This window comes from Nomia melanderi, chromosome 6, assembly GCF_051020985.1.
Source record: "Nomia melanderi isolate GNS246 chromosome 6, iyNomMela1, whole genome shotgun sequence".
NCBI lineage: Eukaryota > Metazoa > Arthropoda > Insecta > Hymenoptera > Halictidae > Nomia > Nomia melanderi.
In genome coordinates this window covers 5171046-5231993 of record NC_135004.1, presented here as the reverse complement: position 1 = coordinate 5231993, position 60948 = coordinate 5171046, and the positions used below count along the sequence as shown (strand labels likewise).

At 43.7% G+C, this 60948-nt stretch overlaps 1 long non-coding RNA gene across 1 annotated transcript; it reads left to right on the top strand.

The window, feature by feature from the left end:
- The first annotated feature begins 342 nt into the window (after positions 1 to 342).
- Positions 343 to 30077, top strand: LOC143174571 (uncharacterized). Its single transcript, XR_012998727.1, has 3 exons — positions 343 to 2702; positions 7419 to 7598; positions 29554 to 30077. It is a non-coding gene; the product is annotated as an uncharacterized LOC143174571 (long non-coding RNA).
- Positions 30078 to 60948: the final 30871 nt, after the last annotated feature.

Here is a 60948-nt window from a genome sequence, read left to right as displayed (position 1 = left end):
GTATGCACCTACGTTCTTGGCGCTTGCGCGTCGCGGCGGGCGCTTGTCGCACCCGATCCAACCCCTCCACGGTCGGCCGTGTTGGTTCGACCGAGACAAGGGACGCTCGGATGGGCTGAGGGAGAGGGACAGAGCGTGCGCTAGAGCCAGGCGAAAGCGCAGCTACGGTGCGAGCGAAACGGACGGGAGCGTGGCTAAGGGAGTCGAAGCGAGACGAGACGCGGCGCTTAACGACAGACGAAGAGAGAACTCGCGCGGAGAGCACGAGGGAGAAGGAGCGACAGAGTCGGAGCGGTTGCGTGGGGAGCGATCGCGGCTCGTCATTCGAAGCCCGCCAACGGACGAGCGAGCAGCCACGGAACGGGACCGCGATTCAAACGACCCACGCGATCTACGCGAAAATAAGAGTTAAAGGTACACGATACCACGATCTCTCTCTCTCTTTCTTCCATCCGGAGATCCCTGAAGCCGACGAAAGGTTTACGTCCGGTTCGTGACGGAACAGGTCGCCAGCAACCTTGCCGTTTCACGAAACGAGTCCGTGCGTGGTGTTCCCGTTGATCCGCGATACCCGAAAATCTCGGTGTACACACAACGTTCACGTTCACTGTTCCCGTTCACGTTCTTAGGTCTATACCGAACGTGAAGCCGCTCGTTCCGCGTTCGGTCCGGTTCGGTCACGATCGTGCGCGTCGAGGGCCGCAGTGTGCGCTTCAACCTGGCCGGTGGTGTCCGGTGCTCTCGCGTGTTTTCAATTCGAGTCGGAGTGGGAGAGTGATAGTGAAAACGGGCCGGTTGAAAGGAAACAGAGACCGTTGACAGTGATTAAAAGTGAGCCCGTGGCAGGCCGCGCGACCGCCACCGACACCGCTAAAGGATACACCCGCCTACTACCCTATCGCCTGTTCAGTGACATTTCTCTACGTTGCACGAGAAGAGAAGCGATACCTGAAAAGGTTAAAGAGACGAGAATCCAATCTCTCCCGTGGACGAGAGCAACGGAGCCGGGGAACCACCGCGGCAACACGCCGGCAGCAAGTCGCGTCGCGTGTACATTCCCTTTGTGCGCGCCGGAAGGAGTAAAGAATCAGTTGGTACCGTCGTTGGTGAGACCGGGTGTGTGCTTCGATATATCAGTGTTCCGCCTCGATTCCGAGGAGCTTCAAATCGCGATCGTCTGCTTCAACCGCGTTTCGGAGTGAGTTGCACAGTGCCGTTTCCCGTCCCGACCGCGTCTCTTCAGCGCGACTACGTCTTCGTTTTGGCGAACCATCGGAACCCGTAGTGTTGGCAAACTCTCGCGCGAACGATCGTTCGATCCACAGTTCGAAGAGACTCGTGCGATCCATCCCTGGGCAAATCGACGAACACGCTTGCCGGAAGACTTTCGTAGTGGACGTTTCACCGGGCGCACGTGTGTCGCCGATCGAAAGGATAAACCTGTAACGCTCGTCGTGACCGAGGAATCACAGTTTCGCGCGCGAACGAAGCTACGCTTGGAAATAGTCACCAATTCCTGACGACTTCGCTTTCCGGTCCAGTTCGTGAGGAACCAGAGCAGCTGTCAGTGTGCTGGCTCGAGTGTCGCAAGAGGAGTAAGAATATTCTTGGCACACGAATTTCCGGACAGCATTGTTCGGTCGAGCGTATCACTAGTACGTCCGAACCCACGGTAAACAATCGAACGAAAGAGAGGAACAAGAAAGTTTGTCTTCAAACTCTCCACTCGCGTTCACGGAGGATACAAGACGACTGGAACTGTCATCCAGAATCTGCAGCGTACTGTCGTAATCATCTCGACGTTCGCTCTTAATCGAACGCGATCACAGCCGGCGATCCGTTGCCGTAGTCAACGGCCGAAATTCCAAGCTGCGCCCCCGGTGTGTCTTCGTGTGTTACGGCTACTGACCCACGCGTCCCGTGACATTTTGGTAGCCGCGTGTTGGTGTGTTCCGCGAACAACCGGTGCCCGTCACGTGATCAGAAAGTAACCGCGTGTGTCATAAGAGAGAGGAGGGGGGTGGCTCAGTCCAAAGTGTATTGCATCGAGAAATCATCGACCGTCGTGTTTACTCTACTGCCGCGAGTGTAAGAGGATCCGATCAGCCGCGAGACCTGTGAATCCCCGAATCGAGAGCGGGACAACGGAGAGAGCGCGTGGCCAATTACTCGAGCACCGTTACTCCGGGCACCGATTAATCGATTAATTAACGCCGCTAATTAATTCGTTGAGTCGCCGCTGGCAGCCGTATCGTAGAAGTTGCGACGCGTTGATTCGTTGGTTCGCCGTTGCTGGTTCATTCTCAGATTCTTTTTTCCCTCGGGAAGATCGAACGGGACGCAGTCGAGTTGTTCCGGTGACTCAACTTCCGAATTCACTGTTCCATTATCCACTGATCGATCGGTTCGCCGGGTCGTCGCGGACTGAACAGCGTTGAAAGATCCTCGTTTCGATTGTCGCGAGCAACGGTTCCTCGTGGACCGGATCTTTTCGCCACGCGCAACAAGGTCGCGCGCGCTCTTCGGCCGTAGGCCATCTTCCTTCGATTTAGCCGGGGTTACGCGCTAGCCTTCGCGAGAACAGCCGGGCCTGTAATTGTGCCACGCGCGCACGGTAAACGCTTGTCCACACGAAGAACAATAAACGGCCGGTGTTTACGTGACGAAAGTGCAGACACAGCCCACTCGGTCACTTGCGAAAAGTGAGTAGTTTGTATCTTTCTCTCTCTCACTCTCTCTCTTTCCCTCTTTGTGTGTCTCTCTCTGTCTTTCTTGCAGGTTTGGTATTATACCTGTCCTGCGCGCACCCTCTGAATGCACGCGTGCATGCGTGCATGTGCGCGACACGCTCGATTCGCTAAACACGACGCCATCGTGTACATATGTTTCTCTCTCTATTTCTCTCTGTTTCTCTTTCCCTCTCCCTGTCTGTGTATGTACAGGGTGTCCGCATTGTTGTCCAGCGTTTTTTCAAGGGATGGTAAACGTTAACGAAAAATGATAGAGGAAAAAACTGTACGATTTTGTTGTGAACAATGAAATGGAATGTATCAGAAGTTCTTGTACGCGTAGTGTGTTTCGAGAAATGCAGGTCATCTGTAAACTTTTTTTAAATGGAATGCAGCGTATTTTTTAGGTGAGAGAAAAGCGACTGTGAAGGTTTGTTCAATTATGACTATACAATGAGTTTTCAGATTGCATATGGCCGAAAGAAATATTTTGAATATTTCGTAATATTTACTGTGTGTTGCATATTCTGTATGGAAAAGTAAAGAGAAATGTGGAGTGACGTTTTTCACATGAAGAATCATTTTCAAATAAATTGACATTGAAGCTTGGTATCATTACACATGTTTTTGTGGTTGAAGTAGATAAAGCAAGTAAGAAACAGGCAGATTCAGCAAGCCTTATTTGAAGATAGAAATATGCAGTAATATTTTTATAACTCGTAGTTGAAAAGATTGAATTTGAATTTCGGTCGAGCACACGTGCTATTGAGCGGGCTGGCGTGTCTGACTCTAACTTACTGTATCTACTTTAATCCTTAACTACTGCCTTTACTTCTAAAGTACTTAAACGATTGTCGGTATAAATATCTTTTCCAATTATTAACGTATAAATGCATATAGTTATACTTCGAATTCAAGTAAATTAAATAAAAAATAAAAATGTACGTATGCTTGATTCATAATAGCATTTTAGTAATATTAGTAACTTTCACAACATAAAGCGCTAAAATAAATACATTTGGAACGCCAAGCTGTGGTATCAACTTATTTGGAAATATGCTGTGTATAAAAAAATGTCACTCTGTGCTTTTATTTTTTCATATGGAAATAGCTTTTACAGTGTATTCAATATAACTTCCATTGGCTGTAATGAATCCTGAGGTTTTTTGGTAGCAATTGCTAATACTATCAATATTAAACAAGCATAGATGCATAGTGTAATTCTCCAGACAATCGGCTCCGTATTATCAAAACAAAATGTTCATACATGATATTCCATTTCAAAAATTGCAGATAACCTCTGGTTCTTGAAACATTTTGTAACTACGAGAATTCGGTATGTCCTATCGTATTGGTTATAAAAACCATACAACATTTTTCTTTTGCGTGTTTTTTTTCTTTGTGTTCACTATTTTCTAGGAAAAACGATGAACTAAACTGCCAACACCCTATATACATACGCGTGATGCCTCGCCGGCGTTCATTCAAAACAAAACAAGCGTGCTTGTCCATTGCGAACGTATATATATACAGATGTGTACGTATACGCATGTCCGTGTGTGCCCTGTACGCGCGTAACTTGCATGTTGATTCTTCGTGGCGCACGAAGACTTTTCGTTTTGATATATTGTCTGCGAAATTCGTTTCGAAACAATGATGACAGAGTATTCGAAGTGTTCCGGTTGTACAGAACATTTTTGGGAAGATCCTATACACGATTCGTGGACAGTGAAATATAAAAATTGCGTTAACATCACGTTAGCTTCATCCTTTGCATTCGAAAGTTCTTCATTAGAAATATATAGCTCTTTTGAAACTAACTCGAAAAGAAATCGTATATAAATTAAGGAAAAATACCATTCTATTTCAATATCTGATGCTCCAATATATTCTTATATTGATGTGTTATACAGAATTTCATATTACACATAAAATATCAATCTTTACGATTTTATTGTACCAAAGCAAGCGACGACTAAGAGTCGTCTCTCGATTGCAAGGGGTTAATATTAAAATAATATACTTTTAACAATTAATAGGTATTTTGATTGCATTTAAATTACATGATTACCATATACCTATTTCACATAGTACTCGTAAACTCTGTAGGTACCTTGACAGTTTCTTCTAATTTTTTAATGATATGCAAAAACTGTCAATACTTCGATGTACCAACAAGAACATGCTGACAGTAATCTCAGACGCATTAACATACGTCATAAGAGTCGCTGTCAGAAAAAACAACTCAAATTGTATGCTGCATCTTTAGATCTGTGTATCGAATCGAACACAAGACTCGTGGAATCCGTGTTCCCACGTCGCAACGAGAGAAGAAGAACGCGCGCGCTTTCCTCAGCTCGTGCAACATCGCGCCGGTTATCGCGTAAATTTCGCCGGTGAATTTTACGAGAGAGTTCGCGTCGTAGAACTTAATTAGTGTCCGCGGCGTTTAATTGCGAGTAGGGTCACCGAGCGAAAGGTGTACATTGTTCCGGCGATCCGACGATTCGTTAGGGAGGCCAGGTAGAACGGTTTCCAACGCCGCGTTAATTCCTCGTCCCTGGATTCGGGGAACCTGTAGCAAGCATAATTTCCGTGGATCGTCGTTGCCCGCCGCGGTCCATGATCGTAAACATTATTGGAACGTTCCTGGGGGAGAGCAGGGCAAATACGCGAAAATCAGAGTTCAACGCGACGAATCTGCGGGAAGGACGACAGGCAAAAAGGGAGGCGAGCGAGAGAACGGGAGCGGGCGGGGAATAAAGACGGAAACGGGGAACGATGGAAAGAACCTGTAGCCAAGGCAGAGCCTGTCCCGCTGACAGAATAGCGATCTATCCGACAGCTCGGTAGGTCTTTAATGGTCTTCTTCCCTACTGGATGTACACTGTTTTATGCTTTATTCCCGGTTCTTCATCTCGCTGCCCTGATACCCGTGCCCGTTTCACTCTCGTTCTCTTCCGACTCACGTCGTAAACGTGTCCCTCGTGCAAAAACGCAATAAAGTTCCGCCTTTCTATCGAGATCGGCCGATGCGGCTGCGGCCCTGAAAGCAGGTGACTCTGCTCCAAACAAGATTCGCTCGATGGGGGGTCTCTCTCTTTCTTTCGCAGCGAAGGAGGGACGCTGATCTGGTATCTCTGTAGCTCAGGTCAGGATCGAAGGCGGATCGCCGGTTAAACAAATTAAATTCGGGAACTTATGCAAATGATGGAGCGTCGTTATTCGTGCCGGGATACCGATTAAATTGGACGAACCGCGACGCTCGTGAGATTCAAGTTCTTTCGCGATTGCGTCGAATAATCGGTGACTGCAGGCCATTAACGGCTGCGTTTTAGCTCTCTGTGATGTGTCGGTATATAGCATTGAAATATTCTGCATATCCTCGATAAAAGCTGGACTAAATTGTGGTCGTGCATTTTAAAGGAAGATAGATAGTTTCTAGAGATTGAATGGTAGATTTCTCTTTCTCAAACTCTGATCAACTTAATGTTTAGTGGAAAGGAATTTCGTTTTGCAAAAGGTTAAAGTGCGGTGAGTTGCCAGAAAGAAGGTGTCAAAGTGTAATTCGTGCTGTCTATGTGTATTAAGGGATTTTCGTCAATGCGATCATTTAGTAACTGATCAATGCGATAAACAAAATACACAATGAAAGACGTTTCTTGACTCTGTCTCTGATATTTCTTTTCTTCAAAGGATACATTGTATCAGATGACTGCAGGGAAACAAAATAGACGGATAACAGACAGGTGTACAGGAGCTAAATTGTGCGTGGTTAACGCGAAAAAGTAGCATCAGTAATATGGGGACTGTTGGCCGCGTAGCCATGAGCCGGCGTGGTTAGGCTAGACGTGACTGCAATAACCGCATCCCGGCGATGCACACCCTCGGTCTTTGCGCTTCCCTGTTTCCGTCGCGCGAGAGTTTTTCCTTATCTCCTTTGGCTCCGCTTACATAAAACATCGACGGACGAGGCTACGCTATTAAAACTGGTGCCGACTTTGCGAATTCCTTAACGGTCCAGACCGATTACTGATAAACATATCTTAGTCTACCCTTTTTAAAGTCTTGCTTTGCTTTCTGGATTACTCATTCCTCGGCGTAGCAGATACTAGCTTCAGCGGATTGTTAACATGCAGCTTCGAAACTGTTTTTCTGAAACGAGCCAACATCCCATCACCGCGTGGCCAACCGGACGTTTCTCGGTAACGGAAATTAGCAGCCAGGGAAGATTTAATTTTTGTTCACGCGTCGACTGCAAAACGCGTCGTTAAAATTCTGCCGGGCAAACAAGACCGCGCCGCGGTACAAATTAAGTTCAGGTTTCTTCGTTACGATTGTTCGAGTCTCCCTCGGACGGCTTTTACTTTCCTTTTATTGTCCGCCCGGCGAAACCTTCTACGCCCTCCTCGGGGGGATATCTTAAGGTATAAGACCTCTTCCTTGAATCGTTAATTAGCTTGAATTCTTGTATTCTAATTACGCGTGCAGTTTACGGCTTTATTTAAGCAAAATGGTACTCGCGCCGCCCGTAAATACCCGCGCGCAAATACCTCCGCCACCGGTTAAGTGAGTCGTGTCAACCGCTTCGTCGAGTTATCACTCGGCGTAATACGGTGCGGCGCCCAAGGTGCCGCGCACCAGCGACGATCACCGTTGTAATCCTGCGCGTGTGTCCTGTGGTTTCAGGTGACCGTTACGGCGCACAGTTTTCTCCTGGAAGTGGTACACAAACGGCCTCAAGATTCAGCTCGACATCATGCCTTGGTTCATCCTATTTCTTCTTCTGTTAGCCGTGATGGAGGCCTTCCCTCGGGAGGCCACCTGCTCCCGCCTGCCGGACATCTATTGGAACTCCACCAATCCAATGTAAGTCGGAACATTTGCATGCTTTTCATGTAATTCACTTGTAGCCGCGAGTAGAATTGGCCAAAGCAAAATTTGACCACGCGTTATTGACGATGATTCAGACGTAATAGTTGATTCGACAAGAATCATGTTTCCTAATCGCCAATCGTCACTGATCAACAATTGAAATTGAAATGACCACGATGAGTCCTAATTGATAAAAGTCCTATTTTAGTCGTCAGTCTCAACATGCAATCAGATTGCGTTTTGCCCAACTTCGTCTGCCAGCGCATCCCATAACACTACCTAAAAAGAACTGCAGAATATGTAAACCATCTCGTGATTCGCTGTTCCGCGGACGTTTATTCGGCGATGTTTGCCGTCGCATAATATTGTCTCTCGTTGTCTACTCTCGTTCAAACGGAGAAACAACCATTTTTAAGTATGTATGCAAGTGCTTTAAGTTGCGGCGCCGCGTCGCGCAGTGCAACGAAAGCCGCCCCCCGGCGGAAGTGTACTAACGTGTACACACGACTGAGAGGAAGCGTGTAACAGGAATCGAGAATACGGGCTATTGCGTTGCTAATAAAACGGGACCGACTCCCGGGCATCGCGTAAATAATACTTTCTTGAAGGAATTCACCGAATTTCTCGGGATTTCACGTAAGTTCTGCGCCCGGTTGAGAGAGGAGGGGCAGATTTTCTGGAGCCGCCGGGAACGCTATGCGTGGATCTCCTAACCCGTATCCCGTAGTCGCTAAAGCCATCGTATTTACTGAAAACATTACCCCGTTGCCCATGCGAAGAATGCAAGCCCCGTTTAATCTCATCCTAGATATTACCGTGAATGTCCTTGTTCCGAATAGGAGACGACCGCATTTCCACGTTGAGGCATTCCACGAATGGTAACGCGCTACCCGGGCCAGGAAGATCGAGTCCCGCGCGCCGCGGCAGGCCGCGCCGCGGTGCAGCAGGTATCGCGGTGCCATTCTATCCGCTATAACGATCGCTCCTGATCCTTATCCGCTGTTTATCCTGCCGTAACGGCGGCACCCCGGTTGGAAATTATTTGCCGATCCCCCGACTGTCTCTCGTATCTTCATCGAAACCTCGCCGTGTGAGATTATTCCCCCTTTCTATTAGACTCGCTTGCTCCCGTTACTGCTCCCTTTATTTTTCCTTCTGTTTGTCTTTTTCGGTTCCGTCGCTCTCGGCGGTTCTTATCTTCGTTCTCTGTTCCTCTTTCTTGGCTCGAGGACACCATCAGTGGTTGTCCGAATAAATCTAACAACTTCGGGAAAAAACAGATCGGCAGGAAAAATTGTATCACGAGGATACATCAAAAGGCGGTGTTGTACGTGCAGGCTTTTGTAGGCGTTCGATGGGAGTTTCAGAGGCCGATTTCCTGACCTTTCTTTCCGCCTTTTATTTTCCACCACCACCGAACCATTTCGTCAGCAACAGAACCGTCTCCGCCGCCGCAGCCGCGTCTCGATTGGAGTCGTGACGTATCGCCGCGATATTTCTTCCCCTCGAATCGCCGATACCCGCGTGACGAAGCCGGCGTACGTGTGGATTTTTACTTTTTCCATTCGATCGGTTTTCTTCTCTTCCTCTGTCGTTCCTGCTAGTTGGAGTACCACAACGGGGGAGAGAGAGAGGAAAAAAAAGGGCGAAGGGAGGAATTGAAAGCCGAACAGGAAAGGTCCGGCGCGTTCACGCCCCTGCCGGCTTCGGGATGTGTATACGCGCGACGCTGCGGCCGGCTCTCGGAGCGAGGGCATTATAAATGTACCGGGTGTGTTGGGACGAAGCACCGAAATCGATTTACCAAACCACGTTTCCGTTTGCGAGGGTCAAGTGCACTGTTTTAGGCCGCTTTCATAGAACGACGCGTGTATCGCGCGACGCATGTAATGCGTACTGAATATACGCTACCCGAATATAAGTGTTTCGACACTTTCGTATCGCTTGACACGTGTAAAGTATGTTTTCTCCGTTCGTGGATGAGAACTTTTGTAAGTATTTAACACTAGAATAGCCGAGCGTTTAACACGATTAATATGTAATTCTTATGAAGATTGAAGAATACATTGAAGAATACATTGAAGAATACATTGAAGAATACATTTTAGATAGAATACATTTTCCGATTTCTGTATATATTCACTACAGCATTGAAGAGGAACTATTTCGTTTAATCATTTCAGATATTTAACACTTTTAAGGTATCAATAATTGTAGAATCAGAAAGCTGAAACCCGTCATTATGACAGGCAAGGCTGTTCCAGTGTCAAAATCTTAAATTACATTTCAAATTGTTAAAATCTAGACAAAAAGAGAATTATATACTTCTATTTTTCTACTTATTTTTTCACATGGTACAATTCCTCTTCCTTTGTATAACAATTTCAGAAACAGCCTTTATTTCAAAGCCGCTTCAGCGCACTCGACCGAACGGCTACTCGCGAACGCATGGAACGGCGCGTATTCAGTCGCACAATTGAACTAACGGCAAGTAGAAATCGCGAATAGTCGGGAAGCAAAGTCTCATGTGCGCCAAAAGTTGATTCGTGTCGAGAAAGCGAAAAGATCGATCTGCCCCTATGTTTCGCCGGATGATTGACTAATGCGGTGGAAGTGGCGGGTGGGGGTGACGGGCAAGCGAGGAGCTTGCTCGGTTAACGGGCAAAAACCAATTCGTTGTCGACCAACGGGATTGAATGTCGAGCCGCGTTGTCGGCCCGCGTTTTATCCTCTATATCAATGGGACTTTCTCGTATCCGCGTGGCACGCTCGCGCGACGGAAGACATCGGGCGTCGCGTATTTTTTTTCATTTCCGAAGGCTGAATCCACTCGTTGACCAATGTCCGGGGCAGACGAAGTTGAAAAGAATCGACGAGCCGTTGATCTTGTCTCGTAACGGCCCTTCGTTACGTTTGTCGGGAACCGGTGTGCTTGTTATACGTTTCATTAGATCAGAATGAGTTCTATCGCGTTTCACCGTATTCGAAACAATCCGCACGCACTCCTCCCGCAATTTTCCGCGATTGCTTATTTGGACAGCGTATAGCGTAACGCGATTCCGAAGTCTCATTACCATTTATGCCCGTACGTCGGTAAGAACGCCCGTGTACAATTCTCGGAACGACACTGAATCGTAACCATGGTACAGATAGATAGCATCTGTGTTTCCCGCGAACGAATCCGAGTTCTTTGGTAATCGGTACGGAATATTAATGTCGGGGGGGACGTTGGAGATTGGACGTGAACGTGTCCAATGATCCGGTACTTCGCTCGACATTTTCTCACGATGAATCTTCGGATTTTCCAAGAGTAATAGGTAGATTGTAGATTTTACGTATTTATGGTAAGTGTGTGGTTTATAATGATAGTGGTTTAACTCTAACTTGTTAAGTCCGCCGGGAGATAAAGCTTTTATGAAATGTCCGTGGATTAATTAAATGCTGATGTTACAGTGTTATTAACAACAGTAATTGCTGTTAATCCTTAATACTGGCAATTGTAATAGTACTATTTGTTTTAGTTTGTGCCACTTAAATACAAGTGCATGGAATACAAAGTAGATCCCTATTCCGATCAGTACCTATTTCCTTAGCACTGCATTCACTAAACGCGTCAATTTGACGTACATTGATTTTTATAATATATTTATATAATATATTTTTATAACCACGTTCGGCAAATAATTACATCGATTTCGATTGATGCAACTATACAAATATGCTCCTTAATCGTCCATTTTTGAATCTCGAATTTCCAAGATCTAAATGGATGAACATCAATTTTTCTAAAAACTGTAGAGCATACAAACAATGTTAAATTATTTTGGGATTTTTATTTTACATCGTTTTGCGCAGGATAATAATGACGTCGAGCGAAGAAACGTTATAGACACATGGATCGCGTGTTCGGTGATCCGATGATTCTTTAGAAAATTTTTTTCCCACGTATCTTACGATTTTTTAAGAAGACAATGTGTCTCATTCCTCTTGTCGTGATCCGTCGAGTGGAGGGGGGGACGAAAGCTCATCTCGCTAGAAACTTTGACCCGTCTCCGTTACGGATTCTTTCGACGAAATATTCTCCCGACGAGCGACTCCTCCAGTTGGTATGGTGCTCGTATCGAGACTGACAGGGAAACTATAAAGGAACCACCACTCGTGAATGTGCCGGATGCACGTACAGCGTACGCATATCGGTGTATACACGATCGCGAAGTGTGTACAATTTCACGGAAACTCGCGGAGCGCAGTTTTATTCGTCGTAAAACCAGAGAAGTTTGGCTCTTCTTCCTAGACGACTCTTCCGCCTATCTCCCACCGAGACAGATTTTTTACAAACACAGACACACACAGACATACACTAGCTTTCTTTCTTGTTATTCGTATACAATCGTTCGATGCATAATAGAATTATATAATAAAATAATAAGTTACTGAAAGTCGGTTGCGAGAGCACCCGATTTCGCTCAATAACTTATCGCGCGGAGAAATTGATTAACCCGAACAATAATTTACAAGCCGGATAATTATGTTCGACGATAAACGTCATTTATGGCTTTTGTAATTCAGTTTCGCGCACACGACATGATTTCGCCGCCACCACGACTCAATTTTATATATCCTTTGAACGTGCTGGATTCTTGTTCGGCGCTATTGGAGTTGATTATCGCGATTCAACGGGGGAACCACTGGATAGATAAAAATGATCCACCCTTTCTTTTGTAATTATTTAAACATATCGATTCATTATCCCCTTGCCCTATAATTTCTTTCTCAATTACGATACAACTACTTCATTAATAATTTATTGGAAAAAAGCAGAACAATTCTAGGCATACTCTACGTCTATGTTCCAAAATATTTGAATCGATAACGCAAGAATAACATTTAATGCGAATTCAAAAGGATCACGTAATATTTGTTAAACTCTGAAATCTTCATCATGACACGATATTACAAGGCAAGTGGTTAATATGTTTTTCAATGTATTTGCAAGTCAATCGAAATCTTAACAAACGCACCCTTGTATATATATAATTTCTGTAATAAAATACAAACCATTCCGATCCAACCACTTGGCTGTGTTAACGAACGTCAAACGGTCGACGCGTACCGCAAATAAAAGCCAAAGTTCCGCCCGGCTTGAAACGAGTCGCTTTCGGTTGCCGAGAAAGAAAAGGGAAGGAGAAAAAGAGAGACGGAAAATTGGATATTTGCTTTATCGCCCTCGACGCTTCGTCTCACTTTCAGCTTCTGTTGGTCCCCCTCCGATGCTGGTTTCCCTGTTGCGTGCGCCTCGCCCACTCCCCGACCTTCTCCCGGGGGCCAGACCAATGGCTTTCAATGCGATTGATAATTTATTTAAGTACCGGCACGTTAAAGCATAACTACCGTCCGAATCGGCGAAATCAAAACGACCACGCGCTCCGTTCCGCGGTGGCCGCTGCGGCTGCCAGGCATTAGTCCATTGTTCGATTTTTAATTTAGCAAGCAAGCGAACGGGCGCGGGACCGATCGATCTCCTTTCCATCGTGTTTGCCACCGCCGACGTTACACGGCCATTGTCATTCGACGACTGTAATTCTCGAACGGTTTTCCATCGAGCGACCTCGAAAACGCTCGATTCGTCGTCCCTCGTCTTCATCAAATACTGAATTATTGTCTGATTTCCGTAAACGACGCGCGACAGTTGAATCGACAAGTTGAATATCGATTCGAGGAGAATCGGAGGAGAAGTGATTTAATCCTTTATAGATTACTGATAAGTGTATTTGTTGACACTTTGCAGTCGACTACAGTTTTCACTGTGAATACTCATCGTTTTCAGATGAAATGTCAGCCATGCTTTTCACAATCGACGTAAAGGACTATTTTGCGCAAGTGAAGGAACAGAACTTTCTGATATCTTGATACATTACACAAAGTCGAATATTGAATTTTATATTTCATTGATTGTTTCTGTGTTGAATATGAAAACGTATATACTTCTTGTATCTGTAATATTTCGCAAATTTGATTGTTTAAAGACAATAAACCTGAAATATGTGTCGAAAGAGAAACTTTGTGATCATTCTTATAACTGTTACTTTACACGTAGTCATTGAAATTAAGTAAACGAGTTCTAGTAAATACACACAAAAAAATGTGGAAGATTACCGTATTAGGACTGGAAGCAAACGAGTTTTCCATGTTTCAATTTTCTTTAGATTGCTCCACCATACTACCCCATAAAGGATTAACGAAGGAAAACATTTTTCAGTGCAGTGGAGAATCATGAATTCGTGACGGACAGGAGTTTTACACGCGCGGATTCGTTTCATTTGCGGCATAGCGCGCGGCCAGCAGTTGTAATCGAGACCTTTAGCGACGACTAAATTACGCGCTCCGCAAATTTGTATCGGAAATACAAATACTTTTTATAGACTTCGATCTTCCGTTTCCTCTATTGATTCGACGTTACCTAGCAACCGACCCCGTATCGAATCGCATTATCTCGATTCGAGAATGGCACAGTGGCACCTGATCGCCGCAGGAATAAACCTTCGGTGAAAACGAGCCGGCTTTGTTTTCCCGAGCGTTATTTTAAGTTCCCTCTTGTAAGTTGACGGCTGTTCCGGCGCGTTACACGTGTACACCGTTTTTCCGTTCCTCTTATGACTTGTCCTTGGCGTAAATCCTTCTGCAGAGCTCTTTGTTTTCCATCTGTACACGACTAATATGAGTTCCCTTGTACTCCAAAGTAATCTCGGCGAATTTTCTGTTTGTCGAATATGAAAAAGATTCTTTTTTAGCGTTTCTGAATCGAGGTGAAACAGGATAGCGGTAAAATCCTTTCTTATTGAAACAACCGCTCGATTTCGTCTTATGAATTTTATTCTATCATTAACTCTCTGCTTTACGATGATTTTTTCATTGATTCTTCATTTTAACTGTATGATAAAAAAAGCAATATGTAATTCGATTTAAAGGAATAATATTTAGATTTGTTAAATTTAGTTTGAAGTATTCATCAACAAATGAGACTTGATGTTAAGGCGAGGGTTTAAGAATGTTGCTTCTTTTTATTTGATGAAGTTGATGATTTTTTTAATATAATCGAAAAGGAAAATTTTCCAGTCAGTTTAATTTTACGAAACTGTACATATGCGAAAAGATACGCGAAGATGATCGTTTCATTTATATCTCATTCCGGAGTCACCGCGCGTGGCGAACAATTACCACGAAACGTTACTCGCGACTTATATCATTCGATCGGCGTCGTTTCACGTGATTACATTATTTGAGTACATTATCGTACGCGGGCTATGGCTTGAATTTCTACCGGCCGCCACGAAATTAGTACCCGGTTCCTGCACCGTCCTGGGTCTAATGCCCTAGTTCGAATGGCTGTCACGCTTCACCTTGTCGTCCAGTCGAATATTCGCTCCGACGAAAATTTCATGTTAATCGGTGGAATTGCTTTTTGCCCGCGTCGCGTCACATGGAATCGAATCGGTATTCAACCGGAATGTTATTATATCACCTATGATTTCTCCGCGGACATCGTACGAAATTTTGTTCGAGTGACCGATAAGGGATCGGTGTGTCCCGTATAGTCGCAAAATTCAATTTGAACTGTATTTGCGTTTCAATGCCGATAACCTAATATTTCCTTTCATCAAAGACTCGAAAATAACGCTTAACATTCGGTTTACGAGTACTTATTTGAACAATTTACTTTATTGTTTTTAGAATAATTGACGTTCGTTCATTAGATCTTGGAAATTAGAGGTTTAGAAACAGACAATTGGGACACACTTCCTAATAATTGTATCAATTGAAATCCACGCACACATTTACTAAATAATATTTATAAAATGTAATATGCGTCAAATTAACATGTTTTGTAAATCCAGTGTTAAAGCCAATCTTTGATGAAGAATGTTTCTTAGCTTTTCTAAATGAAATCTTCCTTTAACATTAATATTATAATATTGTAAACATTATTATTATTGCTAAGTTTAAGAACATTATACTTTATTCAAATCGGTCACCCTAGTTAATCATAATTGCCTTTAGTGACATTTTTCTCTTTATATTCCTTCCCTCTCTTTTGTACATTTTCACAGAAAACTGTGGAAAGAAACATATATTCAACAACCTTCGGACACGTATATGTCGAAATTAGAAATGATTAAACGGCATTGCGATTCGACCAGGGACTTGCATACATGCGGTGATCCCCGTATTGTGTCCGGCCAATCAAAGACCTATGAAAATGATGTATCTGGGTACGGTTATCGGTTTTGATCGACGCAATCCTGCGTGCACCTTTTGTCGGTACGTCGCGTGTTACAGTATTACACATTGTGCGCGTTCACAGGCTAGGCCGGATATAATTCGACAAATCCTCGATGCGTTTATATTATGTGTGTTACATAATAATTCCCAGGGATTGGTTCGTACCCTGGAATAATGTGTCCCGGACCGCGGCGAGGGGGATGGTGCATTCCGTTGATAGACGTACCTACCTATATCCGCGTTGCATGCATTAGTTGTCTTTATACCACTACGGCGTTTACACGTACACTATTTAGCACAGGTATTAGAGCATTTTACGCGATTTTATTTAAACGTCCATGTCTTCATTATAATAGAATATTATTGCGTGTAGGCATAGTAATTATTACGATGTCTTTATCATTAGATTGCGGAGATAAAATATATTTTACAACACAAAGAGAAATCACACATACATCGAGCAACAGAACTGTTTTATTTCAATGCTTCATTAATACATACCTCACACAAAGTTTAATATTTAACATCAAACTTTATATTTCCGTTGCAACAAACAAATGGTTAACATCATCATCAAAACCACATTAGAGTTTTCTGCAGGAGTTACTTTACTTCACGCGTGTCTATCTTGTGCCCAACGAAAAATACACAGAGCGTAAACAAAAATATACGATATCTAACTTGGTACGTCCGAGATAAACGATCTGCCAACCGATTGTCGTGTTAGCTCATGATTGTTTCATATTTGTGCCTAGTTCAGTGGGACAAACTACAGCAACGCAAAACTGTCCGAATACTTGTGCACCGTTGTGTACCAATCCTATGATACGTTTCGCGTTGCGCGGCCGTCCTTTGCCAGGCGGGTTCGGTCGGGATACGACGAGATTAAGGTACAAGCTTCCTGCCGGCAATGAATTATGTCCCAGCACGGGGCGCGGAGATGTTTCTTCGCCGGTATCGCGCCGGGTCGGTCGCTCTCGGTCGGGCCGTACACGCCGGACCCCCTTACGTATGTTGCTCTGGCCTGGTAATGGTAGCCGGACCCGGTACCATCCTCTTTCTGGACACTAATTCACGCTTTCTCTCTCTTTCTTTCTTTCTCTCTCACTTTCTTTCTGTTTCCTTCTCTCCTTTCCCTTTCTCTCTGTTTTTCTTATTTTTGTTCACTCTTCCTATCACTTTCTCACTCTTGCTCACTCTTTCTTTCTCTTCCTCACTTTTTCTCACTTGTTTCTTTCTCTTTCTCATTTTTTCTCACTCTTTCTTTCCCCCTTTCTCTTTTCCTCATTACTTCCCTCTCACTTTTCGACTTTTGCTCACTGTCTTCTTCTCTTTCATTCTTTTCCTCACTTTCGTTCACACTTGCGCTTTCCTTCTCTTTCCTTCTCACTCTTAACTCTCCCTTTTTCTTCCTTTCTCAATCTCGTTCATTCTTTCTCTCTCGGCGCTCCCGCGGAATAAAATTAACGCGGCGCGCCCGTGAAGAATCGCGCGACGATTTCCAGGCGCAACCCCCGTCGGCCCCGGGGACGACTAAATTATCGGTGGGCTGGAACTCGGAGGACTCGGTTAGATTGTTTCTCTTCTTCTTTCGTTTTTCTCCTCTTTTTCCTCTCTCACCTCTATTTTAATTTTCGGCGCTGCGCGATGATTAATGGGTTTTTTATTAACACGGAACACGCGGGGAACACGGTGATTTATTGCGCTGTTTGATTGCGTCGTTAAGGGTCCTGTAAAAAGGGTTGCAACGCGTTATGTAATTTGAATGAAATCCTCGAGTTCGTAATGTTAATTCTGATGATCGCTCGTGTTCGGAGGTGCGAGGGGATTGATAAGAGAAATTAATGTTAACCCTTATCGCATCTGAGGCTTATTTGTATTTTGTTTTCGATATTTCTGTACTGTTGTTTACGGGGAACGGTATAAACCATTTCTTTACTAATTTTGTTGGAAATGGGTAAAATACAATATAAAAATATCGAGTGTGACTCGATAATGTACCTGTGAATGAAATTGATGTTAGTCATTACAATTAAACGTTCTTGTTGGCATTAAGGTTGTATATTACAAAGAAAATTATTGATAAAATTGATCCTTAAATGAGTCCGACGAAATTGGCCATATAATGGAAAGCATTTTATTAGTGATATATTGATGCACTCATTTCCATGTGCATCGTATCAGCTGCCATTGACATCGGAAAGCGATACTGAAGTTTGTATAGTTTCTATAATCAAGTCGCTCTTCTATTTCAGTATTAATAATATATTCAGTATTAATAATACATCGTGTGTATTTGACAATGGTACCGGTCACGTGAGCGTCGATGCTTGTTACTCTGAAATCTGTTTAAAATCTATTTATGTATAGTTCCTCTGCCGCTAAGCTTTGATTTCACTATCACTTTCTCCATTTTTCCTTGTAAGGTCATGCTTCACGATATTTCTAACCGCTTGTCGAAAATGCGTGATTTTAAAATTTGTTTCACTTATATATAATTGATAAAGAGCAAATATTTGACAAGGAATACTGAACGGTATTTCAGATCTGTATTCAAATTCTCAACTAGATACCAATCATTTGTATTTCGAAATTACCTTGTACACTAGCTTAATCCTGTCTATTCGAGAGAAAACTATTAATCGCCTCTTAATTCTATGCAATAAAAATATAAAATTTTAACATTAAGTTTCGTATAATGCATAAATATGTGAAATATTAAAATCAAATTTTCTTTGGTTCTTAAATTACGTGTCATTTCTCTCTAAGTTAATTCTAAAAAAATTATCATCTCATTAGAAAACAATGAATATTTCCAGGTAAAAGTCTTCTGAATGTAAAGTCTTAAAGCACAGAACAGCTGCTAATCGTTCTCAAATGCGAATTGGCAATTTCATTTCTTCCCCCTCTGCTGACAGATGAATGGATGCGTCGCGTTTATTCAGGAATGAAAGAGGTTAACAGAGGGTCACGAACGAAGAAAGAGACAAATGTAATATGATTTACAACGGCTACCGTGTTTATATACGCGATCCTCTTGTCCCTTGCCGCTTCATCGTGAAATCAGTCTGCCTCATTACAGCTGTAACACGTTCTACCGACGACGTGGCTGGTTCCCCGCATAATTCTACGAACGCATTGTTACACGATATAGACTGACGTAATTTAATTCGTAGCTGTGCGCGCCGCGCCGCGCCGCGCCGGGTACACGTATGTATATAATCGTACACACGTGCCCTAATACGCGGCACGCTGCTGAGACTGCCGGTTGCTTTACAAGCGCATACCTCTCCGATCTATGAAACGGTCCCGCATCATACAATGCGACGCGACCTGGCGCACGCCGCCTCCGTGTGGAAATAAGATGCGGTCTAATGTCATGGTAATGAGTCTAATTCGATACGCAATTAGCCTGTAACATCGCGACGCTCGCGTTCAACGATACGTAATTGTACACGAGCCTTCGATTCGAGACGTTTTAATACCGTTAATTTGACAGTAGGATCTTCAGCGTAAGTTTGCAAATAAGAAAAAAGTTTTGACGCTTTGTTATGAACTTTTACGAAGTTTTCTCACGTTTTACGATTTTCAGAATCATAGACAGAGGTATTCGCGCGTTTATAATGGGCGTGTCTGTTTCGAAATTACGAGAACGATATCTAATGTATCGAATTCAGATGGAATTTGCACGGAAGACGGTTTTATAAAAAGAATATCACTCTGATTTTGTAGTATTAAAATAATATTAAAGAATTTTTATCAAGCATCGCCGTGTTGAATGAACGGAAGGTATCATTAGAGTTAGGGGTTGAAAAATTATTTTGCAAACTGGAATTTTTTTGATATCTACAAAGTATAAATACATTTTTTCTTAATGAGACCATTACACTTGTTTTATATAAGTCAGTTTCATATTTGTATCAATTTTGCAGTGCAATTGTATTTAGTTCTTTGAATAACTGGGTAATTATTAAGGTTCTCTTCGCGTCTGATTTTGATAACATCGATCCGCGAACATCCTCGCGTGAAGACACTTTGGTAATAAAGAATTCTCGGTATACCTGAAAAACATTCGCCGCACGCATGGGACACCATCGCCCCGTTCAGAAAATTTCTGAGGAACTTGCCAGCCCGTCAACTTGTCAGTCCGCCGTGCTACCCCCAGACAAAGTATATATTTCACGGCGTCGGCAGTCATGAGCCAAGAGATTTTGCCTGTGTACGGCCGGTGTCTGGCGAGTTCTCAACTTTCCTCGATGCGACGAGATCCAAACTTCCATTAAGGAGTTACTTAAATGTTCATAACGGCTTAGCTTTCATTCGATGCAACGGCTTCTGTTTGACGTTTCACGGTCGGAACCCGTTCCTCGGGAACGCGTCGGCGTGCGCACACGTACCGGAGCCTCTTCGTTTGAAGTTAACTCGTGCCACGAGTTCTGTCGACTCTCCGTAAGTAGAACACCGCACCTCGACGTTCGAATATATAAATGCCTCCGATACCTGACACTAAATATCTTATCTCTCGATCTTTCCCTTTCATCGACAAGTTCCACGATCGAATTTTTATCTCTGATGAAAATAAAAACAGATGTCATAAGAATCATCTGTTCTGTCTCCTCACTCGGGTACCCACTGACAACTTCAAATCTGAATCTAGTCGCTAAACAGTAGTACACCTCGATCATTCGACTTAATTAGACAACTAACTAAAGCATATTTGTAAAACCCTTACATATTCCGAGGTACAATTCCAAAATTCAATTAGGCACAGTAGAACCGAAATTATCTCATTTAATTGGATCACTAACAGCCCAGATAGCCAGATCCAAAGCAAGTTTATAAAATTCAATTGTATGTATCCCGAGGTATAAATTGTTTTGCGAATAACCAAAACTTTAAATGCTCTATATCACGAAAAGTGACTTGATGATTCGAGATTCTACTATAATCGAGTCCCAGTACCGAATAACCGAGACATTCTACATTCGAGATCTCGGAAAATAGCAGTTCGACGACTGTGTAATGATCGACGCCTCGCAAAAAGCTTCTCCCGCGGTTGGCGGGGGCGGGGACGATCGTTGAAGAGAAGGAACAGCTCGCGCATCCAGGAGAAGCGAAGGAAAGAAAGGAACGGAGCTGATCGTACGATGGAACAGGGGTTGGCAGATGCACTCTGTGTGTATCGCGGGTATAAACCCACACCGTGACGCCGGCCTGATGCTTGGGTTATAAAGCACAGCTGACGCTGGGTATAATATATTCTTCTCTTCTTCTGCGCGCCCCACACACTCGCCCCGGCTGGCCTCTCGCACACTTAGGCCTAAACACGCACCGACTCTCGCGCCCTCGCCGCGCCAATGCAGTTGACCAGCCACGGAATCAACCCTACATTTTCCTACCCGGCTTGCGCTTGTTCAGCCTAACTGTTCGTTTCACTTGGTCAGAGTGGTCCGTAACCGATACGTCGGGACGAAGGTGGTGTCGTCACGGTTGGTCGAAGACGAATGAGATTGCGAAGTTCGATACCGCAATTAACGGAGCCTCGGTACGAAACGCGGGTTCGGGAGTTCGTTTGCTCCTCTCTCACCACCAACCCCGCCGCCACCGACATGTGTAGACGTTAAATGGAATAATAAATCAGAGATCGTTCCTCTTCCTCGCAACTGGCCCGTGTACAGAGCCGCACCGGTCCAATACGACTATACTCGGATTATTTCCGTTGACATGCTGACTGCTACGAGAATCTTGGGTACTTTACATACGGCGTGATCGAAAAATTTGCAGATGCGATTCGCGGAACGCGGTAGGTGTGATTTTAGCGTATGAAGTTTGGGGATTTTATTAAATTCATTTAAATTCGTTTCAATTTTATTTTACGTTATTAAGCATATCTTTTTGATGTTAATTGTTTAGTCGTAATCGATCATCATCAATGATAGCTAATGTGTCAATATCGTACAAGTTGTTTCGGTGACTAGTGACTTTCCACGTGGCTGAAAGTGATTTGCGATAGCGCTGGATCGTCCGTGAATACGAAATTCCTTCGGGAAAGTTTCGCCGACCGATACGACGGGAACGTGCTCCACTTTTCTTCCTGTTTTCGTATCGGCCGCGTTACAAGAACTTCGAGTACGTGTCGAACGATTCCCCACCGCCCGCGGGTAAATACGGTAGGCGGTGCGGTAAATAATACATTTCCAAGCGCCAGTTGCCGCGTACACGGAGTACGTACACGGAAATGTGACTTTTATTGGGACCCGGAACAGAACTATCGGCTACTTTATTGATATAGAGCATAAGGATTAACACTGGAATCGCCAAACAGTCAAATCGAATATTTTGTATTTTTTTATATACGGATTGTAAGAGTATTTATTGATATTTTGATTCATTTTAGTTTTACTGTTACTAAATTAATTTAGTGAACAGTTTTTTGAAGAAGCACCTCTATGTTTTCAATAATTGTAAAAAGAGAAATGTAAATTGGGTCATTACGATTCTTCTAATTGTCCTAGTAAAAAGTCGAAGAAGTCTGTTTTGTATGAGTGGATTTTCATCATAAGAGGTGATATAAGTAAACATTTATTTTTCCATGTTTGCAGGAAGAGTAATATTCACGGCTAAACTAAAATTACGTTGAATATATCGATTCTCTCCTATTAAAAAGAAGTATGAACGAAGTGTACACGATTCATACATTCTGAAATAAGAACACTGTGGAAACAGGGAGTCACTGTTGCTCCGGGAAGGAGGAAGAAACATAACGCTGTGTTTTACAACGTGGCAACATTGCTTGAAATACTCAGTGGTCATTGGCTACCCCTCTTCGTGGCACGCGACCAACCGCTGCCTGCCAAATTCCTTTCGTAAAACGGAATATAGAGGGTCTAAAAGCTTGCCATAAGATTTCAGTGTTGCATTATGGAAATACTACAAGAAATATTATCTATATTAGGCACAGTCCAATGTATGGCTGAAAAAAATAGTGAACTAATTGAAATTTCTAAGTTCTCGAGAAAAAACGCTTTTCTGTAGCGTTCTTGGATTAAGTAAATACTAATATTATGATGACTAATATGAATTAATTAATATCATTAATAACATTGTAATATTTGTATTTAATTAATCCAAGAATATTTCACAGAAACCATTTTTCCTGAAACTTTAGAAATAGTAGTTAGAACGTTATTATTTTGTGTCACTAAAATATAGATACCTATTCAGTATACTTGTTCTCTGTAAAGTTTCAATGTTTATGGCGAACGAAAAGAATAAAATGAGCGAAAAACAGCGGACAATAAGTCAAAAGGCTTTGAATAGAGGTATCAGTTACGGGGTCAGCTATTAGACCATTCGTCCTCATTGAACGATTCGGCTGCTGTGCTCGTCGAAGAGAATCTTGGGTAGACCAACCAACCCGACTGGCCATTGTTGGCGGATTACACGAGGATTTCCCGGGGAAATTGATACACTGTTTGTCCTCATGGTCGCTATGAGGTTCACGGAATCCTCAAACTCCTGGTAACTTGAATAACCATTTCGCAACCGTGGGCTTGTTATCCGTATACATTTATATCCTGTCTTTACCTTCTTCTTGTCTTCTTCGTAACATTGCACGTTAAAGGAAGTAACACATCACTGTCTTGCGTGATGTGCATGCACATAAACTTCACCTTTAGAAAATTACGAATCAAAGTGACTTACGATAATTCTGAATTTCATTTCAATACCTGCAACTTTCTATTCATTTTTCAATTAATATACTAACTTAATTCATTCTTTCGACGGCCTTTAATTGTCAGCGATGCTGACGCTTTTAATAAAGTTCAAAGAAAATTTGTTAAATTATCATACACTTCAAATATTGTAAATATATATAACGAACTCCGAACTTCAAAAGTTGCTATTTATCTCCAGAAATTCCGGAAATCATAAGCCAATCATCAATTTGTATCCGTTCCTCAAGAACTACATACTATTTTCAATAAATAAAGATTTCGGTTGCACAGGATTAAACAAAAGTTTCACTAGAGGGAAAAAAAGCGAACGCTATCCCACAATGGTATTCCTGTTCGCAGACGTTCTGCGAAGCAGAAACACGCGTACGTTGACTTGCATGCTCGAAGTACGCGAAATATCGACGCGGCGGGCTGCTTCTATTTATCGCGATTTGCAAAAAGCGTGTTCCCGTTTCGAGCGTCATTACCATGTCTGGACGATACAACCTCCAGTGGGTTAAACGGCGGTGTTATTTCGTAAAATGAAATAAAGGAGACATTCATACCAGTCTTGGCCCTCCCTCCGCAGTGAACACCGGGGTTGAGTAATGAGTGCAAAGTTTCAGCTCCCCCTCGGCCTGTTGGCCCCTACTAACGGTGTTCGGTCTCTCCTTTACTCGGTTTCTCACTCGTCTCTCTTCCTCAGGCTCCCTTTATCTTCAGAAAGTTTTCTCGGCAGATCTCAATGTCGACGAACGCGCGTTTAATAAAATCCCCAGGGGTGAGTCCCAGCGCTCCCGTAAGAGAGCGCGCTTAAGCGGCGCAAGGTGGCGTGCATTTAAATTAAAATATTTTATTTTCTATTCGCGTTCGCGCGCGCGAATTAATCGTGAATCGCGGGCGTTAGCCGTTAGTACTTAGGCGTCCCGATATTAAATGAACGCGACGCGGCGTCTTCCGTTTCACGCCATTAGTCACGAACAAAATTGAAGGGGTGCGTTCTGCCAGGCCGTCTGGCCCGCGCTTCCAAGTATATTATCGACATTTGGCGCACCTATTCGATCGCCTCGGCAGTTTAGAAGTGGCCGTTAGCCTTGTTCGGGAGATTAACTATCGTCCCGGTTCTCGTCCGGATTGCTTTGGTCACTTTAAGATCCTCGAATTCTTCTTTCCGGTACGGTGAACTCGGAAGAAATGTTTCCTCGATACTTATGCCGGAATTCAATTACCGAACTCTGAAACGGTGCTTAACTCACTTGAAACTTCCCGGCGATCATTTTATCGTTTTGAAAGATGAACCCGCCTTCTGCTCGTGCGATCCTAACTTCTGACAAGTATACAGTGAAAGATTGCGGACGTTGATTAGTTGTTATGGACGGTCCTTTTTAGTTTCTCCGTGGTGGATTTATAGGCGTTTATCGCGCGTGAATGTTTTTACACATTGTACGTGGGATGATCGGAAAGTTAGTTGCATTCGTATTGAAACCAACGAAACGATCAGTATTTGAAGTTACTTTTTTTTATTTGAAAATAAAGTAAGGCTACGTTTCTTAAGAATTCCTGTATAACTTCAGAAATTAAACAGCGTTGCTACCGAGTTTCATCAAGTTTGATATATAAAAGTTCTAGGTTAATGCATCTTACTTGATTATAGGGGAAATGAAACTGTAAAACAATATTTCTTATGAATACACTTCCAGTGGATTTTACAATTGAAACTGACGTTCCTGTGGAGAAAGTCAAGTTTCGATATTATGGAGAAATAGTGAAACGATTTTTCACTAGAAAATATGCTGTTCGACTAGTCACAGGCGATATGTCGATACGATAACCTGGATGTTTTAGAAGTTGCATTATTCAGAGATTGAGAAAGCGAGGTGTTTCGGCAGTGATTTGACAAATGCGTCGGGTACGAGCGATTTAGAACATTTTGTTCGCATACTACTTTGAATCGCTGATTCATTTGTCAAATTGTGTCTCGGTAGATTTTACATTAATCGTGAATACTGTCATGCATGTCTTTCTGTAGAAATTCCGTTTATTATGATTATCTATGAAATTATTGGGTAACATTACTTTATTTATTGTTATTTCAGTTCCATTAATTGTTCTAACAGTTGCAATTAGATTCACTAACTGTTTCTCAACCCAGCACATTCTTTGTATACACCATTTTCATCAAACTCTATGCTCTTTTCTATTGAGGAAAATTAAACAAATTATTTTTCGAACTATGCAGAATTTAATAAGGAAAATAATCAAAACCTCAATGTTCTTAACAAGCTATTGAAAAAAAAATAATTTTCTTTATCAATTCTTTGTAAATTTGGAATTTCTAGTTCAAAGCTATGCAATTGAAAGAGAAAGAGCTTCACGAGGAGTTCTACGATGTCCCAGGATATATATATATATATATATATATATATATATATATATATATATATATATAAACAGTTCGACTATAATGTAACAATAGATTTGGATTAGATCTGACGTAATTGAATAAACAGATTAATAAACCGGATTAGAAAAACATTTTGGTAAATATGTCAAGTGTGATACAATATAATATAATGAACTCAGGAGGCTCGAGCTTTTATCGTTCTAGTGTTAATCGAGAACTCTAAAATTCATCAAACTAGGGGTTCTGTAAGCACGGCGTTAAAGCTGCTCGCACCATAGACATCGGCGCGCCGTTTTCGGGCCCCACGGCAGCCATCAACATACGTGCCATGATCAAATCTAAACAGATGGGAGTTACATTTAATCGAGTCACCTCAGCCGTCTCAATGTGTCCTAACCTAATTTCAACTCCCTTGATGTTTTCATACACGCGGCCTGTCGCAAGAGTGTGGGTACGTGTCGCATACACACGGAGCGGAAACGCGCGCCGCGCGCCGGCTGGCTCGGTCCTCGCCTCGCCGCTGTTCGCGAGGTATGCATCGGTGGTCGTGCAAAAAGCAGCCAAGTTTCGCGTAGCGTTAATTAAGCTCTTAAGTGTCGCCGGGATATCCCTACACGAGTGTGTACTTGCCGGTAACCCTTCATGATCTAAAATTAGAATTTCATCGCTCATAATTATATGGAAACTTCGTGTTTCAGTTAGGTCCTTTTTTCACCCTCTTTTTCTCTAGCTCGTACGCGCGCAGCCCTGCACGCGCAGCAGGGAGAAAGAAATTAACTTGTCATCGCGTTCACGGAAAATTATTTTATTATAGGTCGCGATAAGAACCATTAATCGTGATGTTAATTATACTCCCTTCGTTTCCGGCCCTTCCCACTTCTGCACTGTTCGGTCTGCGAAAAATAAAAGGAGTATGTTCCGTGGAATGAGACAGGAAACACAATCGTCTTTAGCGTTGTTATTAATTCGTTTTTTTTTCTACCTGGTTCCATTGCTGACATTAAACCGACATTTAAGTATCCAACGTTAATACGGCCACAACAGTGGGCTCGGCAGGGCAATCTACGAGAAAAAAAGTCAACTCAGGAATGAGATATATTGTCTAAATATTCTTGTTTCAGAAGGTTTATTGATACTGATAACACGCGTAATAATTAATTTAATATCTATACCAGCAGTGAAATGAATCCATAAAAACACTAAAGCGTAACATAGCGAGATCATACCTTCATTTTCGTTACAGAGAAGGTTATATCACAAACAACCAGTAGGTTTCTTACATTTTTATTTAGTACCTACGAAATGAACATAAGTAAACGCTTGCATAGCAGTTTGCACAGTCTTTTTGAATAATGCTTTATATAATAATCTCTAGTGATATTTTTAAATGCTATTTTTAATGTCACTCAGCGGTCTTTGAAATAGTAGAACTAACGAATTCCACGAGATTCGAGCTTGAAACTTGAATGATCGTTACTTTAAACCATATAAAAGCAATTTTCGCGAAAATCAACTGCGACCATCTGCGATCCCGTTCGTGGTATTTTTTTAAGTTTTTTTGTCGCCGCCGCGCAGTGAAAAAAAATGATGCATAAAATTATATTAAACGACCTTAATTATATAAAAACATTATGGAAATCTTTAAAACGATAGCTTAATTGAAGTATGAGAGACGAAATACAAATATGACTTTTTTCCTCCTAGATTGGCCATCCGGCACCACTGTGAACTGGCGAGGAGCAGGACTGCACGAAGGGGGCGGACAATTTCGAATTTCTAACTCACCCCGATCGCGATCAGCCCGCTCCCCCCGCGTTCTTCGCGTGCTGCACGGTCCGCGGCGTTTAATTATGAAATATGTATTTAGCAGACCAGAAAAGCGCACTTTCCGATAATTCATTATCAAACAAGTACGCGGAACGTTGTCGATTGGCGAAACAACGGGCATTCGGCACGTTCGCATTCTCCGAACATTCAAATTACTTTGTTAATTTGAATTTCAATCGGATATCTGCGCATAAAAGTCCTGGTTCCAATTAATCTGAATGTCCTAATTAGAAGAGCGCGCATTCTTTAATTTGTTTATTACAATTAACTGTTGTCACCGTTGTTTCCTCGATGACCGACGGCATCCCTCGATTTTTGTTCTCCGATTTTACGCGACCGCGCGGCGCGTCGCGTCGCATCGGAAAGCCCTGCTTGATTCCGACAACCTGAAGTACCCCGTGTTTTCATCAAAATTCGTCCCTGTCAACCGGGTCAAAGCTGCGCATTCCACGCGTATCTCTTTCCTCCCGCCGTCCATTTTGTTTCCTAGTTTTACCTCGCTTCCTCCGTACGTTCGCCAGAAAATTGTGTTATCAAAAATGAATTTCTATGCATCGCGGTGTACGCCGGTACGTGTCGCTTTTCTATGCTTTAATGTCCGGTGCTTTTTTTGTCGGTACAGTTAGCGCACAAGTAACCGGCAAACGGTATTTCAAATGCGACTGCAAGATATTAAAATTATTGTCGTTGGTTTTAGCAAACCATAATGTCATTTAAACGAAAATCATTTAAAAGGGAACGGAATTTTTTGAAACACTGGAAACGTTATTTTATGTTACAGTTTTCGATGTTGTATTTTATTTTACTTTACCACATTGTTACGGGAGATTTTATTTTGTCCCGTGTATACGAGCGAATTCAGTGTAAATAAATGAATGGATAAATTTTCAAAAAGCAGATACACGAGCATAATAGTATTTTAGAGGTACATGAACCATGGAAGATTGGTTAATTTTTGAGATATTCGTGTTGTAATTCTTTATATTAATAGTATAATTTATATTATATAGTGTAATAATAACAGTAATATTATAATTCTTGTCTTCCGAGAAGTCGAAACTCGTGTCGAGATTCGTCCACTGTATAGTAGGTGAATAGAAGTTAACTATTCATTTGGTAATCGTATAAATCCACAATGTCTGGAATGGTAAATAAATGTCTTCTCCCGATAAGATCTTTCATGAGCTTCATGAAATTTTTCGAGACAACCTAGAACCTATACTTTCTTCATAATCTCTGAATTTCGATTCACCTGTACGCGTTCGTTTATGGTCGAAGAAATAAAAAAATGAAGTTACATAAAATCATTTTAATGTTACAATAAGAAGTTCTTTCTCAGTTTGCCTACAGTCTAGATGCCGACACTCAGATTCCTGCTTATTCAGTCCGATGCAATGCTGTCTGAATGAACGACACTTCAAAAATTTCAATAAAGTGAGAAATTGGGTCGATAACAACCTCACCTTCAAAGCAACTGCATTTTTCCGGTGTACAATCGAACTCGTCCGAGAAAACTGAGAAGTATCACTGAAGCTGACGGCCATTATATCAATCGAGCGGGACACTGTAACGATATTATTTTAATGAATATTTCGGAGTGAAAGATTCGCAGAACTTCCTTGACGATCTAATATTATACAATCTATTATGTATTATTATCTATACTTACTATATGTTACATGCAACGTACATGTGATATAGAATTAAACAATTTTTACAGAGCCCGAACAGTGGTTTGAAAAGAAGCGGACTGTTACTCCGTGCGGCCGATGGGAACGAAGGAAGCCGGCCCCGCAATCAGGGACGTTCATTTCGATTTCAGCAATTTAAGGGAGCAAGTCGCGCGCCTGGGCGAAGACGAAGGCGCGGCTTAGGCGGGTCCTCGAGCCGCGACGACAATCGCGCGAACGCGCCTTAATTACGCATTAATTCCAGTTTGAGTGGCCGTTAAGTCCGAACCCGGTCGCTCGGTTACTCTCCCACGATTCTTCCCGCCAAATTGTACCTCCGGGGGTCTTAACTCTGACGTTCCGCCGCGGTTATTCCATTCTTCCTTTTCTCCTCTCTGTTTTCGAGTCTCTTGCTGTCAACTCTGTGTTCCTAAATTTTATTTGTTCAGTACTTAGGTTACATTGAACGCGTATAGGGCCAACTAGCAGACTGTGGACCAGTCATATCATAGCCGATTTTTACAAATTACGCAGAATGCATGAAACAGAAAATATATGAAATACAAATTCATAAAATACAAAACTACAATCTAAAAGTGTAGAAAGCTGGGTCACCGTGTTCATGGGATTTAGCGATGTTCAGTTCTTATTTGTATATCTGATTTAATGTCATTCTTCATTGGCGTTCTGTGTTACGCGACTGTATCGGAAACAAGGATCTATGAAAGTCTCGGTAGCTATAATCATTCAACTGAGCATCGCGAGTAGATGCTTCACCTTTCCTTAACGTACTTCTATCTTGCCCGTAGTCGTCCAAGCTGAGAGACCTGTGTACATAGACGAAAAAGGCTGTGATTACGTTGGATGTGCATACGGACAAGCTCGTACGTCCAAATTAGTCGTCCAAATCTCCGTAGATTCAATCGTCGCAGTCCGCACGAAAAATCAAACTGATTTGATCGATTCGCGTGTACGGACGAACACGTGCGACATCGGACGACCAATATATACGCATCCAATGCAACCGCTTACACTGTTCCTAGCAGAGTTTGATTGTTTCGTCCAGATACGCGTCCAATGTAACCGCAGCCTTATTCCAATGGCTTTGTCACGTCCGAACGCGTACGGCGGATGGAAAATGAAAAAGAAAAGAACCGAACAATTTATTATGCACGGGAAAGAGGTTCGATACGGCGGACTGATTTAGAATTCGAGTTATGTTGGTAATAGAGGAGATTGATGATCGTTCTTCCGTCGCGAGCGGAATAAAAAGGGTAAGAGAGAAACCGGCTCTAACTAACGCGAAACGATATTATTTATAGGGATGTTAAGGCTTTTTATAAAAATGAACGATCCGAGCATACGGAAATTTCTGTGCTTTTTATCGACCGAACCGTGTCAACGTTCGAATATTCTTGCAAATTGCTCGGAATCGCTCGACGAACGACAGGCGTCGCGTTTAGCGTACTGCTTCTTACACGAACCGACAAAGTAATATCTCCGACGATACCTTGATTGCTGTCTCATTACGTTACACGCGGCGTGAGTTGACGCGGCTCAAAAGACAACTTCATTTATATTCCGACGCCATTTCGATACTCCGCGAGCCGGCGGACGAATGGCGCGTAAACGACACTTGTTCACGAACAAGTCGGCCGTTCGTTTCGCTTTCCTGTTTAGCAACAAGCACGACGTTCCTCGTTGTTGTCGTCGAGCAAAAGTTAATGAGGCTGCAGTATTTCTTTTACGGCTATACGAGCTATCCCTTCCTTTAAAGGATTAGCCTCCGCGGCGCTGATCAACATGGTATCGGTATGTTCCGCTTCTTATCGCGTCTCTCTTTGAAACTGACGCGGTGGTTCGCTAGCGACCCTCTGTCCCATAAATGTCGCGCGCGGGAATAAAAGGGAAAAATCTCGAGAAATCTCGTTAGCAAATTTTCTTGGTCACTTTTCTTTGCGTGAAACACGAAATTGCGTTGCGTCAACGTTGTCGGGATGGCTGAAGTGTCGAAGCGATGGATAAAAGAGATAATAATAGTATTAATAATATACAAGATGAGAAAAGGTTGCAAGTTAAACGTATGAATGCATCGTCTCCTTAAATGCCATGACACGAGACGTAATGTTTCAAATGTAGGCAGACCAAGACTTTAATAAAGCAGACGTTTCAACGATTCTCATCTTAACGTGATAAGCGTTTAATTTAATTCGACGCGGCCGTAATGCGGCCGGTAATTGCATTCGAGACACAAGAATGAAAATTATTTTCCGCGTTTTAACCGTGTACATACGATAGAGAGAATCGAGAATAAGTTTCGAGCCGCGGCGGGGGTTTTTATCAGATTTTAAAATTAGAAACTACTCCATCCCAAAGTTCTCTTCGGTATCTCGTAACTACACCATTGCAGAAGTTTCGACGTATAATAACGGGGCCAAAGGTGTTTGGAGAATTCGTAATAAAATTCTTAAACCAGTCCGCGCGTAACCCAGTTTCGCGTGTATAAATGCGCTCCGTAAGTCATGCAAGAACGATCGTGCTTCACCGCGGCATCGACCGCTTATTTATTCGCCCCTTTTTCCCGTCTTCCGGATTTTTACGGTTTTCTGTTTCGCGCGGGGACACTGGGAACAATGGTTTCCCGAAACGCGGACACGGCCGTCGACCGTTTGCTTCACGGTCGCGACGAGCGTGACAGTGTCGGAGTGCTGTGAATAATTGAACGGTATTAGCTCTAGCACTACCAAGAGGAATACTCTACGCCATATCGTACCTTCTACATTTTTTCATTGGTCAATCTGGATAAAATTGTAAAAGATGTATTATTATCGTTTAATATGATGTTCTTCAATGTATATTTTCTTTCAGTATAATCTGAATGCTTTGCTTTACTTTGGAATACGATTAAGTATTGTCCGTCTACCACTTGATGGATAGTAGAACGGTACAGAGGTAAAACAGCTTTCTCGCAAAGCGTTTTGTATATAATTTTAATTGGTTACGTGGAACCGTACCAATGAGTAGCAAATTAATATCGGAAGTAAGATGAGAAAAGATGAAAACTGACCAATTAAATCTGCATTCCTTAGCCCAGCCATCAAGTGGTAGACGAAACGGTTAAATCTTCGAAAGACTATTTTGATATTCTTGGTATTTTCTACATAGAAGAAAATGTTTGCTTGTAATGAACGCAACATTTCTTTGCGTTCCAATGACTTGTTAAAATTGTAATCAATTCGGCGATTATAGTTGCGAAGAAAATTGTACGGCTAAGGGTAAATACTGAGCGTGACGGGAAATACTGGATTCCTTGAACTGAGTGGCGCCGATTTCGCGCAAGGCCAAGGGTGTACCGGCCGCTCGGACTGGATACGCGTATTTAAATGTTGCGTTCGATCCGCCTCATGCATTATTTAGTCGAGTCGGCGGGGCGTTCGTTTTGCGCCGCGATCGGGGCTGTCGCGTCGTGTCGACGCCGGAACTACGTACAGAACGCCATTCGGAAATAAACGTACACCATATATATATATCTACACATATATATGTGTGTGTGTGTATCTATACATATACATATATGTACGTGTACCGTATATGTATCTCTGGCCGTGCACGGTTCTGTATGTGTGGGAAAGGCCACGCTTGTGTTCCCCGGGCCACGGCGGTCGCATGAGAATGCATTATAGATAGGGCTTCTCCATGGATCAGTTCGATTTAGCAATTGTTCGACCGCCCGGCCGAATATACCCCCGATATATCTATCAATTTACACGCGTCACGGCGTTGACGCGGTGACCTGCTCGGCTTTTAATTGAATGCAATTATGACGAATGGTGGGCGCGACGCGCCGAGAAATTGGATTGCCACTTTCCCGTTTAATTCTCTTTGATCGAGACACTTCGTCGACGGCTCGATATTCGACGTCCGACGCGGAAAGGTTTGACGCGGTAAAGGGAAACGGTACCGAGCACAAGCGGGGACTTGATCTTATGCTCGGTCCACACTAGCGTTCGCGTACGGTGAGAATAAAATCACGATCAGTACGTAAACACTTATGAATCCGAGTTTTATTTTAGTAGTTCCGAATGTCACTAAAAAACAGAAATGTCTCGAGTACATTTGGAATGTGTTGATCTTGTTCAAGCTAATTTCGAAATCTACAATGAGTATTTACAGGTTTCGGAGAGGTACTCGTAACTAGTTTTATGTTAGAAATTAGAAGCTGACGATCGTTTCGTTTTTAAGATTCACCATTAAGATCATCGGTGTTTAGTGGCATGATTGAAACATTGTGCTTAATGTGAACAGCAGATCTTTTTACGAAGAGATGCGCGTAGAACCAAGCTCAATACAGAATTGGCTGCGAATATTCAGCGAGCAAATAATTTGTGATCTGCTCGGAAGCTGGTAGTTTCAGTGTACACACGATGTAGTCTCTGTTTCTGAACTGTACGTGAATACTGTTGTCCGCTGTGGACCCAGCATTAGAATCGGTCGAAGCGCACCGTCTGTATCGTTGACTCACGTTGTTGGATGAAGGGCTCGGTGAAATGAAAAATTCGAGGATTCGTAATTCCTGGCTGCGTTCTCGAAAATGCCAGTCGTTCGAAGATATTGTCTTATTCGCTATAGATTGGGTACGCGTTCCCCGGCGCCTCCGCGTCACCTATGACAAAAGAACTTGTGAAAACTCTATCTTGTTGAATTCAATTTAAACTTCGTCGTGCGGCCCACAAGAATTCCGCCGCAACTCATTCCCCATTCTCCCCAGGCAGAGCTGAGTCTACGTCGAACAAGACAACGTCAAAATTGCTATGTAAAACCGATCCGGAGAAAGATTCCGACGCGACCGGCTTGCCTCGGAAGACGCGTCCTTCGACAACGGTCCCGTCCGAAAGAGGTCCTTTACGTGTTCTCTGAACTTCTCGTGTCTAGCTGCTCAGACTACTACAGGGAAAGGGAAAACGAAACGAACAAAACTACTAAGCAGTCAAGATTGTTTGTAATTTTCTAACTGCAATCACTACAGTGCATTCCCGGATATTTCCATTGAAATTTCGCAAACTATAATATATTTTAGTTTAAGCGTGAATAAATCATCTCGCTTTAATTTTTCTAAAGGTTTCCTATACCTTTTTAATAATTACAAAAGAAGATATCTAAAATCCAAAACGGTTAGTTCCATTTTTTTTACTTAGCAACTATCGATATCTCAATAGTATGGAATACTCGAAATAAGTTTGAAAATATATAGTTTTGTTTCAGCTTTAAGGGAACACGAGGCAATGACGGAACATCGCGTTGCATAGTCAAACATTCGATCAAAACCTCGGCCGTTTAATCCCGCTGCAGGTGTAATTGCATCGCGAAACGGTAATTCGAAGAAACCAGTAAGAGCCGGCTAGAACGCGTTCCTTTGCTCGCGATTCGTTTAGTTCTCCTCGGACAAACGCGAACCTTAAACGGTTCCGTGGATTTCGCGGTTAAGAGGTTTGCCGGGACTACCGTGTCAGAGGGAATTTCACGCGTGGCGGTCTGGTGTGGATTCGTCGCACCGTTTCGCGACGGTGCACCCTCGCTGATGAAGCGAACTAGCGCAGACTAGTTCACGCGGTGCATTTTTTTCCCTCTCCTTTCTTCCTCCTCCATTTTTTTTCCTATTTCGGGGGGTATACTTTCGAGGGTGGATCGGGGGCGAGTGTTGAAAACCCTCGCCGCCTTTCTCTCCGTCCACCCGACCCCTCCGGCCCGGACGATGCACGGTATATTCGAAACCCGGGTCTCTCTGGAGTGGCTATTAATTCGGCACACTCTCACCTTCTGTCGCACAATAAGCGTGAAACGCCAATTCATATTCCGTGCCTTATATACTCGTTGTCGAGGACAAAAGTGTTCCTGCCCCTGTAAAGTGAACGGTGGGTGGAGCAGGGGGTGGATCGGGCGGGGGAGGATGGACGAAAAGAGGGGCGGGCCGGAGGTTGGATATATCCTAAACCCTTTGACCGTGCGAGCTCGCCAAAGTTCGCGCATACGTGTGCACGTCGTCCGCTGTGTGCATGCGGCTGCGTGCATAGACGCATATATTAGGGTTCAAAGAGCGGAGCGCTGGCGCGGCGGTGTGAAAGGTCCGTTATTCTCACCTTGGCGCGCCCGATCGCGTCCTCGAGCGGCGCGGCGTGGCGCGGCGGTTCGAGCTCTCCCCATTCAGCCGGACGGCACTAATGAGCAAAAAAATCTGTCGGCGAGGGCTGAAAAAGTGAACGGAAAAAAAGAGAAAGAGAAAAACGACATTCCGTTCGCCGAAATATTTTTCTCACATTCGCGATCGCTCCGCCCTCGCGTCACTCCCCTCGCCCGGCTCGTCGGCGAGCGCCCACTTTACACGTTTGGGCTCCGCCGCGTATCCGAGGGGTCGTTGTCTTTCATTACCGAAGTCCGGTGAACGGGGCCGATTAGGGGCGGGTTTTATCGAAGATAATTCCCGGTGAAACAGTCGTTATCACTGGTTCCTGGAAAAGCGTCCCTCCTCGTTCCCAGGACACCGCGACGCGTCCCGGCCCTCCTGACGTCGCGGTCGATCGCGATAAGGAGATCTTGTCGGCGGAATGGGGAAAGATTCGGCAGCGGCGGGTGACGAGAGGTTTACAGGAAAGAGACGGGAAAGAGAGCAGCAAAGAGGGAGGGGGACAGCGAACGTATGCACGGGGTGGCCCGGTTGAATCTCGTTAGTTTCGCGTCCTCTCTAATTGGTGCATCGATTATACCAATTATCGTTTCTACTCGAGAGATTAGCTAATTGCAACCTTCTCTCTCCCTCTCGCTCGCTCTTCGGCTGCATCCCGAGCCCTGTATCGGGCCGGCGTTCCTCTCGTCGGAGCGTACGTGTGTGCGCAACTGTACCGACCGTTGAACGTGACACGCAGCCCACGAGAAGGGTGTTGGTTGCACCGTGCAAGGGAACGGAGCGTTGGGCTTCTTCTTTCTCTTTCTTTCCTCTTTCCTTTTTTGGTCCTTTTTTCATGGGACGGGGAACGGAGGAGCGAGAGAGTGCATTGTGGATACGGGGTATTCATTCATCGGTATCGGGTAACCCGGTTTGGGCCTCCGGACCGCTCCTGTAGCCGCCGGATACTTGCTCGATAAAATGCTTCTCTTTCTCACTAGCTCTCCGTCCTTCTCCCTGTTCATTTCTCTTCGTTTCTTTCGAATAACATCGGGGACGCGTTGGCGTCTCCCAGCGGGTCTCATCTTCCGATTAGCCAAAAGTCTATTTAGCTTTTGGTTTTTGAACGCGGCGGAGCCGGATTCAAACGTTAAAACGCGTTCATGTGCATAAATTTCTGGGCGGGCGGGTGTCCTCGTTTTTTCCCTTGTGCCCCTTTTTCAACGAGCGTAATTTACGGGAGTATTTTTAGAAGGAGATGTTTTCGTGTAAATATTCGGAGCATCTATATTTTCATGTCGTTGAGCAGGCCACTGGACCGGTTTACCTGTTCACAGGGGCCTGGAACTTGCAGGTAGTTAACCGCGTGTAGGGTTCGCGCGGTTTCTCGTCCCGTTCCTTTTTCATCGTAACTCTTCGCCGCCGCCGACGTAAGACTCCGTAGGAGGATTATACATACGCGGTATACACGATATTTCTTCCGATCGCGCGCAGTCATGTTGATTGTCACGGTAATTTAACAAATTTTTCGATCGGACCGAGAACCGTTTGTGCACAAGTCCTATGATCACTCTTGAAATTGAGGAGCGAAGTTTGGAAAATATTGAGAGACTTATGTCACGTCCGCCGGATTCTCCGCGCTTTCGATAGAGTTAGGGGGATTCAAATTAGATCCGGAAATCTTAGGTTTCGCAGGGAATTGATAATCTCTTTTATGTATATATATGAATACTTGTATCTTTCAAATTTTTTATGTTTTGTTTTACTATAAGGTGTTAATTAATAGTAATCGGTATTATTAATATTGATATTATTAATAATATGCAACAACTGTGTGTGGTAAATATTTTTAAATATTTTGTACTCGGGCAAACAGTTCCGTAAATGTTATATGAAAGCATAATTATTCGTGATATGTCTAATGAAATACATTAGGTACAACAAATTACTACATATGTAATTTGTAATCACATATAATGATACATAATCATAATATTATGCGCTGTTAATAAGTTTGATTTCCTTCGATGTTTCAAGTAAAGTTACGAGTGGATATATCTTCAAGATCAAAGGATCCAAGTTCCCGATAAATTTCGATAAAATACAGTTTGAACTTTGCATCTCTTGACCTACTAATGCATAGTTTAAGACAAATCTTTCAAAGGTAATTTTACGTTTACTTTGGAAAATCTTTACCTTTGCCTTCATAAACGCAAGAACGTTCCTAGAGGATGAACGTTTTAAATGTTGAACATATTAAAGAAACCAAGAATATTCTGAAGTTTTAAAGTAGGTACTAAGGGTAAAGATCTAAAAGTAGAAAAGATTATATATTTTCAAAGAAACTCATAAGTTCATATATTTGGCATAGAATGGCGCTTGGAAAAGGTTATTTATTCTGTATGCAGTTTTGAATTTCGACGTTCCCGAGACGCCAAAAATTGTATTCGGTGAATGCCAGATCATTCGTAATCCGTTACTTGATTTTATTTCGATCAGACCGGTGGAAAATATTTTCCATTAATATTGAGCATCAATCTTATTAATGGATGCAGTACTTTTTAAAATAATACACCAAGCGATAATTGACAATCTAAATATTCCATTGTGTATCTAAGTTTACATAACCATTCACTCAATCCCAAATAACTCTTCACATATCACTTTATCTTATAATAGAATTCTCGTTTTATATAAGCTTCGCAAAGGTTTTTGACATGAAATATTACATACAGTATTAATAAACAAGTAAATGTCTAAATACAGCAACGGTTATAGTTATACAATGTCTAAATACTATTTTCGCACGCCAAGGGGTTATATCGCCGTCAATTGCGCGGGGAATCCTGTTTACCCGATCTATTACGTAATACCCATCATCCAATCAATACTTAATGCTGTTCGCGGTGCGGTAACCGATTCCGCAAACGGCAATATCGGATCGAAAGATAGAGAACGCGAAAGACATGTTCAAACGAGGGAGTGTAGGATTGTGCGAGGGATTGAAGGATTGGCAGTTGGATCCGCGGAACAGGGGCTGGTTACCTGCAATTTTACGAATCGCCGGCGGAAGGTTTTATCCCATTTCCAGGATAAACACGGCTGCGTGACCGCGTTTAGGAATCACCGAAGGCTACTCGGATCCGTTTTCATTGAAGTCCCTAGAATTTAACTGAAACTCGGCAAACACCGATAGCTTTGAATTGCATCGTTCCGGCCGGAAGGAACGGCGAATTCCTCAAACACGAAAAACGGATGGCGGCGGGGGAGGGCGAGAACAAGCAAAACCGGTCCGCGGGAAGCGGCGCCGTATGCAACTGGCGATGCAATCGGTTTATAGCATTTCGATTAGGCAGTTATAAGTCGCGGCAAGCGGAGCAACTCTGACCCGGACGAGGATATCGACTTGTCGAAACGGATCACCGAACAGGATACCTTTCGCAGATTGTTTTTAGGCGACCGCGGGTACACGCCGGAGCACGCTTATCGACTTCTGGCTACACGTTGCTCCCCTTTGCCGAGATACTCAACTTTCAATCGAATAGTTTCTTTAACCGAAAACCGCCGAACTTTCTCATTATGCGGAGTTGTTAGTTCGCCAGTTTGAGTTGAGTTTGGCTTAGCCAATGAGGCTGCTCGCCGCATAAGGCCCCCTTCATCCACCGCCGCCGTCGCCGCTGCCGCCGCTCCTCGGAACCGACTCCTTTTCCGCGATCTACTCTGCTAGTAGAAGCTGCTTACAACTTTTCCGCGCGCTACTTTAAAATTGAGCTTCACTCGGTCTGCTTCTGTGCGCGTGTGGGCATGTACGAACGATACCGGTGTATACACGGCTCTCCGTTGTGTCCGCGTATCGAAATCTTTCGCCCACGGCAGAACCAGGCGGAGGAGCTGGTACGCTGCGGAGGAGAAGACGAAACTGTCGGCGGCGCGGTTTCGAGGATGCTCAATGGATTATCAGAAAAGTTCGGCCAGTCGGTCGGTTTAAACGAATCGGCGATGTCTTAAGCTCGAAACACGGTGGGTTAAAGTTTCGGACGGCTTAAAGCGGTCCGTTCGTTAAAGCGGTTCACGCTTATTCGCGACGGGACCGTCGCTCTTGGGAGGAGGCTCACTTTTGCGATTGTAGCCCGCGGAATCTGAATAGACTAATTGGATTATGAGAATCTATTTAGAATGCTGGGGGATTATAGCGAGGTGAAGTTGCAGGAAAGCTACTTTCTTCTTCGATTTTTGTGGAAATTACAAATTTACAATAGTTAGTGATGCGAGGTATATAATAAACTGATGAATTTATTTTATTTAAATGGGATATAGAGTCTTCGTATGCTTTAACTTATTTTTAAACTATTTTTACCGAGACATGTTAAACGACACTTTTCTATAAGTTGTAAGATATCATTACTAAGTTGAAATTTTAAAAGATGTGTTTCGACATGTTTGATAAAAATAGTATTAATACATTAATACTGGTACGACTCCACACGTTGTCAGAATATTCCAGATTCATGTATGTAGGGGAAAACGTTGCCAAGGTCCTGATTTCGACAACGTACTCAAAAATCATAGAAATCAGGGAGGATATAACTTTTCTACAGATTCAGTCAACGCAGTATTATGCAAGTATGTACTTTCGTTGTGATTCTACATATTAGGATGTACTCTATATCATTGAAAATATGTAAAATAATGTTCAGTGACATCGTTTGTTTTGAGTGAACAGTTTTAAGAGGGAAACAACGAGAACGGATCCCTGTAAGTACATACACCTAGTCGAACAGTCTGTTTTCCTTGTACCATGATCGATCGCTTTACGCTGAGCTGAATCGGATCGCGTACTAACTAAGTTGATTAATGGTGGGTTTCTACTGGTCTGTAGCCTTTTGACAGTCGCGTTGTTTGTTGAAAAAATTGATCACCCGTTATTTAGTATTTCTTGTATATCTTATGCTTCGCAGCATGGATGAACCTGTAGTTACTTTAACTATTCATTTTAGTATTAGTAAACTACTATGTTTATGTGATTATTTAATATAGATATCTTCATTTCATCAGAAATAGAAGTAGAATGGCGTTGAACCGTGAGTTAGCTGCGGTCAATCGATTTCTACTCTCCCAGAAATAACACGCCAAGAAAATCTATTGTTCGACACAGTGATGGCTTCATCGTCGATGCGACAGGTTTCATTGTCCCATTGAAATCACACACCGTTAACTTCGAGTCATTAATTTGCTCGGAAAATGCTTATCCGCCGAGATTATGGATCGATTATCTTGCGAGACAAAATCCATCGCAGGGGGAATGGCGGCAAACGTAAATCGGCTACCTGTTAACCCATTTGCATCATTAACCTATATACACGTTCTTGGACTAAATTAGCTATGAATAGTCGATCAATATTACCATATTATTATGTTATTATCATCATTTACTAGACTATTATGATTTCATAATACGATATATATATTCCTACATTTTAATGACTCCAGTATAATGAAAGAAGAATTCGCCGATAATGGAATACATTTCATCCTGTCACGTAACGCAAATGGGTCAATGAAAGGCCCATTATAAAATACTCCTTTCCGTTCGTTCAACTGTGCCCGCGATCGTGTTCTTCGCGTGATATCTCAATGATACGTAACAGAAATCTTTGTGCGAAGAGTAAGTGTAATCCCCATTACGACATATATTTGCAAATCCAGTTAATGTTACTTACGCACCAGTTATTAAAGGGCGCCTCGGGATCAAAGGAAATTACGTTCCCTGGTACCGCATTAGCTATTTACGTTTCATCAATGCAGCCGGTCGTTCTAAGATTCTGTAATGAGGCCGCGGGTAACGTTTAAAGTTCACGCAAAGGAAACGCCGAATTTCATTTTGCCCCCCCGCAGCGATATTAACGCGTGTCCTTTAACCCCCGCCCCCTTAACTTGCCACCGATGAGGTAAGCACAAAATGGTTACGTTAGATCGACGGGTCCTATCGAGGGCCCCTCTTTAATGCCGGCTTGTCAAGCGGCAACTAAGAGTGTAATAAATGAGGGATGATCGCTGTCGACGACTTCTACAAGAAAAATGTCTATTGCGTAATGATGTGTTCGACGTTAGTATTATCAAGCATTTAAAATGATTTATTTGCACCTTCATATAAAAGTTGTAAGAACATACCTTTCCATATTTTGGCGTGACATTCAATACGCCTGCTGTACAAATAAAGATATTTATTTTTAAAGAAATATTCCGTTAAACAGCTCTGTGATTTCAGTACTCGGAAGGTAAGAAATTTAAAACCAATCATTTTGTTGGGTGTGGTTCTATGCTTACCAAACGAACGACTGCTGATTCAACACCCGCTCCGATAAAATGCAGAACCAAACGAACATTTGTGTCCATGCTCGGTAAATTATTCATCAAACGTGTTTGAACCTTTGAACAAATGCTAAACGTTTCAGCTCGTATTTCTTCGCATTGGTTCGCATTGGTTGCGAATATCCGCTCGGTTTTCGCTCACCACGCTACCAAAATTCGTCAAAATACGAGCTAAACGAGGATTCGTTCGTTTGATCTAAGCACGCTATTACGAACCGTCCAGTGATTAGTTTAGATTATAAATCGGCATCCAACCCTGAATAATCTTTCACAGTTACCATTCCCCTTTTCTTCGCTTCCTTCCTTTTTATAATTACATCCCTGTTTACTAGCTCCACTTTAAACGAGACACCAAATTCAGCCAGGAGCTTGGCAGGGTGCGCGCGAGGGGTCGGAGAGATTAAAACTAGCGACAAATACGGAAACAGGGCCGAGATTGCATTAGCATCGTCCCCTGTTCCGGCTTCTCTTTTTTCTTTGCTCCTCGTCCATTTTCCTTTTCCCATTCTTGCGAATTCCTCTTAGTCACCCGAACAACTCCGGCGTTGTTCCCACGCGCCGGCGAACCGAGTCGGATAAGGAAGCAAAGTTTCGCGTTGATCTTGCAGCCGCGGGAAAGAGGTATCAGGCCGCTGGTTGAATTTGCTTACAAGACAGAAGGCGCGGACGAAAAAGGGGAAAAGTCCATTGTGTAATCGGGCGAGCCAGCGTCCTCGAGCCCACCCCCCAGACGCGTCTGCGTTCAATTTGTCTTCCATTCCGCGCGAGCCGGCGTGTTTGCCCCGTCTCGCTCTAATCTTTGATGAGATCGAGAAAATTATGTCGTCCCGGTGATTCCGGCGGCGACGACTTTTCACGGACCAACCACCACCAGCATCCAGGGGAATCTCGTTACACGTACACACACGCGGACCCGGTGTGTTGCGAACGGACGGATAGGATTCACCGTAATAACCCTCGATACTCCCTCCGGGCTGCTTCGGTTCCTCGGGATGACGAGTGAATATCCACTGGCCCGTTTCACGACGCTCGCGAGCCGCGTCGTATCGGCGGTATCTTTACGGTCTCGTTAACGGCGTCGAATTCATTCCAACCGTTCTTATTGAGGTGGGCACAACAACCATGCTCGCGACTAACCAGCGACGGTGTTGCATGTTAAGCGGGATTCGTGATTTCGTCGATTCTTTGTTCAAATTTATACGGGCGTGTCGATTTTCATCCCGTGTAAGAGGATCGTTTCGCGTTCGCGATGCGATATTGCGTTATTATGTTGCGAGCAGAAGCGCGCAAGAACCCGATGATCGGTCGGGTCGGGAAGATAACAGATCGTGTTCCAGAAAATCTCGTAAATCTCGATTCATTCGAGATTCCTAAGACTGTCGAGTTAAAATCGCTTTAATACATTCGGTTCTAGTTCGACGAATTTACGTTAGTTAATTAAAGGAATTAAAATAGGTAAATAAATATATGTAACGAAATGAAGATGTGTAAGGTTTGAAATCGCAGTTATTAAAACGAGTATCGAAAGAATAACCACGATTTTTTCGCGAATTATAAAAATATTCAAGAATCTACCTGATTCGGTATTTTTTAATTGAGCACACTGTTAATTATAAAATTTCCGCTCAGAGACGACGTGTGACACGTTCGCGGTATCTTTGAACAACATCCCACGGTTCTTAACATTTTACCGCGACCCGACATATATCGTGTGGCACGATCCAGTTTTCTCGCTCGAATGAGTGATGAACGAGCCGCGATAAAATTGTGCTTCGAATTTATCGCGCGAAAGGGCAAACAACACGTATTTTTTTCGGATCTCCTGTTAGCGATAGCGCCCCGAGGAAAATAGATTGTATTTGTTTAATTGCGCTCGTACCGCTTGTGTATCTGTGGCCGTTTCTCGACACGAGACTAACCCTGAAACAAAACGCAAACACTGTAATATCGAAATATTGAATGTATCGTAAAGATAAATACCGACTACAAATAAGATGGTTAACGCTGGCTTTCACTATGCAATGTGGATTCAGATTCGATATCTGAAACGATTTCATTGAAAACTTCTCTTTATTCGAGGGATTCCGCCATTCGGTTATCAAGTTTATTACGCATCGCTCTACGAATGCTGGTCTTCTAGTTTTATGGTCGCCCTTCGAGTGTATCGATAGAAAAATATAGGATTGGACGTTGGTAATGCACGTCAAATGATAAGATTAGTCTTTTTCAAACATTACTCGCTAACTCAATGGGCAGTATACAAAGTGTCGTTTAAATATTTGATTTGACCATTATCTCCATATTAAGGGCTGAGTGTAACCTTATCATTTAGAAATTGCTAATAACTTTTATTGTTCAAGCATCCTACAGCCTACATTGCTAAACTACATGATCTGTGTCTTGCTTTCGTAATTACGCTCTCATGTCGAATCATTCATTGTATCAACATAGATGAGGCAGAGACAGTAAATTTTTATTTTATATTATACTTTCATACTTCTCTACATACGATCTGCATGTGTTTGCGTTTCAATAGTTGCCACTTTAAACGTCAACATTAACTTCTTTGCTCAAACTTATCGTTTGAATGGCTCACGGTCTTAAGGTTGCGAACAATGTGAGTCCGACGTCCATCTCGGAACGCTGTTTCGCGTTTCGCACGATTTACTTGATACTTACCAAACGTTGTTGTCGGACTCGGCCTACGAAACGCTGCGTTTTATGGACGGCCATTCGTGTTAACCGCGATTACGTGCTTTTGACGTTCGAACGACGACAAGCTTAACGCTCCCCTGGGTAAAGTGTAGGGGTGGATTTTCAGGCCGATTCCAAAAAGAATAAGGGGGCCGCAGCTAATCTCCAGTGTCAAGGCAACGGACTAGATCAGATACCGCGTACTCCTCGCCCGTTTCCATTTAGATAGATGCCACGCCATCATTCGTGGAACTTGTTGGGACTGCTGCTTTCAAGATACACCTCTGTATACATTACGGTAAACAATAATCCGGGCTTTCCCATCTCGCCAAGAAAATTCGTGCAATTCCCGAGCGCGGAGGATATTCTTCTTTCCATATCGTCGGAGAGAAGACAGTGAAGTATATCTCTTCCGTTAGAAAAAATTCGAGATAATCATCCTTTGAGATTGCGGTATAATAACAAACAATGAAGGACGATTTAAATGATAGCAAGAGGGTTTGGGATTTCAGCAGCGTATCGCAAAGAACTAGTTACCGAAAATAAAAAAGTTGAAGATTTTTACTGACGATACCGAGTAACGTTTTCAACAAATATTGTTCAGTTTCTGATAAACTGTCGAAAAATCCCCAAGAAGTATCCTACTAAAAGATCGTCTTTGTCCGCAAGGTATGACTGTTCCCGTATCACGAAGAACATTCCCCCAAGCAGTTGTTTAACGAGATAATAATTTCGCCGCTGCCTTCGAGTTCTGGGATCGGCTTCGCCTCGCTCTGCATAAACAAACATTACCTAGTAATCATCTGTACGCGACACTTGTCATCGCATGATTATCCCGGCCCGTCCGCAATGCTCTTTTCGCGCGCGTTATTATACTTCCACCGAGTTCGTACGCGCTTTTTAGATTATTCAAACTAACAGCAGTTCCCCAGACCACGTCGCAATATTTGGGTCGGCCGTAAAACTGCATACGTAATAAACGCGCGGCGGGAACTGCGTGGCGGGTGGGTTTGAAGCAACTCGGTGCAAGATATTCACCGGTGTTGGTCGTGAGGACGACGGAAGCGGCGATTGTTCTCCCGAAAAAGCTATCCGGCGCATCGGCTGGATATCGCGCGGAAGCGCATAAAAGCCGCGATAGTTTGTCACCGTTGCTGGGAGGAGCGGGAAAAGAGCCTTTCCACGAAAACCCCGGAGCAACCAGTCGGTACGTTATCCGCGCGTCGGGTATCGCGCGTACAGGATAACGTACAGCATCGTAAGAAAGTCGATTTGGCGATGTGTTACAGGAGAGCCGCGGCGGCACCCACTCACGCCACGTTCTAAATTCCGCGCCAGCATCCTCGGCGAAACGTACGGGGTAATGTAATGCGTAATGTACGGCGTAATGTAAAGCCACGGTTCTGGCTCGCCGCGCGACGCTATGGGAGGAACCAGGGTGGTTCGAGACAGAGGAGCGAGCGGGCTTAGTCTGGCCGATGGCCCAGCTGCCCGTAACGCCCGCGCCGCGCGCCGTTGTGTATAAATTCGGAACATCGTTCGTTCCCTTTAAACGAGAAGAATATCGCGCGACCCCTTTAAGGATCTGTCCCCGTCCACCCTATCTTTCTCTCTTTTCCACCCCTTTATCTTTCCGTTCGCCCTCTCTTTCTGCTCCCGCGAAAACGCGGTTATCCGACGCGTCGGCTGCTCGCCGGTCTTTCTTTTTCCCTGCTTCTCTTTCCCTCGTCCAGCCTCGCGTCCCGTCGAGGGTCGATCGCAAATGAAAAATCGTGTTCCGCGCCTTTTGTTTCGTCGCCCGCCGGAACGACGACGATTCCCTCTCGCTCGATTAACCGACACTTTTGCGCGAATATCAATTTCCGGGCGTGTCTGGACCGACACCTTTATCTCTTGCATCGCCTGTCCTTAAACGAGTTTATTTCCGGATTTTATGCCGTTCTTTTTTTTTATTTCGCTCCCCTTCCTCCGACATCTGCTGCCTTCCTTCGAGCGTTCTGTTGTTACTGTTCGCTTCGCTTGGTTTTGTTCCCGATTCGAGCGCTTGGCCGAGTTCGACAATTAATGCTTCGCGATTTCTTGAGTGTACGGGATTTGATCTAGCTTGGACGTGAAAAATTCGTCGTGTAAATATGCTCATCTCTGCATCTGATAGTGGATTTTATTTTTACTTCACGGCGAGCGGACATTTATTTCCTGATCCACGGTTTCTCACAGCGAACAGTTGCGGACGGTACGCTGTCTATCATTAAGTAATATTTTTAACGATCTCTCATTTCCTTTCAAATCGCTTTAATATTACAACTCCTGGAACAGGATTTTATATCCTAGACATGCATTTTGCTTCTGGAATTTATATTCGTTACAGACTTTTTATCTTCTTACACAAATTCCATTTATTATAGATATATACTAACAATGAACAGCGTAAAAAGAAAATAAATTTTCCTTCTAATCCCTGTTCAATTAAACAAATTGTATAGAAAGAGGAATATATACGTGTCAAATCAAAATCGTCTAAACACAAAAATGAGCGTACATCGATCACCTACGCCCGAGAAAAAGTAAACTTTCCAAGTTAGACGAACGGCCGGCCGGTCATGAGTACTCGTGGTTTCGAGCAGAACCGAGAGTTTCGTTATATCGGCGGCCCTCATCCGTTCCTCCTCTTCTTGTTTCGATTCCGCTGAAAATCGAGCGGCGCATGCAACCGGCGGCGGCGGCGGCGGCCCCCGATTACGGCGCGGCGCGGCGCGGCGGTCGCCGCGGAATTTTCGTTCCCGTATGTATGAGACGGGCATCGACATCCGCCGTATCGCAGCTGCTTAACGATGTCCGGAGGATCGGCAAGGCCGATCGTTTAAAGTCGATTATGCTCGGGGACCATCGAGAAGGCACAGGCCTTGGCCACTGTCCGACTGGATCTGCGCACGGAACGTCCTCGTTATCCGCTGACTCTGTCGTCCTGTGTCGGCCCGGAGTGGTTGGAAGAGGTACTTAAATATGTGCAACGAATGAACCGGGACCCATCGGCTCGATGAGGACCGTGATCGCCGATATCAGGCTTTTTATCGTCTTGATAAATCTGCATGGAAACGCTACCCGTATGCGCCGGGACCCAGTGGCCCGATGATATGCAATTTATTGCCTCCCAGTTGAACTTGTAATTTCTTCGTTGCATTATGCATTCTTCGGCCGTGTACGTCTCTCGCCGGGCTTCTTTATTCCGTGCTTTTCGACCAGCGTGTTTTATTATCCGCGTACGCGAACACGGTATCGGACTATCGCGCCGGAATATGAAAACCCGCAAACGGATCTATAAATACGCCCCAACGCGAAACGTTTTTACCGATTCCCGTTCGAGAGTTTCGGGGTCGAGTGTCTGCTCGCCGCGCGCTCGGCATCTTGGTTTCGTGTCCTGATAACGCCCGACTATTCCAGCGAGACTTCGCCTTCCGCTTCGCGCGAGTAAATTGAAACGAATTGTACGAATTAACGGAACTTTGTTTAAACAAGTGTTTTTACGAGGTGTCTGGTTGACTGTGAAAACAGCTCGACTGTGTACTTTCGGCTACCCAGTTTCGACTAATTATTTCGTATGTACGTAAGGAAAAGCGTCCTGACCGCAGTACAGCCACTAAATGAGAAATTGTATTTTTCACTGTCAGCTTTGACTGTGGAAAGCTATATTTAATGCATAATGTGGGGTGGACATTAGTCTGTGAGCTTATTGGAGACATGTACTATGACGTTTGTGGTTAACAGTTTGGAAACTTTCTGTGGAAACTATGAATAGCAATAAATAAAGTTTTAGGCTCCAACTCGAGTAGGAATTGAATATATTAAGCGAGTATAGTAAGTTCATAAATTGATACAATGTTAGAGGTTGTAGTTCTATTTTTTTGATTCTATTGTTCAGATGAGAAAGGATTGGTGTATAGTTTCCTTTTGTTTTTAGTGTTTAAGTGTAACTTATGTTTCATAGATTTAGAGACCCTTTGCCCAGAAACCAGTTCACATAAGAACGAAGCATTACGAAAAACATCGTTCGTAGCGTCCCAAAAATAGCGGATTTCTACTGTCCGGATCGTAATGCATTTATGAAAAGCTCACCGTGTTACGGTTTCTGAAGAAACGGGTATGCGTGTCGCGACAGTCGGCGAACGTGTCGGAGCTAGAAGTTCGCTCGACCCGAAAAGATTCTCATCCGGTGTGAAGGTTCTGTGAAATCGCGGACTAAGACACCCCAGGAGAAACGGGTGAGGGACGCCGCGCCGGTTCCCCTCTATTTACAAGAGAGATCCCTGGTACATTGGGGACCAGATATTAAATTTCAATCGATACAGCATCCGCTGCTCGCCTTTTCTTTGCTCACGCTCCCCCCTCTTACACCCGCAACCCGCTTGCGGGAAAGATACATGTTTGATGGGAAATTAAGGGTGGCAGCGCAAACACCCACCCGAAGCGCGGTGGAAAGATCAGTGTCGACGGTGGGCACGAAGCAGGAGGGCTGTGGTATCCTTTATTTTCTTTAAGGAACTGTCACTGTTGAAAATATTTCGTGACAGCGGTTCTCATCCCAATTCTCGTTTACTCGCTGCTCGGATAAGCAATATTAGCTGAGCATTTCAGATTCATGCATATTATTTTATAAATTTGAAAGTTTGAGATAGAAGATTCGAGTTTTTGTTTAACAGTGTTGGAGAGGTTTATAAGACAACATTAATTGTTTAAATAGAAGATTGTACGCTTTTGTTCATAATACGATAATATCTGTTGACGCGAGTATAACTATAGTACCATGCAAGGTAATTCGTTTCTGTTGGGAGCAGAGGCTTGTAAATTAGAAATTGTAATGAGTCGAATACCATTCAATCTAAACATTTTTCTGACTGCCGTGTCATATCCGCTTCCACGCTACAAAATATTTATACTAATAATACATTTCTCATCTTCAACGGTCTATGAGATATCCCACAGTACCCGGTTAAAGAAAATAGAATAAGTTTCATCCGAAAAGCTTCAGTCTCAGGCTATGAACCACTAACTCAGAGAAATAAGTTGAAATCCTATCACAGAAAATAGATTTTACTTTTATGTATTTCTCCTGGTATTTTTCTGAAAGCATACCCGTTACGGGTGTCATTAAAGGCGACTTCGTTAACACGTCTGCCCATCACGTGCCATTCATATTTATTACCGAACACCGCGATGTTATCTGCGTTTCATCGATCTTTTTATTCCGCTCCTGTCAGTTCGTACCAGTTTAATGAAAATTGGATAATATTATATCGCTATTAGCGTTTGAAACCATTAACGGAAATGAATATAACGAACTCCGACGAATGTACGGTATTTATACTGGTTCCCATAGAACCAAACGCACGCACGAAAGAAAAGGATACTTTTATGGAAAACAGTTGCAGCTAACAAGCCGGTAATCGATGCAAATAGAGCTTGTTGGGATCCCGGCCATTTCGATGGTTTATTTTTTGCGGGCAAAGACGTACACAGTGGAAACGAGGCGACGGCGGAGCCAGCACGCTCAAGCCGCATTTTCATGAAAACTCTGCAGAAAACGACCGCGATCCAATTCGCGACATCGATGGCACGAGGTAAATATGCATCTATATATAAAATTTATACGATCTGTATACCCGACGGAACATCCAACCGATACCTACGCCTCTGCTATACGTTCCATGCTGATAACGAATGACAGATATGGGTCATTTCTTATGGATCCAACTATTCCATTTAAAGACGGTATTACCAGTACTCGTCGCTGACACTGCCACCTCATCGGGGATCGGTATTTTTAAATCCAGAAGCGGAACGTACACCGATATTCCATTGCGCGCAAAACGATCGGAACTCTGCGGAATGTCGTTGATTTCTAACACGTTTTCCATAAATTTGACGACCACTTCGTTCCTATACCCGGGTCTTATACTTAAACATTCGATCTACGTCTAGTGAGTATCTATATCTACTAAAACGATTAAAAAATCGCATGGTAATGCGAACAACAGATCATTTACATACTATTCATGAAAATTTCTACCCAATGTTGACTCAGTGAAAGATATCCTCCGCGTAACGACCAAGATTGATGCAGGCTACGTGCTTCATTGCCACGATTTTTAAGGGTTGCCGCGTTGTAAATGCAACCTTCGAACGTCGGAGGCGCATCGCACGGCAAAGTTTCGGAGCAAGAACCTTCCTGTTCCTTGCTGGTTACGTTCAATATGGTTTCGTTACGTCGGCTTGGCCCGTTTCCTTATCTCCGCGGTTCAATCGAATGTATCGCTCGTGCACACATAGCTAAGTTTCTCAAAGTCGCGATCGGTAATGGGTCGATCCGTCGTATTTTAAAACCGTGGCCACGAAATATTGTGAATATCGTGTTCCTGGGTGGAATATCGTCGGGCGCATCGTAAATTTGTGGGGGCAACGTCGCGGCGGTGTTCCGAAGTTTTTGCAGTTCCCGGATTCGTTCGAAGGGCCGCGCCTGCTATCCGTCTAAAGCCCGGCGCAAATAAAAACCCTAATGTATATCGGGGACTGTAAAACGCCGAAACTACTTGGCTCGCCGTTACATTTATAGAGGACGGAGCGGCCGTTGCCGGGCAAATCGCTGTCCGTAAAAAATATATCGTCCTTTCGTCGGGCCCGGGGTGTGCGCGCGCTCCGAATCCCGCGACAACCCCTCGTCTGCTTTCACCCTACCGCCATCAAGACTACATTTCGCCCTTACGCTACGTATACGTCCCGCGGACACGCTGATGCATGAAAGCCATGAGCGCGATAACTTATGTGGCTCTGCGAGAGATCGAACAGTGAGAGAGAGAGAGGCAGGATGTAGGGGGCGCTGCTACGCTTATGGGGTTGATTCACTTTGCCACCGAACACCGCGCCGAAAGAAACGGTCCGTGGATTGTACGTACAAATCGACTGTTTTGAGCTTTAGGCTAGGCTATATTTCATTTGACATATTCTTATTTTATAAACTTCACGAACGAAATTCTGGGAATCGAGCGCTGTCATTGCAGTTGTTTGGACTTTCCGGAGTGTACTGTGTCTTATAGGAAAGTTTTCTCAAAGTTTCGTTATTATTGACAGTTTTATTAGGAATCTAAGGCGTAGTGACATTTTTGGCCTTTATTTTAGATATTTACTTATATATCTTGCTGTTTATTTACAAATGAACTAGTGACTAGAAAAACCGATCCTCGCTTCTTATTAAAGAGTAAAGTGAGTGCAGCTATCGAGAAAAGTTACGAACTATTCTTGTAAAGTAAATAAGTAAAATGAATGAAACATACGTATAGTAAGTACTTCCTAGTATCAGAACTATTGATCTAAAGTTTTGTCTTAAAGTACACTGAACACAATGTAAAGCATATTCTTTTTACGTGCTTCAATTTAACATTCACAATGATTTTCATAAAAATATCTCGCCACGTAGAGTGAATATTTTACAATCTGTTCGTGGCCCGACTCTACAATTTCAGCTTGGTCACGTTCACTCGCCGGAACATATATATTGTTGTTTAACATTTTTGTCGGTCGCGATACGATTCCGATGTAACCGGCCCAAAATTTTTCAGTTACGGCTGCACCGGCGTTTTTCCGGAATGTGCATTTTAATGCTCCAGAAAAAATCTCTCCCTTTCCAGTCTGTCTCATGTCAGCGACATTGTTAGTGGGTAGGAGGGGATCATGCTAACACTTATGTGTCTTTCGTTGGCTGGGTACACGATATGCTCTCAGACTCGTGGAGAGAACGACGTACGGACGGATAGACACCCTCGGGAACCACTCGAGCTCCCTTCGCGAGGGCGCCCTTACTTTGCGTTGAGTCCCCGAGGCTTAATCAATAACGGATGCGTCCTGCGTAAATTTTTCGTGCTTATTATTCAATTGAACGTGGCTACGCGCCCGTTGCGAACGATCGAGTCGCTTTGTCGTCTCGTTTCGCGTGTAACGCACGTTCGGGTCGAGGTATTGCATTCGCCAGCTTGCGACCGCATTCACACGACGATGCTGGTATCGTGATACACGTATGATCGGCACTGAACATCATTAGAACTATCAGGTAGGTCAAAATATCTATTGTACGATTATTGAAATTATAAAAATGCTTTTGCAGAGAATCTATAAAATAAATTCGGGTGTTCGCAAGGATGCAACAGTGAGAGGCGCTTTGAAACTCGAGAAATGTATTCTTCTTACAAAAATAAAAATTGTAACAATACATCTTTTTTTTATTTCTTCGTATATTTATTATAGTATTCAAGTGAAACCATTTATTTTTAACATCGTTTCGAATGTTCAACACTTTCAAGATATCAATAATTGTGAATTAAAAAATCTGAGACACGTTATTTTGACGAGTACGGTAGTTGTAGCGTTAATTGAAAGTATGTCGTAATTCGCGATATTAGCATTTGCCGCATACGTGTATCGTTGCATGTATCATCGGTGTCGAAAACATTCGTAGAATGTCAACGTTGGGTTATTTACGAAACCACCGAGTGGCCATTAGTGTCTGGTTAGGACTAGGGCCAACGTCGCGAAACGTAATGAAACGTTACGTTTCCTCCGATAAGATCATTAAGGGGGAGACGCCGGACGAAAGTTTCTGAATAGATACTTCATCAAGTCTGCGTCAGCTAACTTTTATCATACGAGATTTCCTGCGGGCAGCGGAAAACTTTGTGGGCGTAACCGATGTAAGCGATTTCACGATCTCCTCGGTGCAATCTAATCCCCGATAGAACTCCGATAATGGCATTAGACGCGTGGAACGGTTTCTCTCCGGGCTGGTGATAGAGGTAATTCTCACGCAGTCTCTTTTCTCGGATGGCCCGCAGATCGGGAAACCATTTTCCGCGCGAGACGCGATCTATGAAACAAGGAACTTTCTGAATTATACTATTGTTTATAGCTTTAAGTGAAACGGTATTCAGATAAATTGGTTCAATAGTTTCAATGATTTCGAAGTTGATTATTTTTTACTTTTCTAAACGTATCCTCTTTTTATCTTCCATTCTATTAAATATACAATCGGGTCCGATTGTTTGGAGCAGTTTGTACATTTGTCAAAGATTCAATGAATTTAAGTCGAAAATATTTCATTCATTATTCGTTCATTACGTTTAAAAAACATTAAATTGCATAATAGGCAAACAGTTAGTCTAATATTTGAAAATCAAATCCAAGAGTCGACTAACGGAGAATAATCAAATAAAAGTAGGAAAGAAAACTAAAGTAAAAGCGTGCCAAATCCTGATCAATTATTCCAGACACCTGTCGCACTTAGATTGTCATTTTCCGACCGAAGGAAAAAGTAAACTCCACGAGAGAACGCCGGGAAGCCAGCCATAGAGTAGCATTCATGGGCGCCATTTAAGCTTACTTTACGTGGAAACGACGCTGATGTATTTACGTAGGAAGTATAATAACACACTGACAATCCTGGAGGCCATTACGTAGCACGATGCTCGGGGCAACGTAACAGTTTTCTTCCCTCGTCCTTTGAAAAATCGCCTGCATCTGTAAGTGACGACGATGGAGAGCGGCGCGAGCCTTTCCAGGTCTACATCGTGTATCACCGGTTTATTGTGGTAATTCCGACGATGGACGGGCCGGGGACTCGCGCGGATATACGCGCGACTGTTGTCCGCTTATTCCCCGTATTTGATCGATGACCGTTGCGAACGCGGCCGCCGGTTCAATGATGTTGCAGGGCCTCGTTGATTGTACGCCTCGGCGCACGAGTTCGGACAGGGGTGATCAAACAAGTCGGAGATTATAATTAGAGTAACCAAATTGGAAAGCTGTAGACGTCGTCGCGGAGACACGCGAGGCATTGTTACCGCGCGAAGAGCATTTGCCAATTTATTATCTGTGGACGTCTGATAATCACTCGTACTAGGAAGATTGATCGATTGATTGTTGGAATAATAAGAGTAGTACTGCGGTTTTTATTTGTGGATGTCCTGTTACGTCTATACTGCTTATAAAACTACTGCTGCATCAGTGTATTTTGATAACAGTAACTATTCCTGCTGAAACTAGAACAGGAAGGAGCTCGATTGATTTCAAGAGAAAGAAATGTTAACTTTTGCTACGAGTTGGCTTTTAGAAAAGTAATATAGCAATATACTGTAAAGGTAGACTAAGAATTGTACGTATAATCATATAAAAGTCCTGTGAAATGTTAAGTAATATTTATTTTTGCTCGGATTAAATAAATTAAAGTGGTTGATTGATTTATAGAACAAATATTATAGACACTTTTGCTGTAAACTAGCTTTCTAACAAATGATACAACAATGTAGTAAACATAAATGAAATGTATTTCACGATACATTGGTCGAAGATTGTTCCGCTGTTAGATGTAATCAGAAGTACCGCGATCGGCTACATAGATTTTTACTGGTGAACTGAACTATTCGCGAATAGGGCTTCCGGGAAAGGTGTACCATTTACGCTGGGAACTATTCCAGCCGCTTGTATATGTCGATGCTGTTCGCCGTGGTCCGCATTCCAGAGTTACCCTTTAATTAATACGTCGCGCCTGGTCCGCCAACAGCTTCCTGGATCGAATCAACGTTAATCGACTTATGGTTTGTCGATTGCTTTACGGTCGATGCGTCCTTTTTGGGTCTTACATTTTCACGTTTTTACTGTTATGTTCTAATAACAAATTAATAAAACTCGTTTTTCTAATTTTACGTTAAATTTACTTTAGATTTAGTACTTTTAAAAACATTTGTCGACTTACTCACGTTGTTACTTCTCGTAAGAGCTCCTTTAAATTTGCTTGTGGAGTTATGAAAAATTCGATGGTATAGTTTTTAGGAGAATACAATGGAGAATCTCGAAAAAATCGTCGTAGACGAATAGAAGTGATCGTGCATCAATATCTCTCTATCCTTTTGGAAATAATGTTGTTGGAGTTACATGTCGAATAATGAGTTAATAAAGTTCGCGTTCACGGAGTCACGGTAGACAGCAGGCGAATCGATAACGACGTCGTTAGGAGACGTTGCGGTGACCGTTATTCGCACGGACGAGCGACGCTTTCAATCGACCCAGTGCCCGTTGAAGTGAAAACGCGAATTAACTTTCGCTGCGGTAACCCATCTATCTTCGCACGCTACATTAGGTAGCCACCCCTTCGTGTCGCGTGCTTTTTCATCCTTTGAATATTGTGTAATGATATTTGACGCTGCATCGAAGATGTCCTTCTTTCGGTGTTCGCGCGTGTTTCCTTGTATTTTGGCCAAGAAGAAAAGGAACACTGATTCGTTTCTTGGAATGAAATTCACTTATACTACTATCATATTATTATATTCATTATTATACATTCATAAAAAATAAGTAAAACATTAATTTTAAAGAAGTTCCAACTCACAGTTTAATAAAGTTTAATTTGACGGTGGGAAATTTCTCTTTGAGCATCGTTGAAAAACGTGACAAGGTTATTTATCAAACCTAATATTTTTCGTACTAGCCAGAATGTACAAGATGCTCCGATATTCTCGCGGCGTCGAGTGAAATAGATTCCATCGCGAAAAGTGTCCGTCTGAGCAGAAGGCGCCGCGGATGACGGGTTGCATAAACACCGATGTAATAAAGACGTCGGTGGTTTATGGTATAATTATGTTAATTCACTAATAAAGATCTCGAACGACCTGCGCCGCTGCCGCTGATGTACCGTGCACCTCGTTCCGTTCCTCCTGGTCGGTTTCCACGAGGCTCTCTCCCGGCGCAAAATGAAATAAATCGGCGTGTGTGCGCCTTCGTGGCAGCGATGCGCCTCCGCCTCGGCTGAGCCGCGGTTATACATTAAACGGGTCGAGTTTCTTGGCAACCGGCTAACCGGTGATTGAAAGTGGAGATGGATTAAAAGCGATAGGATAAGCTCCATTTCCTCTATCGGCGTCATGCTAAAAACCGGTCGACCGCGTTCAACTCGTCGAGCGATCAATTGACCCGAAAATCGCCGGATTCTTGGCCGTTTCTCGCCTGCTCGCGAAATAATCGCGGCGACCGATAGTCAAGAGGCACTCACGAACGCTCTTGTCGGGTAACCCTTGTCTGGCTTGGTCCGTGAACCACTGTCGTCCTTATTTGCGCTCGTCGGCGAGTCAAGTTTGGTCCAAACGGCAATTAACCCTTCGCTGTCGAGGATCCTTTGAAATATGTAAAACCTTTTCGATCAGAAACTAAATTACACGCCAAACTAATAAATAATAGGAAAGAAGGAATCTATAGATTGATTTTTCATTATTTTAATAATTAAATTACTCGCTTGCACTTATGTGATTTTAGAGACAAAATTTCCAGACTGTTAATATGACGACATTCGGTCTTAAAGGGTTAATCTATGTTTCAAAGTGTTTGTGTCTACAAAATAAAATGTAGAAAAATTTGATGAAACTTAGAGAAGGTTAGAAGAATACCAATAAAACCCCAGAAACTAATATAAACACACGTGTAACGAATATCCGTAAGTTTTCCTAACAATGAATACCGTCTTTACGAAAAGTACCTATCAATGATCATCAAAAAGACAGCAGAAAGGTCACAATCCCCGCCGTAAACCTGTTCAAATCTCGGGTGACCAGCTACAACAGAAATAAACGTGGAAGAGACGCACAGGGATCGAGGGTGGGCGGAAGGGAAGCGGCAATTCAAGATACCGTGAAAATCCACGTTCGTCGTCGACCCCTTTGTCCGAGTGGTCGCGCGTCCAAGCCAACGATACGAGGATAATGTGATTTGTGTCGTATTGCGTCGAGGCGGCGAGACACGTCGGTGAGGATCCGGTCGGATGGGGGATGGCGGCGAGATGGTAGGGAACAGCTATGTAGCTGGGAGAGAGGCGTGCGACTCCGAACTCCGTCTACGTAGGGCTATTAATTTTTCATCGGACATGGGAAAACAGAATCAATAATGGTTTTCCTCGGACGCGCTACGTGTCCGATGGCGCGAGCCTCGAATCGAGGTAGTGAATTCGCATTCGTCCCGTCAGTCAGGGAAAAGTCACTAGAAATGAGGGCAACGGTAAGTGCCGTAGGAAGTTGCTCGTACATCGATTCAACGATAACAGCCCTCTGGACGTGCCGAGGGCCGGTAAAGGTTAAAGAACGCGATAAGGCTCGGGGTTTATGGTTATTCCTTCAATTAAGCCGATACAACGTGGCCACTCGAGTCACCAGTGATTTTCGCCTCTTTTCCTGCCACACCGTTACTCGGCTGTGGTTACGTTTTATTGTTCGCCCCCTTTATTTCCAATTAAAACCGATCCCAGGACTTTGTCTCGATCCTGCGCCGGCTGTGTCCTCGCCTTTCCGTATACATCGCGTTTACCCTCTTTTACGGCTAGTCTATTGTTCGCCGCAAAAGATCAACGGCAGTCGATTGCATACACTATGCCCAGTCTTTAGGGACTTGCTCCGTGATCGATTCGTTGTTAAAGAATATTACTGTGATCATGACTGTTACCGTGATCAGCGAGGAGATCGCCAAGCCACTGATCAACGCGATAATGTATAGCGTTGTTATTAATGTGGGCCTTATTGGAGTTCCATTGCGCCATTGCCATTTAACATTAGAACAACCAGGATATTGATTGATCATTCTGATGGATTTAGGTCGAAATAGTTTATATACGGAACTTAGGAGTGGTAGGTAAAGAATAATTTGTCATATATACTCATTCCCTTACTTTGAAGTCAGTATAAACTACACTAAAAACTCCTTAGTAGTATTTGCAATGTAAATTAGGAAATTTAAAATCCGTTATTTTTAAGGGTGTGTTAATTTCCACATGCAATCACCCTTTGTTAAATGCAACCAGAAAAGAACCCTTCGGTACGTTTCACATTTAGTGTCCCACTAGCCAACTTAATAGGCACTTTCGCGCCGTAGTTCGTCGCTGATGGGGGAAGAAGATTGATTCCAAATTACTATTCCCAGCGTGAAAGTCGAGCCAGCGGCGAGAACTTCATTCCGTTTACGGCTCGACAACGGGACTCTAGGAAAACACGATCCCTACTTTCGACCCGCGGTGCGCCGCTCCCCCGGGAAAAATTGTCCGATCATCTCCAGCCGTATCCAGCAGGGGTGGTAAGATCCTCACGGCGCCGCGGCGGGCGGACACGTACGGGCCTTACATGCATCGATATTATTCGCCCGGTATTCTCGTCCGACTGTTCGCCCTCTCTCTCGTCCGCCCATCTGCCATGTGTTTTTCGTCCTTTTCCGCGGATCCGAATTCAGTGGCGTGTTTCGGCCCACTTCCCATTCCGACGGATGAATCGGGGTACGGCTACGAGCACAGATATTGGACGCAGCCGTGAATGGCCGGATACGTGGAGAGTTGTGCGGCGGAACGAGAACGGGCGGAGCGGGTGTCCAAGGCGAAAGAAAAGGAGGAGGAGGAAATAGGGCTCCGCGTTGGTCAGCGGTCGACGGTTGGCGGAGGACAACAATACGACGGGGAAAACGTTATTCGAGGCTATGGACCCGTCGCGCGGCGGCTGGCTGGTTCTCCGCGCCCACCGCGCGCCGTGCCCGGATTTCATTTTATTTCCGGTCCACCTTTCGCGGACCGGCCTTTTGTGGATCGCCGTTCGACCGCGGACAGGGATTTCTACCCGCCTGCTCTCCCTCTATCATCGGATGTGTGTACATCGCGCACAGAAGAGAGCAGACGTAACGGCGACGGCGGATTTCGCCGAGGCAAAGACTAGGCTTAAGACACTTTCACCCCGTGGCTTGTGTTTGTTCGCCTCTGTCCGGTGCCTCTCTCCCTATCATTATCCATCGCTATCTCCGAGTCCTTTGATTGGACCCAATCGAACGAAAATGTTTCCGTTCGACTCGAAAAGAGTTTCCCTCCGCGGCATTATCCTCCCCTTTCAGCTTTAACGAAATTTCCTTTAGCTACCCCGGTCACCTTAACCTAGATTGTTTCCCATGGAAATTCGGTTCCGATTCCGTTCCGCGATCGTTGGAATTTTTCTTCTCCGCTCTTTTCGTTTATTTTCCTTGTCGGAGAGCTAGGCCAGGGCGTTTTGATTCGTCCCTGGCGGGGGATGTGTTCGTTTTCTATTATTAATAGAGCTGCCGCGACTCCGTGCGCCTTCCACGGGATTAAATGAATTTTTAAGCGTTCGTTGCGAAGCGAGCCCGATTACAGAGAGCGAATGAGCAAGTGGGCCTTATTAGGCGACTCGTTAAAAGAATAATAATAATACTCAGGCGGTACTAAACTCTCGGGAGGAAGTTTAACGACTACCGTGCCAGAGCTGCCTCCAAGATACCCGTTCCTCGTTGAAAAACGCATAAAACCTTGGAGTGCGTGGGACGTTGAACTCGAAGGCGCGTGCTCGCGCTTTTCAAGCGAATGCGCGCCAAGCGGATTCGGGGATCCTCCGCGTCGGGCCCCGACCGGACCGAATAATCAGCGGTTTTAATGCCAGCCACGGAAATTGAACTCCTCTTTTCCGTGTGTGGCTGGTTTTACGGGACTGCTTCGGAGGGTGAGTCACGAGAAAGGAGACATCTAAATGTCTTCGCTGTAGTAATAGCCGCGGAAATGGCACCGCTTAACCCTGCTCCGCGACTCTCGGTTTCTGTCCGCAAGTTTGAAATATTATTGAAGAACTTGGAACCAGTGTGTACGCTAATAACGATTCTCTTGGACTTTTTTGGGATCCGAGGGTGTTCTCGAAAAAGTGCGGATGAGACCGGATCGAGAAGAAATAGAAAATAAGGGAACTTAGATGAATTGGATTTGGAACTGTCTGCAATTAATTTGGGAAAGGAATGTTTAAGGGAAGAGTAATAGTATAGAGATGGTAATTGTTTCGAAAGAATTACTTGTAATATCGTGACACGCTTTTGTCTTGAAATATTAATCGACCGATCTTTTGATTACTCAAACAACCCTTATACTTGCATTAAGGAAACAATTTTTGCAATTTCGTAGATCATAAATACGGGACCAGAGAAAATCCACTCCCGATAATTAACGGAATAAGACGAGTATGTAAAATATATTTACCACGCGGCCGTCTCTTTATTTCCCACGTATCGTAGTTTGATTGAGTGGATTGAAGTATCTAGTCTGCGTGTATACCAGATTCTCATTTGCATAACGGAACGGAATAAAACGGATCGTGTTCTGCGACGTTTT